The sequence below is a fragment of the Mytilus edulis genome, chromosome 2 (assembly GCF_963676685.1).
Source record: "Mytilus edulis chromosome 2, xbMytEdul2.2, whole genome shotgun sequence".
NCBI classification, from domain to species: Eukaryota; Metazoa; Mollusca; class Bivalvia; order Mytilida; family Mytilidae; genus Mytilus; species Mytilus edulis.
In genome coordinates, this window is record NC_092345.1 from 103526184 (window position 1) to 103598272 (window position 72089).

Genomic DNA, 72089 nt, shown 5'->3' on the forward strand with positions numbered 1-72089 from the left:
AAATGGAGCAACTAAAGCCTCCAGGAACACTAAATTTGGAAGGGAATTTAGCCGAAAACTACAAAGAATGGATTCAGTCATTCGAACTTTATCTTACCGCAACGGGAATTAAAGAAAAGTCAGGGAAGGTACAAGTGGCTACTTTTCTGCATGTCGTAGGTTCTGAAGCACAAGGTGTTTATAATACTTTTGACATTGTTGCGGATGATAAAGAGAAAATTGATGTACTTAAAGATAGATTTAAGGGTTACTGTGAGCCGAGAAAGAATCTCACGTACATTCGTCACGTTTTCTTTACCCGAAATCAAGGACCACATGAAAACATAGATAGCGTCACGGATCTAAAAAATAAAGCTAAACCATTCGAGTTTGAACATTTATCTGATGGCTTGATTAGAGATCGTATCGTTTGTGGCATACAAAACTAAGGTTGCAGAGCCCGGCTTCTACGGGAAGCGGATTTAACATTAGTAAAAGCAATAGACACATGTCGTGCACAGGAAATAAGCAGCTAAAATCATTAAAATCTACCGAGGAACATTCTGTGAACGCCGTAAAACAGGTAAGTAAATCTAGATGTAGACAAAATGACAGTCATAAAAATCAAAGATCTGTGCATGTAGAAAGACAGGCTCTATGTAAAAATTGTGGCAGAACACATGGTAAACGGAATTGCCCAGTATTTTGTAAGGAATGTCATTCATGTAATAAGAAGAACCACTTTGCTAAATATTGCATGTCAAAACCGAAGAAAAAAGTAGATGCAATTCAGTATGATTATTACGACAGCGAAGAAGAACTATTTATTGGAACTGTAAGCGTAGACAGTATTCAACAGTGTGAAGAATGGAAGGAATCTATCTCTATAAACAAACAGTCTGTGGTTTTTAAACTTGATACAGGACAGGGGCGGATCCAGCCATTTTAAAAAGGGGGGTTCCCAACCAAGGATAAAGGGGGGGGGGGTCCAACTATATGTCCCCATTCAAATGCATTGATCGGCCAAAAAAAAAGGGGGGGGGTTCCAACCCCCGGAACCCCCCCCCCCCTCTGGATCCGCCACTGCAGGAGCTCAGGCGAACACATATCAAAAAACTATTTCATAAAATGTCGTTGCAGGATAATAGGACAGAGAAGACCAATATTAAACTTGTAACATACGATGGTCACAATTAAACTATCGCCGATTGGTACAAGAATGTTAAAGTGTTCATTCAAAGACAGAAAATACAATCTGAAATTTTTCATAGTACCGACCGATTTACAGCCAATATTGAGTGCCGACACATGTAGAGAAATAGAAGCGATTGTACGAGTGCGCGCCGTAGATAAATCACTGACAAAAAAAAAGAAGTAGTAAGTGATTATGGTGAAACATTTGAAGGACTAGGTACATTGCCTAAAACACATCATATTGAAGAAGATCCTCTTATTCCGTCCGTAGTTCACCTGCCGCGTAAAATTCCAGCAGCACTTCGTGATCAAGTCCGAACAGAATTAGACCGTATGGAGAGCCTTGGTGTCATCGCAAAACAGGATGAGCCGACCGATTGGGTTCATAGTATGGTAGTAGTTAGGAAACCTGGAAAACTACGCGTGTGTATAGATCCGAAAGATTTGAATCGTGCGATCAAGCGTGAACAATATCACTTAGAAACAATTGATGAGATTGTTGAAAGATTGCCTAAAGCAAGCGTCTTTTCACGATTTGATGCAATACATGGATTCTGGCAGATTCGTCTTGACGAGGATAGTTCAAAACTATTAACTTTTAATACTCCATTTGGACGTTATCGATACCGTAGATTACCGTTTGGTATAAGTTCCGCACCGGAAGTCTTCTCCAAAGCTGTCCGAGAGATGTTTGTAGACCTTCCGGGGGTCGAATGTATTATTGATGATATTCTTGTTTGGGGAGAGAATGATGAACAACACGACGACCGCGTTCGTAAGATGCTCAACAGATGCCAGCAAATGAACTTTAAGCTAAATAAAGCGAAATTTGAGTTGCACGTACCGGAAGTCCATTACGTTGAACATGTTATAAGCAAAGACGGCTTAAAAGTTAATCCGGAAAAGTGCGTGCCATACAAGAAATGCCAGCACCGACCGATGTGGCAGGAGTTAAAAGGTTCCTTGGTATAGTACAATTTTTTTGGCCAAGTTCATACCTAATCTATCAGATGTTTCCGATCCGCTCCGCAAACTGCTAAAAGGTGACATACAGTGGCATTGGGATCTTGAGCAACACTAAAGTTTCGAAGAACTTAAGCAGTTAGTATCGTCAGCTCCCGTTTTACGATTCTATTATGTGAATGAACCTGTTACGATATCAGTTGATGCAAGCTCTAAAGATCTTGGAGTTGTACTTCTACAAAATAAACAGTGATATTGAAAACTTCATTAAAAACTGCATATGTAATAAGTTTAGAAAGGCAAACTGTAGAGAACCGCTCAAATCTCATGATATTCCATCGCGTCCGTGGACAAAGTTAGGAGCAGATTTACTGGAGTTCAAAGGAAAACAATATTTACTTTGTGTAGACTATTACTCTAAATATCCAGAAATTGCATTGCTTCCGTCATTGTCTAGTGTATCGACAATTTCAGCATTTAAGTCCATGTTTGCCAGGCATGATGTTTCGTCAGAAGTTGTAGTGACAACGGACCGCAATTTGCGTGTGCTAATTTCAAGGACTTTTCACATGAATGGGACATTATTCACACAACTTCTAGTCCGCGTTATGCTCAATCCAACGGAGAAGCTGAACGTTATGTACAAACAATTAAGGATATGTTCAAGAAAGCCGAAAAAGGACAAAGTGACATTTACATTTCCTTAATGGAGTATCGTGCATCTCCTATCGAAGGAGTGGGACCTTCACCTGCACAATTGTTGTTTAACTGACAGTTGAAGACAAAACTTCCCATGTCAACGGAACTTCTCGAGCCGAAAGCTTTTTGATCAAAACAAAAAGAACTAATGGAACGTCAAAAACGTCAAAAACACTATTACAACAAAACTTCGAAACCGTTACCGAGTATTGCGCCAGGAGAAATTGTCCGCTTTAAGAAAGAAGATAAAAGTAATTGGGAACCAGCAATAGTTGACACAGAACATAGTGAACGTTCCTATGTGTTACGCGCCGAAAATGATAAACTTTATCGACGAAACCGAAAACACATATTAAAAACCAGCGAAAAAGTGTTTAACAAGCACAATTCACAAAATGATCTTGAGTTTCCAATGGTAGACAATTCAATTGAACAACTGTAACCAGATCTGGACGTATCTCAAGGAAACCTGCGTACCTCACAGAACACTTTGTGTGAAATACAAAAAGAAACTGTTAATTTGTTCAATTTAGTAGTTGATAGTAGTTAGTTACATTTTTCTTAATTTTTCTAGTCAAAGAAAGACATTAATTTTACTGATTATTGATATTCAAATAGTTTAATTTAGTAAATAAGAAATAGACATTTTTTGAGAACGAACTTTAAAAACTTTAAAAAGGGAGATGTCATGTATTGTGTTCTATAGTTATGTATCAGAGTTACTCCCCTTGAGTCATTAAAGCTTTGTTAGTCAGCCATTGTTGTATTCTTGACGTACACCACACATGTCCTTTGCGTAAGAAACCATTTTGAAGAAACTAGTTATAGAATACTTTATTTCGATTTAAAATAAAAAACAACATGGTTTAGGTAAATTATAGAAACACGACTAAAATCTTAAAATATTTATAGCCCGTCCTAATTAGATACACAGAATTAAGCTGTGAGATCAACATATCTACACAATTAAAGCCAGTTACAGTAGACATTTTTGAGTTATCATTCGTTGTACAAATTTGATATAATTTATTAAATGAAATGTCTAATGATTGAACATTTGATAAACTCAGGATTCTCTTATCCCAGGAATAGATTACCTTAGCCGTATTTGGAACAACTTTTTGAAATTTCGGGTCCTCAATGGTTATTAACTCGGTACTTGTTTGGCTTTATAACTATTTCGATCTGAGCGTCACTGATGAGTCTTATGTAGACGAAACGCACGTCTGGCGTATTAAATTATAATCCTGGTACCTTTGATAACTATTTACACCACTGGGTCGATACCATTGCTGGTGGACGTTTCGTCCCCGAAGGTATCACCAGCCTAGTAGTCAGCACTTTGGTGTTGACATGCATATTAATTATATTGACGTTCATTTTATTAAATGCATTAATTTCATTTGCTACACTTCACGTTAAAATGCCATAGTTTTATTGGGTAATACGAGGGTGTTAATTTACTCTATCACATGGCTGAGCGGGTGACATTTTTTTGGAATGTTACCCTCTCGCCTAGACCAATCAAAAATCAATAAATTAAAGGACAAAATTTGAATTTACATCAAGTAATTAAATACAATGCTTAAGTTCTACATTTTGGCTCAGATTTTATTGTTTGACTTAAAATTAAAAAAAAAGAAAACATCTTGCTTAACTTTGGTTGTCTTTTCTAATAATGATAGGACATTCAGTATAATAAATTAAATAACACATAGCTGAGAGCGTGATAGAGCAGATTGGTACCCCTCGAAAAAGAATTGTCAACCGCGGCGAATGTTTCTCGGGGTAACAATCTGCTCTATTACCCTCTCAGCTTTGTGTTATTTATATATATTGTTAATCTATGTCATGCCAAATGTGTCAACAGTGAGGAATACATATAAGAGATACATATTTAATATTTACATTGCGTGGAGGTGTTATTCATACAATATTATTAATTCAAGCTATTACAATCAGCTTTAATACTATAAAAGCTCTTAACAACATTATGTTTGCTTTAAATGAATGTTCAAATCATACATATCACTTATTCCAGCTACACTTACAGTACTAATGTCCGTATCATTACTTTTCAAAATGAAACTAAACTTATCTTGTTCACACATATTAACAAAAGATGGAACTATATAGCTTAAATTACAAAAAAGTACATTTCTATTAAGTTCTAATGCTTTACATTGAATGAGGAAATGAAACTCATCTTCAATTCCATCCTTACAAATTGGACAAATTCTCTGTTCTAAAGGTGTTCTAGTATATCTACCAACTTCTATTAGTAATTTACTATTACTAATTCTGATTTTTAGCGTATAAAATTATAATCCTGGTACTTTTGATAACTATTTCCTGGGTCGATGCCACTGCTGGTGGACGTTTCGTCCCCGAGGGTATCACCAGTCCAGTAATGAATATCAATTATATGGTCATTTTTATAGATTTTCTGTTTACAAAACTTTTGAATTTTTCAAAAAACTAAGGATTTTTTTACCCCAGGAGTAGATTACCTTAGCCGTATTTGGCACAACTTTTGGGAATTTTGGGTCCTCAATGCTCTTCAACTTTGTATTTGTTTGGCTTTTTTAACTATTTTGATCTGAGCGTCACTGATGAGTCTTATGTAGACGAAACGCGCGTCTGGCGTATAAAATTATAATCCTGGTACTTTTGATAACTATTTACTAAATATAAACTTGAATAACAGGGAATTTTTTCAAATAAAAAACCAACATATCTGGGTACTTATTTGAAAAAAATACATATAGATAACTTTTAATCTAAATAGCTGAGGCGTATTTAACATGTAAACATGAGAAAGACTGCAAATTCATAAATCCAATTTCTTAAAATAACTTCAGCTTAACATGTTACTAAGGATTCTTTTGAAAGGAAAAAAATCACATATAAGCTAGTTAACAACTAAATATAAATGCATTTCATTCAACGACAAAGACTAAAAAGTTTAACTCTTTTCGTCACATATGTTGTTGTTTCAGTCGATGAAGCTTGAAATAATAATGACTTTGTATCTAAATTTTATTACTTCCAGTCTCTTGTTCAAAGTCAAAGTTCTAGGTATAAATGAACTCTCGGGTATTCCAATGTTCTAGGTATAAATGAACTCTCGGGTATTCCAATGAAGTTCTTGGTATAAATGAACTCTCGGGTATTCCAAAGTTCTAGGTATAAATGAACTCTTGGGTATTCCAATATTCTAGGTATAAATGAACTCTCGGGTATTCCAATGTTCTAGGTATAAATGAACTCTCGGGTATTCCAATGAAGTTCTAGGTATAAATGAACTCTTGGGTATTCCAATGTTCTAGGTATAAATGAACTCTCTGGTATTCCAATGAAGTTCTAGGTATAAATGAACTCTCGGGTATTCCAATGAAGTTCTAGGTATAAATGAACTCTCGGGTATTCCAATGAAGTTCTAGGTATAAATGAACTCTCGGGTATTCCAATGAAGTTCTAGGTATAAATGAACTCTTGGGTATTCCAATGTTCTAGGTATAAATGAACTCTCGGGTATTCCAATGAAGTTCTTGGTATAAATGAACTCTTGGGTATTCCAATGAAGTTCTAGATATAAATGAACTCTCGGGTAATCCAATGTTCTAGGCATAAATGAACTCTCGGATATTCCAATGAAGTTCTAGGTATAATTGAACTCTTGGGTATTCCAATGAAGTTCTAGGTATAAATGAACTCTCTGGTATTCCAATGTTCTAGGTATAAATGAACTCTCTGGTATTCCAATGAAGTTCTAGGTATAAATGAACTCTTGGGTATTCCAATGAAGTTCTAGGTATAAATGAACTCTCTGGTATTCCAATGTTCTAGGTATAAATGAACTCTCTGGTATTCCAATGAAGTTCTAGGTATAAATGAACTCTCGGGTATTCCAATGAAGTTCTAGGTATAAATGAACTCTCGGGTATTCCAATGAAGTTCTAGGTATAAGTGAACTCTCGGGTATTCCAATGTTCTAGGTATAAATGAACTCTCGGGTATTCCAATGAAGTTCTAGGTATAAATGAACTCTCGGGTATTCCAATGAAGTTCTAGGTATAAATGAACTCTCGGGTATTCCAATGAAGTTCTAGGTATAAGTGAACTCTCGGGTATTCCAATGTTCTAGGTATAAATGAACTCTCGGGTATTCCAATGAAGTTCTAGGTATAAATGAACTCTCGGGTATTCCAATGTTCTAGGTATAAATGAACTCTCGGGTATTCCAATGAAGTTCTAGGTATAAATGAACTCTCGGGTATTCCAATGTTCTAGGTATAAATGAACTCTCGGGTATTCCAATGAAGTTCTTGGTATAAATGAACTCTCGGGTATTCCAATGAAGTTCTAGGTATAAGTGAACTCTCGGGTATTCCAATGTTCTAGGTATAAATGAACTCTCGGGTATTCCAATGAAGTTCTAGGTATAAATGAACTCTCGGGTATTCCAATGAAGTTCTAGGTATAAATGAACTCTCGGGTATTCCAATGAAGTTCTAGGTATAAGTGAACTCTCGGGTATTCCAATGTTCTAGGTATAAATGAACTCTCGGGTATTCCAATGAAGTTCTAGGTATAAATGAACTCTCGGGTATTCCAATGTTCTAGGTATAAATGAACTCTCGGGTATTCCAATGAAGTTCTAGGTATAAATGAACTCTCGGGTATTCCAATGTTCTAGGTATAAATGAACTCTCGGGTATTCCAATGAAGTTCTAGGTATAAATGAACTCTCGGGTATTCCAATGTTCTAGGTATAAATGAACTCTCGGGTATTCCAATGAAGTTCTACGTATAAATGAACTCTCTGGTATTCCAATGAAGTTCTAGGTATAAATGAACTCTCGGGTATTCTAATGAAGTTCTCACCTCACATTATATTCAACATTCAGTTGCTACTTAGGAGATAACTATATTGTATTTTAAGCTCCGACGGCATCAATGGGGGATTTGATGGTCGCAAATTAAGTTTACTGGCGACGCGTTAGCGGAGACAGTAAACGGGTATTTGCGACCATCAAATCCCAAATTGATGCCGTCGGAGCTTAAAATACAATATTGTTATCTCCATTCTAATGAAACTGACAGAAAACAACGTTAAAACATGTATTTACAATATGTCATTTGTCGTCTGAGCTTGCCGGTACGTCCCATAGCATCAATTGTCAATTGATGACATGTAAGACAGTGACGTTATCCAATCAAAATGAACGTTAAAACGTTGTTGCATTAGAATTACATTTTGTATATCGTATCGTTGTCTCAGCAAAAACGTACTGAGCCAGGCTTATGCCAAATAAGGTATCTGTATGTTTGTTTGAATGTTTTAGTTAGTTGTGTTGTAGGTGTGTGATGTATGTTTACATAGTTTTGGCCTATTATGTCTGTATAGGTTGTTAACTCAATTTTGTCAATATGTTATTCTAATTGGAGGTTTAGCTAGACATAACACCAGGTTAAACCCACCATTTTGTCGGAAAATATATGTACCAAGGCAGGAATATGGCATTTGATTTTGTTCCGTTATTCCATTGATTGATGAAGTTTGACATTGTATGTATTTACGGGTTCACCTTTTTGGATTTTGCTTGAATTCGGTATTTTGCTAACCTAATATAAATGTATGGTCATATAAAACAGCATAACCGTAAACATTAGAATGTGATATCCCGTTTGTCAAGAATTATACAGGTGGGGCTAAACTTAAAAAAACATATATTTGTATCTCTAAAATATTTAAGTAAGTAATTTATGATATAACAATTTTCAAAACATCTAATCAGTAATACATATATTACGTGTATTTAGTAGAATACGATTTATTTCAAGTGTTTTTCTTTCGGTAGTTATCTGCAGTAGATTTAGATAATAGCTAAAATATCATCAAGGTAAACGTAAAATCAAATTAAATAATTAAATGGAATTGTGGTTAATTCATTTGGGAATTGTTCCCTTTTAATACTGTTACATTTATTATTTTCTGAGAAGTGTTTTTGTAGAATGTTTCGTTTGTCTTGTCGTATTTATCGTTTTGTTTTGCTGGTTTCTGTCCTTATAACTTTTACCATATACATTTTAATGACCTCACAATGACCTCGTGTACGTGATAAAAAGGTTGATACTTAAGATGTCCCTATTTCAGGTTACCATAATTGAGTAAGATTTAATTATACATTAATAAATTTTGTTTGCGAAGCAAAGTAAATATAGGTTAAGTTTTATAATCTTTGTAAGGTTGAATCAACAATCAAACTTGTATAAATGTATAAAGGTCAAGTTGTTACTACTTACACACGGAAGTTGTTGATAATGTTTTCTACGGGTTATCATATCTATTGCCTTCACCCCTTGGAGGACATTTACTGCATTTTATCTTTATAAGTGACCTACCATAATTTTGTTTAAGTCACAAATATACGAAATCATATGATATTCACATATCATTTTAAAACTGCAATTTATGTAACTAACTAACTAACTAACTAATTTTATTCAGTATAAAATCCAGTACAAAAGGATCATCGCTGAAACACATAAACACATATAAAAAACATATACAAAACAAAAATAAAACATAACAGACAACAATTTTGACACTTATAACAAGCAAGAGACAAAACTCACATTTCAATATTATGCAATTATTCCCACTGATGAATGTCTAATCAAAATACATTTGTCTATATATATAAGAAATCTGGTGAGAACATCAGTCTCCGAACAGTTCATTAAATATTTAAATTTATCAAAATTATCTAAATTGCAGAAACATGGTATAATATTAACAATGTCATCATATAACTTTTCCCTCTCCTCGTGATAGAGGTTGCATTCACATATGAAATGAAACTCATCTTCAATTTTGTTATCAATACAATGTGTACATATTCTTTGATCCAAAGGCGTTTTATTATATCTGCCTTTTTCAATGTGTAAATTGTGGTTAGAAATTCTTAATTTACATAATTGTCTAACATATTGTTTTGGGATATTTAACTTTGTATAAGTCTCAGGTTTATATTCCTCTTTTAACTTGTAATATGTGCGTAGTTTGTTTTGCTTTTCACCTGACAAACATGAGAAAAAATAATTTCCATATCTTTCTTGTAAAATCTTTTTCACTGCAGATATGAGTTTTCCTTCTGACATAGTTCCTTTATTATTCCAAACATGGTCAAAATTAATTAATTTTAGAAACTTAAAAATGTGTTTATTGAAGGTACATGGAAAGGTACAATCAACTTCTTCGATTGACTTATATGCTAATTTTGAAAAATTCAAAAGAGGGTCTTTATACAAATATAGCCAGTATTTAAGAGATTGCAAAATAACAAATATAGAGATTGGATAACGACCAAGTTCTGCCATACTTGAAATATTAGAAGCATATTTAGTGGCACCAAGTACATATTTACAATATCGAATGTGAACCTTTTCAGGAGCAAAATTTAAAAAAGTTTTTTCTAAATCATCATTTGAACCTTGTGTTAATCTTTTGTCCAGGTTAAGAATGTACGGACCCCACAATTCACTTCCATAGAGAAGGACTGGTTTTACACAGGAGTCAAAAAGTTTTAAAAGCAAAGGTGTATTATTATGTGTACAGTGAAATTTACGTTTAATCATGAAAATTACTTTAAGTGCTTTCTTACTAAGATCTTCAACTGCAGTACTGAAAGAACCAGATGCTCTCATTACAATACCTAGGTATTTATACTCTTGAACACATTTGATCAAATTTTGCTCAAAATAAAAATTACAGTCTTTCAATAATTTACCTGATTTGTTAAATACTATTATTTGAGTTTTTTCTATATTCAATGATAATTGCCATTTTTGACAATAAAGTTCCAATGAGGATAAACAATTTTGTAGCCCTTCTTTGGTTTGAGACATTAAAATTATGTCATCTGCATACATTAAACAATTTAGGCTTGTATTTCCTATATCTACTGGATCACACTTTTTATCAAGGTATCCTGGAAAGTCATTCATAAATAAATTGAAAAGAAGGGGACTCAGTATACACCCTTGTTTAACACCAACATTTGAGAGTATGGAATCAGTCAATCCGCAATCTAGTTTAACTGAATATTTAACACATGTGTACATATTTTTAATTAAATGGAAAATATTGCCACTAATACCTTGCTCAAAAAGTTTAGAAAACAGAAAACTCCTCCGGACTGTGTCAAAGGCTTTTCTAAAATCAACAAAACAGCAATATAGATATTTTTTTGCCCTAAACATTTTATCCACAATGGATTTTAATGTATAAACATGATCAATTGTTCTATTAGCTTTTCTAAAGCCTATTTGATTTTGACATAGTATGTTGTTCTCAGATACAAAAAAATCTAATCTGTTACACAAGATCTTTACAAACAACTTACTTAAACAGCTGGATATTGCTATACCTCTGTAGTTACTTGGATCTCTAACGTCTCCTGATTTAAAAAGAGGTTTAATCATACTTTCTGTCCAACTACTAGGAAATAAAGTTGATTTCAAAATGATATTGAAAAGTTTACAAATACAATTCAACATATTCACACTAGAATGTTTAAGCATCTCATTACTTATACAGTCAAAACCTACACTTGTGTTATTCTTTAAACTTTTTATAGCTTTCAACACTTCCTGCATATGTATGTCATAATCAAGAAAAACATTAAACCCTGTAGGAAAATCATCCTGTTCATTACTACAATCTACATTTAATAGTTTATTAAAATAATTATACCATTCATCAGAGGGAATATTGGAACTCTGATCACTGATGTCCTTGTCAGAATATTTAAATTTATTAATAATATCCCAATAAGCTTTGGGGTTTTTGTCTTCTAATTCCAGCAAGGAATCAAGCATCTTTGCTTTATACTGTCGTGTTTTTTTTCGTACTAGTTTTTTGAACTGCTTTTTTAGCCCATAGTAATTCTTCAACTTTTCTTCGTTTACAGAACCCTTAGAGAGTGAACGAGAAGATTGGATTAAATTACGATACATTGATTCACACTCGCTGTCAAACCCTAAACTAGATTTCTTTCGTTTACGTTTTTTTAGATTTAAATCTGTTACCCTTAGGAAGATTTAAATGACTTCGTAGTTTATCGAGAATGTTGTTAAAAATATCTGTTAAATCCTCGGTGGCTTCATCCACCCCATTTCTTTGTGGTACTCTGTCTTTACTTAAGAATGATTTTACATTAGATTCAACGTCTTTTGATAACATCATCTCTGTATAACATTTTTGAACCTCATTGTTCCAATGTAAACCCTTAGGTATTGGTCTCCCAACTTTTTGTTGTACTTGAGAAAAATTTAAAGATAAACATACATTTATAGGACAGTGATCAGAGTGGACGGTAAAATCCTTTACAGTAAAAAAACATACATTTTTTAGCATATTATTACTAACAATACAATAATCAACAACAGCACTACCATTATATTGATGGGAAGTGGGTTTACCTAATGTATCCCCTAAAGTTCTTCCATTTAGAATTCGGCTTCTAGATGATATGCAAAGCTCTAATACACGTTTTCCGTATTCATCAGTCTTAATATTCTTTTTAGTACAATATCTCCTATACTGTACATTATCTGCCAAATATGAATTAGGAAGTATATCTTGTAAACTTTTAACGTGATCAGATGAAATAAAATCCAAATCATTTTTCAAATACGTTTTGAAAAACCGAAAAAAAAATCCTAATCTAAATATGTACAAATTTATTGTTATCATATTTATCCTTACTTTACACTGACTTTTCCGACTTGCTGAAATAATACAAAAAAGTTTAATTTAGCCCCCAAAAGCATTGATCTATTGATTAAGGCTCTATCTTTATGAGAAATCAGTTATATCTAAAGTCCCTACCTAATTGTAGTAATCTTTTGTTCCAATCATACCACTTCTGCGTAACGAACTAAAATTTTACACCAAAAAGAGACATTAATTGTCAAAAAAGACATAAAAAACCCATAAAACAATGAATACATGGGTCAGTATCTCTGATCTTATTCTAGGGTCCAGTAGATCGATACTTATTAGTATTAAACCGAAACGATGAAGACAAAATCAGATATTTTTATTAATCTGTACAATGTAAGAGTTTTGCATGTTGCCTTTTCAAATGATTTCCGATTTTTCTTAAAGCAATATTTGTATATTCATGCCACAACTGAGGTTCTGACCTGCTTGACTCATTGTACAGTCATACTGTCCAATAGACAAGATACCTCTTTATCTACACCAGATGCGCTACAAATGTCTCTACCATATTAGAAGCCTATTGAGACATAAATAAAAAGATTCGGACTGGTGAAATCGAAAGGAACCATATTTAACCAAACCCCAAAAGGGAATAAAGGCTACGCAAGAGGGAGATGTATTCCTTTATCTAGAATATTGAAAAAAGCAAACATTAATATAAAAAAATGATTCAAGTACTAACATATAAAACTACTGGCCTGTCGATATTTCGAAGAAGCGTGGATATTATTAGCATTTGACACTGGCTTCAGTGCACGACACATGTTTCAGAAATACTTTTCATCAAATCCACTCGTGTTAAAGATAAAGAACTTCAAAAAGTAAGAGCACAACCATGACCAAAAATGTTTTTATACAGAACCATCATAATCGTATACAGTCAGTTTTGAATGATACATCCACAAGTAAAAATACGACAATTGTATAAATGAAAGCAACATTATTATCTGCTGTTCGAAATTCATAAATCGAATGAGCATAAACAAATCCGGGTTACAAACTAAAACTGAAGGAAACACATCAAATATAAGAGGAGAACAACGAAACAACAGAAAAACTAAAATGCAACACACACAGGAACGAACTATAAGGTAATATCTGCAATTTTTCTGACTTGGTACAGGACATTTTAAGAAATAATTTTCGTAAAACAATGTCGCCTGAGACCATCACAGGTGAAAATTCAAGAGAAAATAACATATTACAGAAATCAATTGTGTGGTGAAACATAACTAAATGTCCTATTGTATTGTAGAATCTATTTAGGAGTAAGTGTACGGATGTTTTTGGGAAGCGAAAAATGTCTTACTCTCCCGTGGTGTTGGGTCTCACCAGAACTTCGATTGGGTTCCTGTCTATCTAATGTTCTGTGTAATGTATTGTGGACTTTTGTTTGTCTTCTATGTTTTGTAATTGTTTGTCCCTCATCAATTATAGCTATGTTTTTCTCGTGTCATTTACACCCTTTTTCAAAAATATTCCTCTAAGAATGTCTTTTATTCTCAATAGTAAAACAGTAAAGATATAAACACATATTGACCGTAAACATGTTAATGAATAATTTTTTTAATCTACAACACAACAGAGGTTAGTAATTGTATCACGATAAAATAAAAAAAACGATATTCAAAGATGATAACAACACACAGATTGCTTCAAAATGATTTCCTAATCAACACGAAATATATCAAACTGTAGGTGGCAATTACATGTATTGTTCTTGTTTATGTTCGGGAGTTCATTCATTACATTTCTCTCGAAAAATCGACACAACAGAATTAAATAAAACCTAACCGTTTGAGTTGCGAGAATTGATAAAGTACAGTATAAGTTTCTTTAAAAAGAGTTAAAAATACTCTTTTAACTCTCATAAATCATAGAGATTGAGATAATATAGGTCACTATGTCATAGAAATTGAGATAATATAGTTCACCATGTCGTTTATTGTTATGCTAATTTCATGGTATAATTAAACATTCCGTAGAGAACAAGATAATAGAAATTATTTATGTGTGATGTAACGACCTTTTTGTCTGTTAGAAACATAACCTTCGAAAATGAGCAACCAAAAAAGATATTATGTCTCTATATTTTTGATTCATAGAATAATCTCACGTCCATAATAGATTTTTCAATCTTTTTTGTTTCCCATTTAAAATTTGTTAAATATAGATATGTCACACATAAGAAAAACATATTAATTACAAATATTAAATGCGTTTCCCTCGGTTTTAGTTTGTAACCCGGATTTGTGTTTTTCTCAAACGATTTATGAATTTCGAACAGCGGTATACTACTGTTGCCTTTATTTAAACACACTGCATGTGTAAAAGACATCTGCTTGATTCTAATATGTTTACAAATTCTAACAAAGGTAAAACAACTAAAACAAAATTGACATCTTTTAATGATTATGACGAATATTTAACTAAACAATACTGGTATTTAAGACAACAGCAATATTTGCTTAAACGTTATTTTTGATACAGAATATACATTTTGCTGATGGAAATACAATGTTTTCTTTTTTACCAAATGTTTTGATAATTGATTAGAATAGTTCCTTTAAATCAAGTCTATATATGATGTATTTCGTGTTAAAAATATACTTTTAAGTATGACGTATTACGTGCGTACAAATATTTTTTTAACTTATCGATATATTTCATTCTATTTTTATTATGAAAAAGACATAAATAGAAGCATATAACATGAACGTGTTAAATAAGCAATTATAACACAAAACTAAAAGATGTATATATGACTACTTAAGATAAATATTTGTGTAAAAGTGTCAATAATGAAATATTATTAATAACACTTTGATCCTTTGAAGCCTTGTTAACCTGGTTACATGCTCTGTGAGTTTTGAATTAGATATACAAACATAGTGACCCATATTTTTTTGTTTAATCATCAATAGCCATGCTTTGTTGAGTGACTGTAAAAGTAGATCTAGGTAACAACTCCTTGTCGAAACAATCGACAATTACAGATCAAAATTAGAGATGGTCAAACTGTGGTTCAAGTTTTTTGAAATCTTTATATTTTTATAGAAGGGCCAAAGTGAATATTTTGGGAAATCAAACGAACAAAATTAATTCTAGTAAAAGTGTTTGGTACCACCTTACGTTAAAAAAGCTGTATATATATTAAAAATGGGATGAATATCACACTTGGAGGTGTTTTTTTTATTTGAGATCTTTATACAGGAATTTTAAAGTGCGATATATGTTTTTTTAAATTATGATTTTTGATTGATCTACAATTAACTATACTGATCCTGATTTGTTTTTCTGCTCTCCATCGATCTGATAAGTTTTCAAAATACCATTATCCAAGGTTATGTGAAGGGTTTGGTGCCAGCAAATCAATCTCTTGTGTATATTATTTGCAGATACAATCTACATAATTTTCATTTTTTGCCAGAGACTTTATCAGTTATTGTAGGAGTGATTTAGTTTATGTCCGATGCAAGTATTTAGAATATACTTATATGCATATATCGTAACGCCTGTTTAAATATTTGCACGAACCTTTGTCGTATCATTTCACTTTTTTCTATTTTTATTACAAAGAGGACATAAATAGAAATATATGAATATAATGAAACACATACAAGTATGTAATGAAATATTAGGATCATTGCTAATTTAAGTGTACATAATCTAACACTTTGATCTTTTGACGCCCTTTTATCTTGGTTGCATGCACTAGGGTTCCAATTACAACCTACAAACATATTGACCCACATTGTATTATTGTAAATGAGGGCTTATGAAAGGTAGAACGATTAGTACTTTTCGAAATGAGTTCATCAAAAAATGAAAAAATACAACAATGATAATTAACCCAATTATTCAACTGCGCATTTTTTCATTCAAAAAATTGTAATAAAATTAGATTTTTTTTTTTAATTATATTATGTGACATATGATGGTATCTATATTACCTATTTAAAAAATAACATCGGACATGGGACTGCGATGCTTTCCCATTTGATCGATTAAAGGTGATTCTTATGAAATTGGTAATGGCTTATAGTGAGTAAAACATTCATCTTTTCCCAATTATAATTTTAAGATGCACAATCACCTTGTTACATACGAATAACCAACGTATAATGTTCGCTATTATTACTGTGTTGTTTCAAACTGTTTACTTCCATCGACTGCCGCCGTTTACCTGTTTAAGTCAGAAATACATAGTGATGTTAGGTTTCATCAGCTTTCAAAACAACTTTAATATCTCAAAAATAAAGGTTGTTTTCTTTTTAACATGAAAAACTTAGGATTTTCTTGTCCCAGGAATAGATTAACTTAGCCATATTTGGCACAACTTTTGGGAATTTTGGGTCCTCAATGCTCTTCAATTTTGTACTTGTTTGGCTCTATAACTATTTTGATCTGAGCGTCACCGATAAGTCTTATGTAGAAGAAACGCGCGTCTGGCGTACTAAATTATAATCCTGGTACCTTTGATAACTATTTACATTTACTCTAATCAATTTAAAAATGAATTAATGATATTAATAAACGAATGAAAGTTAAACTTTTTTGTGTTCCTCATCTACATTATCGGTTCAAAATTGAGAATGGAAAATGGGAATGTGTCAAAAAAGACAACAATCTTACCAAAGAATAGAAAACAACCGAAGTCCAACAATGGGTCTTCAATACAGCGAGAAATCCCGCATCCTAATGCGTGCTTCAGCTAGCCCATAAACAAAAATGTGTGCTAGTTCAGTGATGTTGAACATCATAATAAACTCCAAAATATATAAATGAATGAAATTTAAGAATCACACAAGACTAACAAAGGTCAGAGGCTCCTGACTTGGTACCGACGCAAAAATGCGTTGGGTTTAAACATGTTTTGTGATATTTCAACCCTCCCCATATACTTCTAGCATTACAGTCAAATCAAACATTAACGATCCTCGGTATTGGTTGTTAATATCTCACGTATAATGTCAAAGTACTAAGAGTGATGAGATAATGTACCTAGTTTCAAGGGAAGGAAATAAATATTATTCAAGTGCTGAATTATAGTATCCTGACAGTATGTTCTAAGATTAGGATGACAAATGTATTTTCCTCTTTAAAATATGAATAATTCTATCTTCACGATTTAGACTTTGTATTTAATGATTTAATGAATACTTGTATAATGACCTATGAATATGTTAGTCTAGACTTTTCTTCAACTTAGGAGTTACATTCACTTAACCATAATAATTGGTATTTTCCTGTCCTACATAAAGTACTTTTTAATCTTCAAGCGTGACATTTGTATTATGGATTATGTAAAAGTACATTATTAATCTCTATTAAGTACGTTCACAATTGTATGCAGTATTTCGTTTTGATTTCCATTCTTTTTTCTTTTCTATTTTGTTGTTCTATGCTTTTGTTGCTTACCAAATGGCCTTTTTTTCATTTTTGAAGACCGTTCCAATACTTTTTTTCCAGTTTGATCTTAAAAATGAAAGTAATCTCAATTGTGATTATTCCTTAAGTTTCAATTTCAATAATAATAAACCAGCTATAATTTCCGATGGATCTTTGAAAGATTAGACAAATTTCTAGTAAAATAAAATATATGACTAACTTAACATGCAAAAAGAAAAGTGATATCTAAAATGATACACACATATTTTTTGACATGAATGAAATCTATTTAGAGAATAATGATACTGAAATTAAGAACAAGGGTGAGCAGGTCTATGTCTTATTATAGCTATGTCAGAGCTACCCTTATTCTAATATACTGACACCCACAAAAGATCCTACGCATCACATACGTAGTAGATGCATTTCGTGGCGGTCAGTTTGCATTAATGAATACAGACGGAGTGTCCATAGAGTGCCTTTGATCTTGGATAAGAAAGCTGACAATCCTATAGACAGCGAAATTGCAACGTGCGGGATTCGAACTCACATTCTCAGAAATGATAGGCTAGTGATACAGTAGTTCGACCACAGTAGAGAATGAGGCGCTATTATTATGAGACCTAATTCTGAGTAGACACGTATCTAGTAGGATGAAATCTATAACAGAGAAGTCGTGCTTCTAGTAAAATGACATATGTGAAAAGAGAAGGCACGTCTCTGTTATATTTTCATATTTGTGACAGATCAGATATTTCTTAAGTGTCAATGCATCTTAGAATACCAATGAACAACTTTTGGCAACGGCTCAAAGTATCCTATTCTACAGTCCACGAACTAATTAATATTCAGGCTACTGATGTATGCTGTTGAAATTTATGCCAGTAAAAGGATAAAACCAGATGAACCAAAAATGGACACTTCTTCTAAATGGATAGAAAATGTTTCTTCATGCATTTAAAAGCTCATTCAAAATCTACGATGAACATTGTGCTCACGAGTTTCTGATCTTTTCAAAAAGCCAGAGGCTGTGGATGCTTTGTGTTACATACACGATAAATATGTTTTGCTCTAACAGATAACGCTTTAATTCCTGGTGCATGATTGTTTATTATTAATTGGTTTTAATTTTTAACTAGCTTGTAGTAATTGCGAGTATTCTCAAATCGTACGTTTGTGTTAATATGACCTGTATAATGCATTGTTGTTATTTAATGATTATGTATTTAGTGGTGTCTTTATTTTTGATATATTCCAGCTTTGATAAGTGTTTTCGTACTATGAACAACACTTATTTTTTAGGAAAAAAAAATTTCCGTACTCGATGACTGTGTCAAAAGTTTGGGACCTCGGTCGGTCAAAGTTGCCCCGACCTTTAACCTGGAGATCAACAGATTTTACTGTACCCTTGCAGCTCTCGAAGGCTTGCTCCGAATAATGAACGAATCAACCGGTACATACATAGACTGTATACCTTACAATTTTATTTTGTTTTATCTTTCTACTTTGTTTCATTTGGCTTCATTTTATCTTAGGCTATGGTTGTCTTTCTGGTATTGTTTAATATAAGACCCCTTATTTTATTTATTTCGTATTTACATTGTGTCATAGATCAGATTTATTTGTTCCGTGTATGTTCACTTGTTTTTCTTAAAACGTTTTTCCTTTTTTGAATTTTCCTCGGGTTTTAGTATTTTTGTGACTTAACCTTTTTTATGGTGTTTCTCGTTTCTTGTTTTCTTTCGTAAAATTCGTTTTTCTCTCCTAAGTATGTCATAGAACGACTTGTCCGATTTCTAAAAAGTTCATCGGAAGGTACCAATATCTAGTTGATAAATATTCTGTATCAACTTCAAATATAATACACGATGGTCTTGAAGTATACATTATAGGGACTGACGTTGTTTATCATCTAAATAACTGGTTAAAGTCTTCTTTTAATTCGTATTCTTGTAATTTGATTCTGCTTATGTGCCTTTTAAGTTTTTTTTTTTATTATTAACATAAAATTGACGATGAAAATCTTCATACTTCATATGAGATACCTAAATTTCACAAAAATCTTTGAAAAACAATACAAACTTACACCATCAAGATGTTCCAATCATTTGACTGAGTTCGTATCACCATTCTTCCCGAAGAAAAAGATGTTCAAATGAAATATCGTGTACTTCATCTCATTTAACATAAGTTTTATGTACATCAATGTGATATACATTTGTCGTTTAAAGTGACGACAGACATTGTGTAGAACCACACTATGTTCCACAACAAATTGACTGAAAATGATACACATTTTGGTAGAATGATAATTTCAAAAGCAGACAGTCGGTTTTCCAATTGGTGCTAGATGTGAAGCACTGCTGACAAACATGGTATTTATTCTCATTAGAAGCAGAATGAAAACAGAAACCTTTCAAAGATTATTTTTTGTATTTCTCTTTCAGATGTATAGGTAATGTTCTATCACTCAATAACCCGTATTCCAAAGAGTATGTACATATCATACACCCTATTCAACTATTCACCGATTTGTATTATCGAATGTAGAAGAAGATCGATTAGAAAGTTTAAGGATAGCTTACTCCTCTTACCCTTTGCTAGCAAGTCTATACATAACTTGTTTTTTTTTTACTGCATACTGTTTATTTAAATCTGTCGTCATTCATATACAATCAAATGAAATTTTAACAAAATGTCGTGTTTTCAATATTTTATAGCTATGGCCCGGTTAACATTAAAGAACTTTGGGACACTTTTGCATGTGTTAATCTTCTCATGATTTAAGTTGTCCCATTAATAAAAGATATTTGAATTAAACGCATAATTACGATAATAGTTTGTCGTTTTCTCGCTTGTTATCATTCATTCATTCATTATTATGATTATTCAATTTCTTAGGGTATGGGAAACTAATTTGTCATTACATTCAAGTCTTATGTTATGAATGTTTAAATGCATATTGATGTTATCACTTAATGCAAACTAAACCATACAATTTTAACCAATTTAAAGTAAAAAAAGTCGAACGCTTCATATATCTGTTTTTATTTAATTATCTAATTCAAGGCAATTTTAAAGATCTCATACCACAGAATTATATTATTACTCCAGTAATTGCTTTGTCAGCATTTCAATATTAATTTAAGGTTTTGATTTTCAAATATGTGGGCCTCCAGCACCAGATGTGCAGCAGATTGGCACCGTTAATGATATTAGATTGGTTTACATTTCAATACCAGGCTAGGACTAAATAGAATAAAATAACTTATTCACTTTATTGGTTTTGTTTATAAAATTGAGAATGGAAACGGGGAATGTGTCAATTAGACAACAACCCGATTTAAGAACAGAAAATAGCAAACAGGCCACCATGAGTCTTCAGCACAGCGCTAAAATTGTATACTTGTTTAGCGGATATGAACGTCACACCAAACTCAAAATCATATAAATGAACCAATATAAAAAAATGCATACAGGTTCCAGACTTGGGACAGGAAAATGAAAGCGTCGGGGTAAAACATGTTTGTCAGATCTCAACCTTCCCCCTTTACATATAGCCAATGTGAAATAAAAAAGCACACAGTTATACGCACAATATAAATCATTTTGAAAGACATCCGAGTCAGATGTTATATAAATTACCAGGAGAAACTTATAAATTTGAAAATAAGGAACCTTTAACATAAATTAACAAATTACTACTAGCAATAACTGCAATGCCATTTCCAGACCTTAATTAAACTGATCGATATATTCCGTCTTCATCGTATGAAAATCAAGCACAATCCCTCCCGTAAGTGGTTTAATATGATACCACCATAAAATATTCGAGAAGAACATAACCCGTATAATGCAAATGACTTGTTTTAGAATAAATATGTTTATTTCCGACGCAAAAACCCTATAAGCGAATCAATATTTATTCCATTTAAAAGCTATCTTTAATGACTTGACATCAGTAGCATGACTGTATCTCTTTTAGATAATCCTTTTTAAAGGTTAGGTTAGCTTTTTCAGGCAAATGAAGACATGATTGTGTTTTGTATATGATATTGCCATAAAAGATGGGATGTGAAATACCTGAACGTTTAAAATATCTGCATGTTGATTTATATTTGCGAATGATATACCTATCTCATTATCTAAAAGATAAAATCATAAAAATGCGGAACTTTAAGGAAAATTTATAACTTAAAATCCTTTGTAAAATGGCAAAATCAAAAGCTCAAACTCATTAAACGATGGAAAATAACTGTCACTTGGTACAAAAATAGTCTTATGTAGAAAATGGCTGTTCAAACCTGTTTTTATAGCTTGATAAACCTCTCGCTTGCATATGATTATTTTATATTGACAACAATGTATGCTCAAAACAAACACATATAACAGGCTAAAGTGTAAAAAATTGGGGTACAACAAATACCATTGTGTTATAACCGTAATTATAATCACTATTTAAAACAAACAACTATGTCAACAAATAAAGACATAATGGTCGATAGACAAGTGCAATCTATAAACAATGATCAGCAAAAATGAAAGACAAGAATACAAAAAATGACAAAAAGGATATTACTTAATATATACAAAGACCATCATGTTGTATTTACTTCTACAATCTCGCCGTATATGACAGGTATACAATTGCTTCAATGCAAGCTTTTGTCTTACTTTTTATTTTTACCAGAACAGAAAACATTCATATAAACAGGAACAATGGCAAAGATTGTAAAGTGTTTCTTTGCATTCTAGCATCATCTAAGCATCAAAATCAGAATCAAATTAACTTGAATGTAAATGTTTATCTTTTGAATTAACATTAACTGCGGATGTAGAATTTCACGTCTTTGATAATTAACATTTCTTTCTGTGGAAGTTGTTCTCTGAAATATTTGTTTTTTTCGCTTATTTATTTCAGGGTATTTAATTAAAATTGAGAATGGAAATGGGGAATGTGTCAAAGAGACAACAACCCGACCAAATAAAAAACAACAGCAGAGGGTCACCAACAGGTCTTCAATGTAGCGAGAAATTCCCGCACCCGGAGGCGTCCTTCAGCTGGCCCCTAAACAAATATATACTAGTCCAGTGGTAATTGCCTATTGATCAAACTGTTACTGATTCTGAAAATTAGTTGAGCATGTGTGAGACGATATACATTTAGATAACATTAGTTTAACAATGTTCAAATCGTCAAAATTGATAAACATACAAATCATTATTAACAAAAAAAATCAAGAAAAATGCATGAACTCAAAAGAGAGCAGGACTGAGTGTATGGAACGAGGTAAGAGTGTCTACAATAAAATTAACGGTACCAATTTTCTTGCACCAGATGCGCATTTCGACATTACATGTCTCTTCAGTGATGCTCGTGGCCAAAATATTTGAAATCCAAAGCTTATATAAAAGATGAAGAGCTATAATCCAAAAGGTCCAAAAAGTATAGCCAAATCCGTGAAAGGAATCAGAGCTTTGCATGAGGGAGATACATTCCTTAATTTATAATAATTTCTAATATTTTGTAACAGCAAATTTTAATAACACAATGCCAGTACCAAAACATTATTTTGGAAAAGAAAGGCGGAAAATACAAAAGACATATTCAAACTCATACAACTATCTACAAAACACAAAATAGAAAACTAAAGACTGAGGAATACCCACCAAAAGCGGGGATGACAGGGTTGAATAATTTTAATTTCATAGAAATTTACATTTTTTTTAGAATGCACGTATAGTAAGGGTTTGATATGAAATGTTACTGGTATGACCATTTTCGTTTATTGTTCATAAAATTAAAGCACTAAGGGTTTCCAACTGGAGGTATATATATAAATGTATATGAAATCATAGATAAAAATTCGTTAACGATAGTATTTAAAAGAACAGTAAAAATTGTTTGGAAATGTTACATATTCCCTTTTGAATTAGAAATTTGATGGTCTCAAATCGAGCTTCACCTACTCCATCTTATATAAGCGAACGTAAACTTCGAATTAAACATGGAAACTCTTCAAATGCACAGCTTTTTCTTCTTTTTCAAATACATAACAAGAAAAATCCAGCTAATCTCTTAAAACATATTTCAGTGCAACAACGTCATGTCAAAACTTTCACTTTGAAGGTTATTCTGTTACTTAAAGGATAAAATTTCTCATTAAAAGGGTGTTATAGGTATAAGTAGTGTTTAATTTTCGATTTTATTGAACTATTCGAACCCGTTGAAACCAGAAATTCAACATGACGGCGCACTTCTTATTATTGCGAGTGAAACCCAATTTAAAGTTTTAAACTTATTGTAGATAAGAAAACCGAAAGATTATTTACTACAAAATTCATTCTATTAATTTTTATTTCATAAATTTTGTGACAAAAACTTATAATGATTTAAGTAATGTATATCAAACTCTTGTACAAAAATTAATTAGTTTGAACGTTAATGAACTGAGGGACAGTTTTGTCGTAAATACGAAAGTCTTAATATGTATACTTTCAGATTATCACATTTTGTTTAACTAGGCTTTAGTGCTCATATCTTAACATTTATTATAAACCCGACATAGCAGCATATAATTTCGATAAGTGGACTTAAAGAAAGAAGTTTATATTGTTTATCACAATAAGGATTAGAGAAAATAAGTAAACAGATTTTCTCCATAACACTTATAAATATTAGTATCTACTAAGTCCATCGTATATAATGACCCCATTTATCGCTTGTGATAAGTGATTATTATATACCACCCCGTGTCATAAAAACACTAACGGTTGGTTTGACTGTGGACAAAGTAATTTGATAATGATGAGATGACGTCAGGCTCAAGACCATAGAGACATAAATTGTTTCCCTTAATTCATTTGATTGTAATCATAAGGATCTGGAATATTTACTGAATAATATCTGACGATTCTATCGGCTACTTAAAGTCACTTGGCTATAGTTGACACGTGATTATTGGAGGCACAGTTATGACGTTATAGTGGATATAAGTTAGTTAAGGTAAATATAGTTCGTACTAATTGTAATCGGCTGTTCAAATTCGGTCACTAGTATATCTTAACGTATAATAGGTATCAAAGATAGAAGGGCATTATTTTGTTTGCATATATCGCATATGTCATTTGTCCGTGTGCTTGATTTATAGGATCAAATGATGTTCTTTCTGTATTTTTTTTTAAATGAATGAACTATTACCAGTTCAGTATATGTGGATCATGAATGTTGAAAAATATGTAGGTTAACCTTGACAAAACAATATGTATATGACATACGCAATGGCCAAAACTTACTATACCATTGTTATTCTATGTTATTGAAAATGCTAAACTTTTTGTTGGAACTAGCCTGGCATGGGTTGAAAGGAGCAAAAGGAAAATTTATGATCTGTCAATATTGTCTTCTGCTGACAAATAAATCTGGAGATTAAAAAATCTTATCGAATTTCATATCAACTGATCAAACATACATCTTATATATACTTAATGGACAAAATTAACTATGTCGCTAACCTGTATGATTACGCTTCATGCTGTGGGTAGTTTAAGCACAAAGTTTAATTCTGAGAACAAGTGAAAAAAATTGACCCTAGTGACACGGACAATATGACACGGACATCATGACACAGACAGTATGACACGGACAGTATACAGGTGAACCTTACCTTATGTTTTATGATTGACCCTAGATAAATAGTTAACAAATACTTCAATTGAAATTGGCTTTTAACTTTATGGAACATAATTTATTCATCAAATTAATTAACTATTACCTTATCTTTATATGATTATCAATTTAAATAAAATACCCCTAAATATCTTAAATTGGTAGTATCAGTTAGATTTTAAATTTCTTTACATTTAATTCTTTAGTCCTGCATGACTATATAAAAAAGTGCACATGATAAGTACGTTCTACTTTTATCAAATAGATAGGAAAGAGGATATGCATATGTGTTTTCAGGACGATAAACAAATATTTAGTTAGGAACCGTAGAACATTGATTTAAACATAAATGGACTTAAATGAATTTTTTTTGAGAGACTAGTCCTTTTAATCGACTATTTAACCCATTTATTACAGCATAGATAATGTACTTTCTTTTAATTCAGAAAACTATAACTAGTGCTGACTGAGTTAATTTTAAAGAGATATGTTTTTTCAGTATTAAAGTGCATCGCCCTGTATATCATTATGATACTTTAAATATGACATTTCAAAACGAAAAGATTCCAAAGAGGTAAAAAAAGATGCTTACTTTATTCTTCAAATTCATTTTGACCTCTTACTTTACAATTCAAACTTTTGATACTATAAAGATCTCTTAAAACAAATAACTAATACAAAACGCAATGACGGCTAGTTTTGGTTTTGATGTTGACTTGTAGCTGGACAATGACCGTGAATGACGAATAAGAAAAGAATACTAGTAAAATTACCTCAAATTGCTAATTTCCATTTTTTAAGCAATATTCCACTGGCAGCCCCATTTGATGTATGTGTCTCGCAGGTTTTACGAAATTCGGAGGCTAGGGTCTGCTTAATCTAACAGGAGTTCGGTCGTACTGGTTGATGTTTACAAGAAAGCTTATGCCTTGAAGATAGAAATGAGAATTTGTTTCTTCGAAATGTTCACGGACGCAATCATGATTCGGATAGTTTTACTTTTGATGTTGACTTGTTTGACTGCACCACATGCACTTTTCAACACTCAGTGTCTTTTCAGTATGACCCAAGTCCAAAATATTTGAAAATTCATTCTTTTTTGAAAGACGAAGAGCATATAACCCAAATGATCAAAACTATAGCCAAAACCGGTCAAGGAACCAGAGCTTGGCGTTAGGGATGTCTTAAAATATAGAGTTAAGGTACTGGCGTAGCTCATCATCTTAATTACGTGTTATAGTGTTCATTAATTCGTCTTTATTGGTTGTTATCTTTACTGTTTAGTTCATTTTGGTAATACCACTTTATCGTAGCTTTATACTTATACATCTCGTCATTGTTTTATTGTTCTATGAAAAATTTTGTATTTTTGTCTTTCATTTTTGCTGATGTCTATATGGCAATTTGTTTTTTATTGTTGGCATATTTGTTTGTTTCAAAGAGATTTAGATAAGGACATAATGTTGACTACTGTACCCCTATAATTGGTTTTACATTTTTACCTAGTTAATGTCTGTTTGTTTTGTTCATTTATTGTTGTCATACAAGTGAAAGGTATGGCTAGCTAGAAAACCAATTTTCTACATAAAAAAATGTATGTATCAATTCATATGTTCTTCAGTTCTTTTCTTTTCGTTTGATATGTTTGAGATTTTGGTTTAGCCATTTGATAAGGGACTTTCCATTTTTAAATTTCCTTGGAGTTCAATATTTTTGTTATTTCACTTTTATCATTTTCAAAATTTTGTAAAAGCAAATTTTGATAACACAATATCCGTATGTATATGTTGTACCGAAATAACGGTTACCGGACTAGTGATTTCATCGAGTACACTAGTAGAGGTATTGATATTACAGGAAACACTAGAAAAGAAGGATTTTAATTCCAACAGCTTTTCAGATTTTCAGCTTCTGTTTCCTGGTTGGTTTAAATAACTGAAAATATTAGCTTTTTCCCTGTCATTTCGTCTGTTTTGATTGTCATTGTCGTCCTTTGGTTTCTAGGTTTTAAAAATACATGAAGTATATGCAAATTTTAAAATAAATATGGTTCATATGGTTGAACTAAATTGATGTCACATGAATCTATAATCAAGTCCTTATTGCACTTGTGTAGATATGTTGGATATTTTCAATCATGTTTCTAGGCGTAAATTAGGCACGGTGATCGTGAAATACGTTACCTACAGTGCATCTTGTTTGTCTATCGTAAAGAATTAAGAGATCACTTTATAAACTTTGTGCATTCGATATTGTTATCACGATTTACAGGGTGTCTTTACTATTATTGTAGTTTGTCCAAAGTTATCCTTGTTTTATCGATGTTATCTGTTTATACGACTGATGGTTTTTGATTACCCCTGGATATATTCTCCCTGTTTATATCATGGTACCAGATTTAATGTAAAGTTGTATGCACATTTTTATTCTACTAGATACTGGAATCTTTTAAGAAGAGAACCTGGTGCCACAGTTGCAAAGAAACCCTGATCTTATTGTTGAAATAAGATAGTCATTTTGAATGATGATTAATATAGTATTTATCAGACTAAAAATTAATACTAGTTATGAAACTGTTATTATCTAGTTTGGGTATACAGTAGAATGTAGGAAGATTCGTCTTAGTTAGGGTATACAGTAGAATGTAGGAAGATTCGACTTAGTTAGGGTATACAGTAGAATGTAGGAAGATTCGACTGAGTTTGGGTATACAGTAGAATGTAGGAAGATTCGACTGAGTTAGGGTATACAGTAGAATGTAGGAAGATTCGACTTAGTTTGGGTATACAGAAGAATGTAGGAAGATTCGACTTAGTTAGGGTATACAGTAGAATGTAGGAAGATTCGACTTAGTTAGGGTATACAGTAGAATGTAGGAAGATTCGACTTAGTTAGGGTATACAGTAGAATGTAGGAAGATTCGACTTAGTTTGGGTATACAGTAGAATGTAGGAAGATTCGACTTAGTTTGGGTATACAGTAGAATGTAGGAAGATTCGACTTAGTTTGGGTATACAGTAGAATGTAGGAAGATTCGACTGAGTTAGGGTATACAGTAGAATGTAGGAAGATTCGACTGAGTTAGGGTATACAGTAGAATGTAGGAAGATTCGACTGAGTTAGGGTATACAGTAGAATGTAGGAAGATTCGACTGAGTAAGGGTATACAGTAGAATGTAGGAAGATTCGACTTAGTTTGGGTATACAGTAGAATGTAGGAAGATTCGACTTAGTTAGGGTATACAGTAGAATGTAGGAAGATTCGACTTAGTTAGGGTATACAGTAGAATGTAGGAAGAATCGACTTAGTTAGGGTATACAGTAGAATGTAGGAAGATTCGACTTAGTTAGGGTATACAGTAGAATGTAGGAAGATTCGACTTAGTTAGGGTATACAGTAGAATGTAGGAAGATTCGACTTAGTTAGGGTATACAGTAGAATGTAGGAAGATTAGACTTAGTTAGGGTATACAGTAGAATGTAGGAAGATTTGACTTAGTTAGGGTATACAGTAGAATGTAGGATGTAGGAAGATTCGACTTAGTTAGGGTATACAGTAGAATTTAGGAAGATTCGACTTAGTTAGGGTATACAGTAGAATGTAGGAAGATTCGACTTTTCTTCTTTGATTGAAAATATAAAGAACCTCGTCTTCACCAAGTAATTTTTAACGCCAACATCCTTATCAAGTAGTTTAATGTAAGCTACAAACAAACTGATAGTGTGTGGGTCTTTTTTCTGTAGGGGGAACTTGGACGAGAATATAATGGTTTAGCAACACACGGGGATTTGAAATAATTTTTCTGATGTTTATCTAGTTTGTCAACGTTTTTTTTAGCTCACCTGACCTGAAAGGTCAAGCGAGCTTTTCTCATCACTTGGCGTCTGTCGTCCGTCGTCGTCCGTCGTTAACTTTTACAAAAATCTTCTCCTCTGAAACTACTGGGCCAAATTTTACCAAACTTGACCACAATCATCATTAGGATATCTAGTTTAAAAAAATGTGTCCGATGACCTGACCAACCGACCAAGATGGCCGTCATGTCTAAAAATAGAGCAAAGGGGTAAAATGTAGTTTTTGGTTTATATCTCTGAAACCAAATTGTTTATCAGGTCAAGATGTATCTGTCCTGAAATTTTCAGAAAAATCGGACAATATGATGTTAGGTTGCTGCCCCTGAATTGGTAACTTTAATTAAATTTTGCAGTTTTTGGTTATTATCTTGAATGTTATTATAGATAAAGATAAACTGTAAACAGCAATAATATTCTGCAAGGTAAGATCTACAAATAAGTCGTAAAGACCAAAATGATCGATTGAGGAGTTATTGTCCTTTATAGTAATTTTTTAACAAATTTTTGTAAATTTTTGTAATCTTACAAAAATCTTCTCCTCTGAAACCACCAAGACAAATTCAATCAAACTTAGTCACAATCATTAATAGGGTATCTTGTTTAAAAAATGTGTCCGATAATCCGGCCAGCCAAACCAACATGGTTGCCATGGCTAAAAATAAAACATAGGGGTAAAATGCAGTTTTTGGCTTAATTCTATAAAAAAAAGCATTTAGAACAAAATAGATACTTGGTAAAAATATTCACCAGGAAAAAAACTATCTGTCCTGAAATATTCAGACAAATCTAAAACGCATTGTTGGGTTGCTGCCCCTGAACTAGTAATTTTAAGGAAATTTTGCATTTTTTGTTTATTATCTTGAATATTATTATAGATAGAGATAAACTTTAGATAAATTTTTTAAAAATTTCCAAATTATACACAAGAAACTAAAATTAAAATAATACAAGACTAACAAAGGCCAGAGGCTCCTGATTCGGGACAACCCTCCTCCTATACCTCTAGCCAATGTAGAAAAGTAAACGCATAACAATACGCACATTAAAATTCAGTTCAAGAGAAGTCCGAGTCTGATGTCAGAAGATGTAACCAAAGAAAATAAACAAAATGACAATATTACATAAATAACAACAGACTACTAGCAGTTAACTGACATGCCAGATACAGACTTCAATTAAACTGACTTAAAGTTTATGATTTCATCATATGAACACCAGGCACAATCCTTCCCGTTAGGGGTTTAGTATCATACCATCATAACATATATGAGAAGAACATAACCCGTGTCATGCCAACAACTGGTTTTTGAATAAATGTGTTTAGTTCCGATGCAAAGACCCTATAAGTGAATCAATATTAAGGCCAACATATGCAATCTTTAATGACCTGACAACAGCATCGTAACTATATCCCTTCTTAATAAGTCTATTCAAATTATGACACCTTTGTTCTTTATAAAGAATATTTCCATAAAAAGTTGGATGTGAAATACCTGAACGTATAAGAAGTCTGCATGTTGAGCTATATCTACGAATGATGTCCTTATACCGATGATAAAATTTAGTAAATGTTTTGACTAGTTTGTGATATCGAAAACCCTGGTGTAATAATTTTTCATTAATGCATAAATTCTCTCGTTAAAATCTAAAACATTGTTACATACACGAGCGAATCGTACAAGTTGAGATATATAAACACCGTAAGATGGTGACAAGGGAACGTCACCATCTAAATATGGATAATTAACGATAGGAAATGAAAAATCATCTCTTTTATCATAAATTTTAGTATTCAGCTTTCCGTTAGTGATATAGATATCAAGATCAAGGAAAGGGCAGTGGTCATTGTTAGTATTAGCTTTATTTAAAGTAAGTTCAACAGGATAAATTTCTTTAATATACATACTGAAGTCGTCATTATTGAGAGCCAAAATATCATCCAAATATCTAAAAGTATTATTAAATTTGTTTATTAGATGTTGTTCCGATGGGTCTTTGCTTATTTTTGTCATAAATTGTAACTCATAGCAATACAAAAACAGGTCCGCAATAAGTGGTGCACAGTTAGTCCCCATTGGAATTCCGATAATCTGACGATATACAGAATCCCCAAAGCGAACAAAAATGTTCTCTAGTAAAAATTCAAGGGCATATATAGTATCAAAGCATGTCCAATTGACATAGTTGTTTTGTTTATTGCTACTAAAAAATGACCTAAAAGAGTTTGAACATATATATTCACATTCTGACTTTTTAAATGCCCATTTAATTAGGTGTGTGAATTGTTTCTTAATGAGAATGTGAGGCAATGTGGTATACAGGGTAGAAAAATCAAAACTTTGAACAGATTGAAAATCACCAATATAATCATGCAATTTAAATAGTCTTCTTCTGGAACAACTGAGATAAATTTAAGCAAAATTGGTCACAATCAGCATTACGGTATCTAGTTTAAAATGTCTCTGATGACCCTACCATCATTGCAGATATGGCTAAAATAGAATTTAGGGGGAAATGCAGTTTTTCACTTATATCTCTGAAACTAAAGCAAATGTATAACGGTTGCATTATTTCATGCAATGATTGTAAATAAAAATATCAGGTGAGCGACCCAGGCTCCTTGTAGCCTCTATTTGATTTTCTATTTGAATGAACCACTTCACAGCTTTAACCCATCCAGAATGAGCATACTTGTCTTAGTTTTTAACGTTTTGTCCATTTTCTGGTACAACCCGTCATTGAATTTATAAGTATTTCAAAGTAGTGTTTCCTGTTGTAGGATTAAGGTTATATGTCGCCCCTCACCCCTAGTGAACTGATTTCGTACAGAAGCACTGTTGACATTTCGAAGGTTATTAGTTATAATATGGCTAACATAATAAAATAATAAAATGATTATATATGGGATTGCAGAATTTGTAATATTGCAATCAAGAGTTGAAGTTGTCAATTTTGAGTCTTTGATGGATAATATCCAAGATGAAAATGTAAATATAAAAATTTGAAGATGTGGTATGATTGCCAATGAGACAACTCTGCACCTAGATACCAAATGACATAAAAGTTAAAAACTATAGGTCAACGGATAAACTTACGGCCTGATTAATGTACAAAACAATTATAAACAAGAAGAAGCTCCCAATAGCTTAAATCGCTCATTTGTAGTTTTTTTTTTTTATTTTTCATCAAAGTTTGTCTTTTTCTTTTACATTTTTAATGTATAATAAATAGGTGTGTATAAGAACCAGTGTTGATAGTATCAAGCGTAGTGAGAGTGTTACATGACAATTAGGAAAGGTGAGCTAAAACATTAAACGGAAAGAAAATATGAAACACAACTACAAGTGACAACCACTAAAATTATGGGATTGTGAGTTGTGCAAGGGGAGACAGAATTTATGTACTGTATCCCAACCATGTCTTTAACATGGGACTGTGATGTTACAGCAAAACATAAGAAAATTCATGTACTTTTCTTTAAATATACTTCCTGTATGTAACGGTGTGTTTATTTATTTCATATTAGCTAGAGGTACTAAGTTTATTGGTGAAAGGGTTAAGATAATAACCCAAAACTGCAAAATTTCAATAAAATTTTCAATTTAAAGGTTGAAAACCCAAACACCGGTTGTCTGATTCGTCTGAAAATTTAGGCGAAGGTGGTTCTTGACATAATGAACATTTTAATTCCATGTTAGATTTACTCCAAATCCATTTGTTTTTTTTAGATATGAGCCAAAAATGCATTTTGCCCCTACGTTCTATTTTTATCCATGACAGCCTTGTTTTTGATCCAACAGAACATAAAACACTTTATACTAGATACCATAAGGATCATTAAGCTACAGTTTGATTAAATTGGTTCAGTAGTTCAGAGGAGAAGATCTTTGAAATAGTTGACATCGGACGAACGACAAAAGACGCCAATTGATGGCAAAAGCTCACATTTACTTTTAGGAAAGGTGAGCTAATAAACAATAAGTATGATATACAACAACAACCTGTTTATATGTTATTTTATAATGTTTATAATAGGGAACGTCACTTGGATTTTCAAACTTAATTTTTACAAATAATAAAGCTTCAAACGAGTGTAATGAATACATTTTCGTGACACGATGTATACCCAGTGGGTTTGGATCACTTATGTACAAGTTATACGTCAGTTATAGAAAAACAATGAAGAGTGTATGGTTATTAATCACAACGATAACCGTGGCTATGTTCACACATTCAAATTTCATCACGTCATCTTCGAATTCTGTCAAATACGCAATTAGACATCTGATGAAATACAAGATGCCGATTCATTGCATCTAATATTCCTCAGTTCGTGTTTACAAGTAGGCGGTACTGAAAAGTAATAGATATACTAGTGTTCACATGTAGGAGCGAGTCTTAACACAAGTTATAACTTTCATCGGACGAATTTTAGTCGAAAAGTCTTGAAGATGCATATAAATACATTCAATTTTAAAAATTAATCTATAAAAGGCGTTGATATGTATTTTTGATCACATCATAAGTATTTTTAATTGCTTCTTTCTTTGCAGGGGCGGATGCAGGAATTTTCGAAAGGGGGGGGGGGGGGGGGTGCTAACCCAGGGCACCCAGGGCAAAGGGAGGGGGGTGCAAAACATATGTCCCGATACAAATGCATTGATCGGCAAAAATAAAGGGGGGGGGGGGGTGCGCACCCCCGGAACCCCCCCCCCTGGATCCACCACTGCTTTGAAAATGAGCAAAAAAGCTGATTATGAAGAAAATATAGGGTTGCTCTGCTTTGTGACCTCTACTGTAGGCATGTGTATAACAAAATTTCCAAAGTGCAATAATTTCAAAATATATTTAAAAATACAACTATGAGAAAGTGATGCATTGTCAATAAGATCCACTAGCAAGAGCTTTCACGACAAAGCGTCACCTCTACAATGGCTACGGTTTTTCTTACTTGAAAAAATGGCGACGTAGAAATGAGATTGACATTCGTTAGATGACCTTGGATTGATTGGTTTTTATTTTCTTCTTCACCATATGTGCTTTCAATGAACAGATGTTTAGTTTAGAATGTACGACATCATTGCGCATTCTGATTGACAATCTTGGTATAGGTTGCACTTTGTAAATATCGCTGATTAACAAACCACGCCTATTTATGGCAGATAGTTTATATTAAATAGTTTGTTTAAATTACATAATAGTTCTCACCAGGGTCACCATCCCGGGGTCACCATGTTCATAGCCTTGAATTGAAGGTACCAGTCTTGTATTACAACTCCAGTTTCCGGTGCATGTCTAAACATGGAAGGAAACAAAATAGTCCATTTTTTTCTGATTTTTTTTCTGGACACAATTTTTTCTGTTTGATTATAGGTTTATGCTGAATTGAAACATATATACAGATTTAAAAAAAATCTTGCATCTTATTGGGGATATCAATCCAGGAAAGTGGAAGGATATCATGTTTACTGGAAGTGGTGCGGCCCAGTAAAAACAGCAAACAGAAAGTAGAAAAAAAATGTTTTGACTCCAGGGTTACGTAACGTTTTATTCTTCGTGGCAAGACCCACTTTTTTCGATTAAATCACAATTTCACATAAGTACATACAAGATATGAACATGAAAAAAATTGCTATGTAGCATTTTAATTTTTTTTATTTTCAAAGATCAGCTGTTTAGCATGTACAATTGTAAGCCTATGGAGCAGTCAATTACAAGACTGCAACCTGAAACACAACGTGATAATTTGACCAGTAAATATTCAGTTGGAATGCGGTCGAAATAAATTTTCAATGAAACTCAAAGTAAAGGGAGATAACTACAAAATAGCTTATAAAATTCAGAGGAATTAGAGCCATATTAAAATTGAGAAATGCGCCTTAAACCTATGTTTTAGACCATTGCTATAAGTCGTGCTTACCATTATTTTCCATTCTAGATATATGATTTTTAAATATTATACCCTTATTGATCGTACGAGTGACACGGGTTAAGGCTTAAAAGTGTTTCCTATGGGAAATTGATATGTCTGTTGTTACACAAGTGCAATCTATAATGATGACATATGCGCGTAACGTCACTCTCATTGGGTGTTGTGAATCGCTGTAACATTTAGCTATTCTAAGAAGAATTACCGTGGCTTAAATCCAGCTAATGTTCATGTTCGAAATGAATTTTAAGGACTGAGATGTGTATACTTACTAATGAGAGTCAGACAGCAACCTACTTGTACTGACAACAATGAACTATACTAACGAGATCAATAGACCGATATACGATCTTCAAAATAGACGTGTCTGCACATTATGTCTTGTTGTAAATCGTGGAAGATGACACTACATGTATATACTATCAACACCGAATTCACAGAAATATTGTTCAGTCAACTTTGACAGACAAATGCGCATGCGGCGTGGATAACCTAGTTTTCTTAGAGCTCCACTTTTTGCTTTTTTTTTAAATCGACAAAAGGTATATAAACGTATGTACAATAAAATCCAATGCAAACACTAAACTCGATAATACAATCATATGATAGATCAATTAATACCAGAAGACTTCTATCAGTATCCATCTGAGAATTAAAACACATGCATGGTTATGTTAAAAATTTTATTGTAGTTGAATCATACTAAAATATTAATATTTGCTACGAATTGTTTTTGCCATGACATACGATCTCGTCAAATAACAAATGAAACAGAATCAGGTGAATTAAATTGACTCTCATACTTTTACAACCCCTTTTTATAAAGCATAAATAATGAATGAACAAAATCCTTCGAAGCGTGTCTCGGTCGATACACTCACTCTGGATATAAATATCCAAACATTCAGTCCTATTTTATGAATGAATTCGTTTCTCGCCCATGGATATGTCATGGACTTTTAATTAATTAATTGTGACTTGTGTATTAAACCATTTACGTCTGTAGATAAGTAGTTAACAATAGTTTTTATTTATATAGATATGGATTATAAGGAGGAATTAAAGATGCTAACCTAGACTGTACACAAAGCTTAAATGGTAAGTAATAACAAAAACACATAATTTACCAATAGTCTAAAAATAGCAAGAAACTAACAATAGTTAAATAGAAAAGTTTTTTCCTGTACACTAACGTTTACCTAAACTGAAAGAACATAGGCATTGCTATTCTAGTAGTGAACAACAATTACATTAATCTTTACAGCATCAAATGCCCTAAGCAAATACATATTGCTTATTATACCAATCATGTGCCCACAGGGACCAATAAAAAGTTATCATACATGCAATCTGGTACATTCAACGTATAAAATACAAAGTATAGGATACAACGTATTGGTCGAGGAAAAATATTGTTTCAGCCAAAGCTGTATATAGACTCTATTTGAGACAAGTTAAAAGAAACGTACAAATAATTCATGCAGAAGTTTTTCGTAAATACAAATTAGAGTTAATCAAACTTGAGGTTTTCTTTTATTGAGCATTGTAAAAGTTTGTGCATAGTAATGAAATGAAAAGTAAGTTTAAAAGTCAGAAAGCACTTGATTATTTATACCATGCGATCATCACGGGTAGCCTTAACGGTTAACGTCACAGTTAATTGTCAACAAGTTACTCCGATTACAGACGATAATGTCAGTGTCCTAATATCAACTGGCAAATATTTATCACATACTTTACTCTTTAATATGGACTGTGTTTACTGTTCTAATGGGACTTTATCTTAACTGTTAAAATGGGACTGTATGTTTACGTTTAAATAGGACTGTATCTTAACTGTTCAAACGGGACTGTAGCTTAACTGTTCAAATGGGACTGTACCTTTACTGTTCAAATGGGACTGTACCTTTACTGTTCACATGGGAATGTACCTTTACTGTTCACATGGGACTGTACCTTTACTGTTCACATGGGACTGTACCTTTACTGTTCACATGGGACTGTACCTTTACTGTTCACATGGGACTGTACCTTTACTGTTCAAATGGGACTGTACCTTTACTGTTCAAATGGGACTGTACTTTTACTGTTCACATGGGACTGTACCTTTACTGTTCAAATGGGACTGTACCTTTACTTTTAAAATGGGACTGTACCTTTGCTGTTCAAATGGGACTGTATGTTTACTGTTCAAATGGGACTGTAGGTTTGCTGTTAGAACTGGACTGTATTTTTTCTAGAGGAGGGGTAGTTGTTAGTATTCAGTTATGCTGGACTGGCTTTTTTAGGGGAGGGCAGTTGTCAATATTAAGTAATGATGGACTGTCTTATTTGGAGAGGGGTAGTTAATAATGATACGTATACGAAACGTGCGTCTGGCGTACCAAATTATAAACCTGGTACGTTTGATAACTATTATATATAAATCAATTGTTTGTAAAGGATTTACACTATTTTCAGTAAAAACATTCTAAAATTGTTTGGAAATTCAATAATGACACCCTACAACTGTATCTTTTAATGAGTACGTCGGACGCGTTAAATCCGTTTAATTCAGTGCTTACTGTATACTTGCCAATTTTAATATTGAACATGTGTAGTAACTTGGTGGACATAGAATTACGCATACATCATTGGACCTCCTGATTAGTATTGGCATACCAGTAATTGATGATTGGTCCAGATGTCAAATGTTACTAGCTGGAAATAGCATTGACAAGCGGTATACATACATCCTGATTAGTATTGGCATACCAGTAATTGATGATTGGTCTAGGGTCAAATGATACTAGCTGGTCAGCTAGTTGTCTAAATCTTTTAAAACTGGTCAGCTATTTGCCTACACTATAAACTGACCAACAATCTGTCTACAATGTTAACTTGTCAGCTATTTGCCCACAATATTAACTGGTAATCTAGCTGTCTACAATGTTAACTGGTCAGCTATTTACCTATCATGTTAACTGGTCAGCAATAAACCTGCCATGTTAACTGGTCAGCTAGATGTCTACATCTATTACTGGTCAGCTACTAGTATTTGCCTAAATGTTGACTATTCAGCTACCAATCTACAATGTTAACTGGTCAGCTAATTGTCTACAATGTTGGCTAGTCAGCTAGATGTCTACTATTATAACTGGTCAGCTATTTACCTAAAACGTTGACTATTTAGATAGATGTCTGAAATGTTGGCTGGTCAGCTAGATGTCTACTTCTATTAATTGTCAGCTATTTGACTTTATTGTTGACTATTCAGCTACCCGTCTAAAATGTTAACTGGTCAGCTAGTTGTCTACATCTATACCTGTTCAGCTATTTTCCTACAATGTGAACTGGTAAGCTAGTTGTCTAACTTTATAACTGGTCAGCTATTTTCCTTGAATGTTGATTATTTAGCAAGCTGTGTGCAATGTTAACTGATCAGCTAACTGTCTACTTCTATAACTGGACAGCTATTTGCCTACAATGTTATCTACGAGTCATCTAGCTGTTTATACACTGTGAAACTGTCCACTTGCTGTCTACAATGTTAACTGGTAAGCTATTTGCATATTCATTGTTGGGCTGCTGTGTCTCATTTGATTTTAACCAACCAGTTCTTTGTTATCTTTTAATTGGTCCATTCAATTTTTTGACCTCTGGTAAATGTTGAGCTTTTCAATACATTACCTTGCCTTTGTCATTTGTTGAAGGTCGTAATTGGGCCCTTTATTAGATGTATAGATATTATTTTTTTCGTCCTTTTTATAGACTTTGTCTTGAAGTTCATACAAAGCAGTCATACCACATGTTAATTTAACGGTACACACGATATATGCTTTAATTGAAGTAATGTTACATTGTGCGATGACCTATCCAAATATAAGAATAATAAGTATTATCAACATTTGGTATATCACGGCATGCTTTTTATCAACCATTAGTTATATCAATGAGTTAACAAGACTTACATCTCTACAACATAACCACCAATTACGCAGTAAAAATAATGAATCTCTACTTATATTACACAGTTAACAAGTTCTGATCTCCACATGAAAATCAGTAATATTTATCAGTAAAAAGGATTGCATATCTACATCACAAACACCAGTTTATAAATTACGAAGTTAACAAGGATTGAATTCCTACAACGTGCAGACCAACAGTAAATTGCTGATATAACAATTATGATCCTATATGACGCGGAAATAAATAACTCTTTATGTTGAGCTTTGTCAGAAGGATGAATGTAACGCATCGTTTTACATTTATAAAGAAGAGACTTACAATGAAATTGTCTGTAGTGACTGATACACGATATATTTAAGATGCAACAGAAAATGCCCAAGTGAAATACGATGCCGTTGCAATTTTTTTCTCACATAAAAGTCGTTTTTTAATATCATATCTCAGTGCAAAGTGAGGCAGTATTTTTGTTATGTCATCTCAGTGCATAATGATGCAGTATTTTATCTTTTTTGTTAATTCAAACACGATGACAATTTGTCATTTAAAATCTTTAAAAAAAGTATTGAAATATTCAGTTACTGACCCTTAAACCAATTATGAATAAATCAAGAATACAAGATAGTTACTTAGTTTATGGTAAAACCTAGCTTTAACTTTAACCGGTAAATGATGACAATTTCATGTATAGAGCGACAACGGTTTATCAGAATACACTCTAGCTGTTACTTTAGCCGAGCCGGTATATGATGACACTGACTTTCAAGCATAGAGTGACAACGGTTTATCAGTATACAACCTAGCTACAACTTTTGGCGCGGTTGTGATGACACTTTCATGTATAGAGTGACAACGGTTTATCAGTTTACACCCAAGCTACAACTTTAGGCGCGGTTGTAAAGATACTTTCATGTAGCGAGCGACAGCGGTTATCAGTATACACTCAAGCTGAAACTTAAGCCGGTAAACGATGATACTTTCAAGCACAGAGCGACAGCGGTTAATCAGTATACACCATAGCCGTAACTTAGCCGGTAAACGATTACACTTTCAAGCACAGAGCGACAGCGGTTTATCAGTATACACCATAGCCGTAACTTAGCCGGTAAATGATGACACTTTCAAACACAGAGCGACAGCGGTTTATCAGTATACACCATAGCCATAACTTAGCCGGTATATATAAACGATGACACTTTCAAGCACAGAGCGACAGCGGTTTATCAGTATACACCATAGCCGTAACTAAGCCGGTAAATGATGACACTTTCAAGCACAGAGCGACAGCGGTTTATCAGTATAAACCATAGCCGTAACTTAGCCGGTAAATGATGACACTTTCAAGCACAGAGCGACAGCGGTGTATCAGTACACACGTTATCCATAACTTTAGCCGATAAACGATGACACTTTCAAGCACAAAGCGACAGCGGTTTATCAGTATACAAATTTACCTAGCGTGTACGTACACTGCATCGATGTATTGATATATAAGATGGTTTTTTAATTGACTCTGAAATTACAAGGACAGTCTTTGAATTGAAAACTGGGTTATACATAATTTCGTTTTTATATGATCATTATAACCTCATATGGTCCGTACGGGATTACATCATTATTATTGAAAGAACTTAGGCAATATATTTGGCATCCATTTGACATGTTTAGTATTTTAACATTTGACATGTTTAGTTTTTTAACATTTGACATGTTTAGTTTTTTTTTTAACATTTGACATGTTTAGTTTTTCAACATTTGACATGTTTAGTTTTTTTAACATTTGACATGTTTAGTTTTTAACATTTGCCATTTTTAGGTTTTATATTTGTCATTTTGGAGATTTTTATGGATGACTATGCAGTATTGGCTTTGCTCATTGTTGAAGGCCTTACTTTGACCTATAGTTGAAAATTTCTGTGTTATTTGGTCACTTGTGCAGAATTTTCTCTTTGACAATCATATTATCCTCCCCTTTTCGTCATATTTAGCTCCTTGAGTGTTGGTAATTTTTATTTTGAGGTTTAAGCGTTCAATACGAAATGAAATCCAAAAAGGTGATTAGGACGCATCAACTTTATAGAATGTTATTTTCATTTACGTTATGACTGTCATTTAATCTGGTTAGTTTATAAGCTAGTGCTTGTAATCATGAACTCTAAGGCGTTAGATACATGTAGCTATGCAAATGTATAATCCTTCTTAACCAATAGAAATCGTCCCACACACGCGATATAGACAAACCGTTATAAAAATTATAAATGACTTCAGATGTCTATTACGAGTTGGCGGTTCATATTAAGACAATTTATAATTAGGTAGGTACATTTGCTATGGATTTGCTATAGATTGTCAAAAATATTTTTTGTTTGTATCCTTTGAAGTTGGTTTATTTTCTAGGTATATATATATATATATATATATGTTTTAATAATTTTATACTCTTTTATTTTAATATAAATAAATGGAATATTTCAAACATATTTGCATTGCTAAACGATGCGTTCTCTGTCATTCTAAAGCACAATAGGGATAGACATGGTAGACTAAAGGATAGTCTTCGTTTTGATTATTAAAAAAGACAAAAAAAACATCAGACTTATTTTGACGTTTGGTTCAACACAGATAGATAATTAAAAAACGCTAAAGAAACATTTGAAATTGATTTAAATAATACATTTTTGAGAATGCACCTGACTGAACAAATATTGAATGTGAAAGTCCTAAAAAGTAGGAAAGATAAATATCAAAAGAGCCTCCAGTCTTTGAATTGTTCATTGGGAGAACATTGTCTTTATTTAACGAAAGAGAATGATTATGTTTCTTTTATTTGTTTTAGCTACTGTTTAAAATGCAAATCGACCTGACAAGAAAATAAAAGAAGGAACAAACAAACCCGTTATACTCCTGGGTTTGCCGATTATCTATTGTAAAACACGTACTAAGGGGGAAATGTTTCCTACGTAAATATTTGCTCACCTTGATACTATAAACAGAGAAGATGTGATATGATTTCTAATGAGACAAACGCAACAGAAATTTATAACTAGTTGTTATTTTTTATAACCAATTTTCATTTAAGGACTCATTCCTTGTAACTTACGAAAATAAGATATTCTTTTCTAATTTTTTTCTTTTTTAACAAATCTTTAAAAATTTGTAATAATAAGACGCTACTTTGAAAAAAAAGTTTTAAAAGTAATTCTGAAATTCTTTTTGATGTCTGATGAACTAGATGTTAGATGCAGAGCGAGTTTCTCAGAATATCTTGGAGTATTTGGTAACCCCAGTACTATCAACGTTGGTTATAGGAACATACCATGATTTGGGTTTCTAATATCTAGTTTGTCATCTGTGTTTAAATTTCAAAAATAAACATAGAACAGAGTAATGATTATTCAAGATTTGTTGGTTACTTAGTGATGTTAATGTACCTTTTGGTTTTCCTTATACATTTGTATTACCTCATAATTTAATCAATCAGTTTGTATAATGTTATATACAGATTTAAAATGTATTATTTTAGGCCTCCTCTGCTAGGGCAGCATATTTATCAGCATTGTCAGATAGGATGCCTTGCAACATTGAGTCTTTGCAATTAAAATAATTGTTGCAAGATTCAACATAGATTCCTTATGTTTCTTTATTCCTTATTTACTTCAACCACCCTAGTATGAATCAAATCCGAACGATTGTTTCAAACTCTGCTCTTTGTCTGTTGTAATCCCTGAGTGGCTCCCTAAGCTAGTAACATATAGTCACGTTATAACATTTTTCTCGACCTCGTTGATTACCAAGACCCTTTTTCCGTTGACTTTTATTTTTTTCAGAAAAATGGATAAAATTACAGCTGAGTAAAGAATTGCATCTTTTTAAAATGGAATGTACTGTCTTCAATACCCAATTTGACTTTGATGTTGTCAACATTTTTGTTTTGTTTAATCTTACTTTCTGCACCAAAATTAAGTTTTACACAAAATAACATTAAATCGCAATATATTATAGTTTTTGCAACGTTTTCATTTTACCATGAATGACATAGTTTAATATCATATTCAAACTTTAAACCCTTTGTTACCCAAACTATAATACTTTATTTTCTAATGAATAATATAATAGTGGTGTAACAGTAAATCATATTTGTAAATATCATTAACAGCAATGGGACATCGGATGACTGTCATATTTTACTTGCTGATAATGTGTCTTGTGCACATTGACAGTATTATACAGATATATATTATATGAGATGAAGGCTAATAGCGACTTCTGGTGTAGGTTACGTTTTACTTTTGGATTGTATCTGTTTCATTGACATGGTTTTTTTCTTAACAAACTGGTAATTCAATTCAAATATGTAATAAAATATATACTTCATGTGCTACTTTAAGAGATAAAAGGGGTCGAAACTTACATTCAATCTAAACTTTTCGTTTTTCTTTTTACATTTCTATCCTTATGACAGACACATTTTAACAGATAAACACACTTGAATTTTTGTAAAATCCTTACAAAAATATTCATTACATAAATATGCACTTAATATGTCCAAAAATTCTTTGGAAATAATTTATTTATAAAAAATTTCAGATTTTAGGAAAAAAAACGGCATTTTATGCGATATATATTTTTCGAATTAAAAAAATATCATCATTGGTACGAATATTATTAAGACGTTATCAAACCTAATGCCATTTAAAAACAACCCAGAGTTGTCCATGTACTCGTTTTCACGTTATATCAGTTTAAATGGTAAAAACGGGCGAAAAATGAATCTTTTTCAAATAAATTGTAGGGCAGAAGACTATGACATTTTTTTTTTATGTTTACATAATTAATTGAAAACTGAAAAAAAAACCTAATGCAAAGCAATACGTGGTATGTTTCTAACAATCATAATACATGTGAATATTGTAAATTAAATGATGTGCTTTTTAATTTCAGGGTACCATGTGTAAATTGTGTGCCTGGTGTAAAAAGGTCTTCAACAATCTACCTGACTACATTTTGATTATAACGTTTTTGATATATTTAAGTTCGGGAGTAAGTTCCCAGTTCAGTGTAGATCTACAAAGTAGGATACAGAGCGCCAGAAATAACAGTTGTGTAAATTGTAAACGAATTCTTGATATAAGTATAGCTGAGAAAAGACGTCTAGACATTCTGCTGAAGCGGATTAAAGACAGATTAGGAATAGAACCAAATAGAAAAGTAGCACAGGAAACAAATGCCAAACCGAGAGATTCACAATATGTTCAACCGAAGTACACGTATCCAGAAACTTCAGAAATTGTTAGTTTTCCAGAAAAACAAGGTTAGTAAAAAATAGAATTTGTGTTAATTGTAAACGAATTCTTTACAAAATACTTAAAGAACCCCCAAAACTAACTCATTTTCTATACAAAAAAAAACCAACCAACAACCCAGAATTTGTTTGACTGGAGGGATCTTTTTATCTTAGAACATATAAACCATAGAAACGTTTCTTTAAACAACTTTTCTACATAAGTAAATGCCTGTACCAAGTCAGGAATATGATGTATTTGAGTTTTTGATTTTGCCATTTGATTAGGAACTTTTCTTTTTGAATTTTTCTCCGAGTTCAGTATTTTTGTGATTTTACCTTTCAGAAATAAGTTAAAATGATACCATCTAATTCATTTGAGTTTTTGATTTTGCCATTTGATTTGGAACTTTTCGTTTTGAATTTTTCTCCGAGTTCAGTATTTTTGTGATTTTACCTTTTAGAAATAAGTTAAAATGATACCATCTAATTCATTTGAGTTTTTGATTTTGCCATTTGATTAGGAACTTTTCGTTTTGAATTTTTCTCCGAGTTCAGTATTTTTGTGATTTTACCTTTCAGAAATAAGTTAAAATGATACCATCTAATTCATTTGAGTTTTTGATTTTGCCATTTGATTTCGAACTTTTCGTTTTGAATTTTTCTCCGAGTTCAGTATTTTTGTGATTTTACCTTTTAGAAATAAGTTAAAATTAAACCATCTAATTTATATCTGAAAGGCACTAATAATATAATATTTTATTTCTAGCAAATTTCTGTTTTTGGTGAGATTTTCCAAGAGATTGTTGATAGACCATACGTTGTTAACTTCTGTGTCATTTGTCTCTGGCGGAAAGTTGCATAATTTGCAATAGTACCACATCTTATATTTTGATAACTAATGTGAAATTAAGCGAAGGAAATTTGTGTTGCCTTTTTTATTTACTGTTATTTTTGTGAATAATCTTTTATTTAAGGAATGACTGTAATATTTTTTCTGTCTATGAAGAAATGACATAAAAAATGTGGTGCACACTGAATAACGCGCGTAACGGGTTATTTAACAGTGTGCACCACATGTTTTATGTTATTTCGAATAGACAGAAAAAATATTACAGTCATTTCTTATAATTTAATTCTAAATTCCATTTTAAACCGTAGAAAACCTTGAAAAAACGTTGATGACGTCACGGTCACATGACTGAATTATGTCTATGGTCTGATAACAAAATAACGTCAGCCAATCAGAAGACGCGTTACATCCAAAATTAAATTATTCGAGTATAATATGTTACTCCTCCTGTTTATATTAGACTAGAACACACCCGTATATCGCGGGTCCGTGACTGAATTAAAGTATATAACTATGCGCAAGCCTTATTTTAGTATAAGTATTGTCATCTGATAAAGTCATGCTGATTATAAGATACACAGTTTTCTCTGCTTTCAAATCTTTCTGTTTGAATCCGTCGAACTGGAACTTATTTGGAAAACAAAAGGTCCTGGAATGGAGTATTTTTTAATCAACAGCAATGTATATTAGTTATAAATATTGAATTCTTTGATTCGCTGTTTTACGTCATGCCCGCTAACAAATTGAAAACTGTACCTATACGCCTTACTTTAGTCCAGATTTTTAGTATTCGTATTGTTATCTTGGAAAGTCTAACTGATTAAAATACTACAATAGGTAACAATTTGACAATTAAGTAGTGTCAACCCTGTGATTATGACCCGTGTAATACTATATAGCATATTAATCCTGAATACACCGTTTGGTGGTGCGCCTGTCAGATGCGGAACGTACAGATAAGGTAATCGGTAACAGGTGAATATACTATTGGTACCGGTATCGGACTCGACCCGGAACTTCTTAATTATTGGCAATATTGATTACGTGGAAAACAAAAGGGCCTGGAGTGGTGTAATTTTTAATCTACACCTTTGTACTATATTAGTTATATATAAAGTTGAATTGTTTGATTCGTCGTTTTTACGTGATGACGGCTGACAAATTGGACATCGTAATTTTAGTATTATAGCTACGTCGTTCTCTTCTACAAGGACTGATCGGCAAAGAAAACTTATATTTTCATATCATTTACAAAAAGTAAAATTACTATTGCAACGTCTTTAATAATTGAAAAAAATATGTTAACTGAGGTCAACATATATTTAATGAGATCACATGTTAACCGAATTCCATAAGAGATTTGTAAATAATTATTTTGCAACTATATTAAAATAGTTAAAATTGATTGATAATATCGAGGTTGGAAAATGTATTTCTTTTGGTAGAATTGGGAAGGACGATACTAATTCAAAACATAACATCATAAAGAATCTAACTGTGATTGGTTTAAATAAGTGCTGTGGTTTAAAAGGAAATTATTTTGAAATAAGTACCATACTAACGCCTTAAAAACAATAGCCTACAAATAAATAAAATTGATAATGGAAATTGGGAATGTGCGAAAGAGACAACAATCCGAACAAAGAGCAGAACTTGAATAGCTGAAGGCCACCAGCGGGTCTTCAATACAGCGAGAAAATCCCACACCAGTCCGTTTTAGAACAGATTAATATTATATACAAGATGTATGAATAAAAAAGTAGTCAATTAACGTTGATAACAAGTGCTTAACCATATGATTGTAGATAAAAATTATTTAAAGTTTCAGTGTCATATATTGCATGAATTTACAACTTGAAAACGTATAAATTTACAACTTGAAAACGTATAAATTCACAGCCATACAAAACGTTTACTATACCTTGCTCAAAATTGTTACAGCGCCATGCTTATTCACGCGCAAAATCTTTAGTCTAATTTTGAAATAGAAAACAGTTATTGGGCTATATGTGTCAGTAAAAATGTTTTATATATAACATGCTAATGGATTTTCTCTACTTTATAGATAATACAACTGGAAAAAATACCCTATTATTTACCATAGACGTGAGGAATAACCCTGGTCCTTTAGAAGCTATCAAAGCACACCTCTGGATATTAGTTAAACAACGAAAACAAGGTCGCACCAGAGGCAAAAAAATATGGCTACGTGTGTCTCAAATTAACGACACAAACAATATAAATCAATACCTAACTAGTATACGGACTCGTGTGAAAAAGACACGGTGGCAAAAAATTGCTCTTCCGGTTACTCTCATACAATCAATGATAGACAACCATGAACACGCACTTAAATTAAAAATATCTTGTAAGAAATGTGGCAAAATGGTCAGACTCGTCCTACAACGGAAACGACATCGAAAACGACGACATAAAGGGAAAAACAAAACCCACAAAAACAGAACAACTAGAAAGAAAAGGAATAGAAGACCGAAAAACAATGATAGTGTCCAACCATTTCTTGTAATAAGTACTCGATATAAATATAAACTTAAATTAATGTAGTTAGTGTCATTTAAGTATATGTGTCTTTCTGTACGTCGGATAGAAAGTAAATCCTTTCAACGAAGAGTCTCCGATCAGCTGTAATGCTCATCCTGTCACGTGATTGTAAAACAGTTGTGTGTGACTGTCTTCATATAATCATCAAATATTTCGGAACAATACACAAAGTTCCCGAAGAATTGTCTATCCAGTCAATGACGTCATCCAGCAGCAGAATTATAATATACAGTGTAACAGTGGTTTTATATTTTATGTCGGAACCATATTGAATGCTTACCAATTATAATGTCAAACAACAAAATCGAGGATATAGAAACACCCTTTCGTCAATCGCTAACATACCAGTGCGAGGAATTTCTTCTCAAGATTTTATGCAAAAAGAAGGTGTAGAAGTTTGTTTTAATACTAAACGATACCTGCGTATTTCAAAACGCTTTTATTACAAATTAAAACAATTGAACCAAAATTGAACCGAGTTCATTTTTAAATATTTTTTTCCCCTGGAATTATAATGCAATGCCGACACTTAAGTTTGTTTACAATTTGGTGTATTCAAGATTAAACTGAAGACGGCTAAGGTCTTGTATTCTTTGACTAAAAATAAGAACTATTAGATTTGTGTCGTCGTGATTTCAAAGCATTGTCATAGAATAAAAGAAATCATAGGTCAATTTTATGCTGGAAATAAGTTATATTTCAATCCTCAGCGGAAATGAAAGAATTCTTATAGTAATTTTGATATCATTACTTCACGGTGTAAGATTGTTAGTAAAAACAGGTTATAGTCTCAGCTAATATGTCATGTCAATCTGATTTAAACACATCTAATTAAATTGATTATATCCACTTAAAATATGTTACGAATTTCATTTTCATTTATTAACATACTACATATTATTATTCTTTAATTTAGGTTTTGAACAATTTATTTAGAACCTGTAATTTGAACGATAATAAATATTACTTCATTTGGTAGAATAGAAAAGATTTTAAGCAATGGGTTACTAGCATTAAAGGTATCCATATCAAGCCAACCCTAAGGGCGATCGTATCCATAACAAGCCAACCCTAATGGCGATCGTATCCATAACAAGCCAACCCTAAGGGCGAACTTATCCATATCAAGCCAACCCTAAGGGCGATCGTATCCATATCAAGCCAACCCTAAGGGCAATCGTATCCATATCAAGCCAACCCTAAGGGCGAACTTATCCATAACAAGCCAACCCTAAGGGAGATCGTATCCATAACAAGCCAACCCTAAGGGCGAACTTATCCATATCAAGCCAACCCTAAGGGCGATCGTATCCATATTAAGCCAACCCTAAGGGCGATCGTATTCATATCAAGCCAACCCTAAGGGCGATCGTATCCATATCAAGCCAATCATAAGGGCGATCGTATTCAAATCAACCCAACACTAAGGGCGATCGTATCTATATCAAGCCAACCCTAAGGGCGATCGTATTCATATTAAGCCAACCCTAAGGGCGATCGTATTCATATCAAGCCAACCCTAAGGGCGATCGTATCCCTTTAAATCAACCCTAAGGGCGATCGTATTCATATCAACCCAACACTAAGAGCGATCGTATCCATATCAAGCCAACCCTAAGGGCGATCGTATTCATATCAACCCAACACTAAGGGCGATCGTATCCATATCAAGCTAATCCTAAGGGCGATCGTATCCATATCAATCCAACCCTAAGGACGATCGTATTCATATCAAGCCAACCCTAAGGGCGATCGTATCCATATCAAGCCAACACTAAGGGCGATCGGATCCATATCAATCCAACCCTAAGGGCGATCGTATCCATATCAAGCCAACCCTAAGGGCGATTGTATCTACAATAACTCAGCCCCAGACATAGTTTTTTTTATTGTAATTATATAAAACCCATTACTTCTACTATACATGCAACGTCTCTTTAATGTATAGTTATAGTGACAATCTTAGTATTAACACAAAGTATTATAGAGACAGAAAAATGACAATGACAAATTCAGATGTCGAAAAAGAAAAACAAACAGCATCATACCGAAAACGAAAACTAGTTCACGAATCCTTTCACTTTGATCTCAAGACTGAGCAACTATAACCTCATCAAATAACCGAGATGATCTTAGGTGTTCCGGAAGTACAAGTAGAACTGTCTTCATATGTGGAACCCGACGTGTCGCTAATGGTAATTACAAATTAGATGAGAAGTACCGTAAGTGATGTCACAGTTCGAGAAAGAAAAAGAAAGGAATAATTGTGGCTACGGGAAACCGTGTAATCTTGCCAAAGATTCTTCAATCAAAGTATTGTGGCGTCCGTAAAAATGACTTGAACTTTAACACTAGGAAACCTAGGTACAACAGCTTCCTCAAACCATCTATAACGGAAATTGTAATAAGAAACACAAGCTTTGGAATATCATTTCACCTGCGAGACATTTACTCCATATGCAGGCGCTACTGGAATGTTGTTGACTAGAAATGAAAATTCACGATAGGAAAGCTTGAACTATGCCTTTTGTTCTCAACCGACTCAAATTGTTTATATTTTATGAATGTTGATATATGACGCAGACTCCGCTGTATCTGTGGTATTCTTAATTTATAGTAAGATAGGATAGAGTCGTTGAACACGGTAACAGGATTTTGAATCATATAAAGTGAATGGACAATGTCGATTTGGGTAAGGAACAGAAGACTGATATATTTACTAGTTTTGTTGATTTTCATTTTTGAAAATATCTGATATTATACTGATTGATGTGATTACGATTTTATTCATTGGCAGTCAATTGTAAATCTGTAAATGAATTTCGGGAATATGTGTTCAAATGAAGAAGAAACTTCATCCCAGCAGGCACTCAACGTTGATTCAACGTTGAAACAAGGTTGTTTCTCAACGTTGAAACAATGTCAAATTTATGTTTGATTTTGAAAATTTGAATTAACGTTGTCATTTCAACGTTGAAGTTTCAACATCCATTCAACGTTGATTCAAGGTTGAATAGTAGTTGAAAGTATAATAATGAAATTTATTATAAAGCTACAAACACCACATTTTTTACCTGCTTTCCAATTTTTTGCTGTTGTTAGATGGTAAACAGGCTGTGTGGGTGTTCATGTTTTTTGTTTAATGTTTTTCCCTCTCACCAATACACATATGAACAAAATAGATAAGTTAAATGGAAGACATCTAAATAAATACATCAACTGTTACTTTAAACAACATTTGGTGCTTGTACAAAGTCAAAAATCTAGACCATAAATGTCATATCTTAAAATCCTGTTGGCAGAAGGAATAGCTGAAATGATTGTGTGTGTCCACTTGTATTTAACGATAACTATAGACATAATTATCTATTTAATTTATAAGTGGACACCTATCATTTTTGATATATTCTTACTTGTATAGTTTTTCTTGTTGTGAATAGCTATAAAAAGACAAATCATTCAATGAATTTGCACAGTTTGCATAAAAACTAAGACATGCACTTTATTCCCTCACACCACAGAAAGGAAAGAAGATGTTGAATAGTTCTATAAAACAATTCTTACAAGTTCAAAGTAGTTTTTATTAAACGACCAACCAATGTTAAACCCTTCTTGAAAGTAGTATATCTATCTAGGAAGAGTGAAGACATTATGAGGTCCAATGTGTGTTCAGGATGATCGCAATATTTACAAAAATAAGACGATGCTGCATGACTGCTAACCAGACAACTATCCACAAAAACAAAGGTCCTTGATTATATACATATATGTTATATAAATGTATATATTACCCTCATAAACCATTACATTAATACTTATTTACTCAGGAACAATAATATCAAAAATAGTAATACAATGATGTTTCTTTTGATACAAGATTTATTTTATAAATTCATTTGTTATATTTGTCTCTTTTTGTCCTTATTGCATGTCATCATTCTTCCACCACCTCGGGATCTTTCAGCGGTAAATTTTAAGCAGAAGAGGTCTTTATCAGATATGTATTTCCAAGTGACATCTTTTTACTCTTGCAGTATATTTAAACTCTGGAAAAAATCAGATTATATATATATAATAAATATAAATTGTATGTCCTGAAAAGATATTTTAAATTTGAGCCACTTTCAATTTGTTTCTAGAAGCATCGAAAATAAATAAAACCATAATGACGAAGCACATATTGTAATAAGATAATCATTAATAAAAATAGATTCATTAATGTTTACTATAAGTAGTTTTTTGTTAATGAAGAAGCTTCAACCTGAGTTTTGTAAGACTGCGGGTTTCACTATGTTATTGATAACAATGAAAACACTTTACCTAAGTAAGACGTTTTTTTTATTGATGACTGCACAATTCCATTAACATAAAATAAAGAGCTTTACTAGAATAGCTTAGATATAAAGACAAACATAATATGGTATGTAAGGTAAACAAAATTAGAATAAGCAAAAGATTAATCTTTGAACACAAATGGTAAATAGCTATACAGACAAAAAACCTACCTGTGATGATTTTACGACTGGAATTCCCAAAACTGAATTTTAATTTTGCTCCACTTGATGCCTTTTAGCCATTGATCTGTTTGACAAGCTTCTGTAAAATAAATAATACATGTTCATGATATCAGATAATAGACTGCTATAACATTCAAAACCAGGTTACGTACACATTAATGTAAACATGCATTTCTCATATTACACAGAGTTAGAGATCACATGAAGATCAGTAAAGGCTCAGACTGACTTGTTTTTGTAAAAATAAAACAATAAAAGTATCAATTTTCTATGATCGTTCAAATTCAATACTTTGTTAACTTAAAGTTAAACTAAAAGAATCGCATATATATAGTATAAAGTAAACATGTTGGGAAATTTACCTGAGCAAAATAATGTAAACACTTGCTTGTCCCCCCTTTTTCTTAGCCTTAGGAATCTTTAAGCATAATAATTGTAACAATATTTACCTAAACTTTAAAATGAAACTAAATATGCTTTCCACATTAAATGCTCTTAGAAATAGTATAATTGGAGGAAATTATATATGATGGCCCTTCCATGTGTTCTGATCTGTTTTCTGGAATACAATGTTGACGTTATAATTTTCTCTAATTGTGCAATATGATACCAATTCAGAGTTTCTAATCACAATTCATAAATATAACAAACCGTGATAGCCACATGCAAACATCTACATACCATAAATATACGTGATAAACGGGAAGTTTCTCTTTCGACTTTTTCCTTTGTTCATTGTTGTTCTTTTTCAAATACAGGAAAAGTGCGTGTTTGAATAGTGCGCATGGGCAATCTAACTTCCTGTTCAAATCCCGCGAAAATATGAATGAAAGAAATCGCGATCATTGTTGATAATCAACTATTTTAAATTTCTTTACATGTTATATTTATGTTCAAATTAAAGTTATGTGAAATGAAATTAATAAATTATATTTCTTATTCCCTAGAAATTTAGTATCAAACGACTTACCTCCCCCCCCCTTTTCTTATACCGTCGCGGTGACGCAAAACTCAAGTTGAAATAGTGACCAATAGTTAGTACTATACTGTTTTGTGAAACCCAAAACTCTTCTTCATTCTTTTCTTTATAAATGTATACTTCTACAGTTATGCATATATATTGCCTTCTGATAATGATTTTTTTTTATATAGGCCTACCAGAGACATATAATACAATTATATGTCTCTGGGCCTACTATGAGTAAATAAGTTAACGTTGATTCAATGTTGAATCAACGTTCCAATTACAACGTTGAAATGATCAACGTTAATTCGACGTTGAATGTTGGTTTATTCCTCAACGTTGAAAATGTTACGTTGTTTCAACGTTGAATATACGTTGATCACATTTCAACCTCATTTCAACGTTTATTAAACGTTGAGTGCCTGCTGGGATGTTATGGTTTTAATACGGGTTCCCATTGTGTTTTTATTGTTTGATGAAGTTATTTGTAATTTATTTCAAATCGTCATATCGTCATACAAATATCATGTTCATATTGTTATTCGTGTATACTGCACTTCATATTTTATGTTTTATAACGCTTTATGATAATATATTTCCTCATTAAAAGGATTGTAACAGGCCGTTAATTTTGATTCGATCTTTATAAGAGATAATACATACTTGTTAACTACCTTGATTTCATTCGATAAGCTTCTCCGCATTAGCGCATTGGTATATCAACTATCATTATAAAAATAACACGACAAACAGTTTCATTGCCATTGAAACACTTTATTCAGTTTTGCCAGTTTTGATCAAAATTAGATAAATACCATTTAAGTTTTTGATTGTGTATTCGTGTGCTACCTTACATATTGTACCTGTTGTAACGATGCATTGATTGTGTATTCGTGTGCTACCTTACATATTGTACCTGTTGTAACGATGCAATGTTCACATCTCAATTTAACACAGTGTGTTTGTACGAACACAACATTTTGGGGGTCATAATTGTATGACTTTGTTGTTGTCGTCCGAGAAGGTACCGTACTACAAAAGAAAGGTTCGTGTTGCTGGTAGGGGTTCTTTGATATGCTAAATCCATCTGGTTTTTTTTTAGATTTTGGATTTCGGGTCCCGTTTTCAATTGTCCAAATCGGGGCCCAAAATTAAATTTTTCTGTTTGATTTTAACCAAAAATAAATATATGGGGTTCTTTGATAAGCTACATCTACTTTTTTCATATTTTGGAATTTTGGGCCCCATTATCAAATTCGTCTACCTTGAGGTCCAAAGGGTCCAAAATTGTTTGATTTTTTTCTCAAAAATTGTTTTGTTTTGACATACTGATTCTAATCATGTTTTTAGATTTTGGATATTGTACCGTACATGTCCAAATTCAAATATTTGAGTTCTTAAACCACATTCATTCTATGTCAGAAACCATTATTGGGTTAACATTTAATCACATGTTTTGTCTTCATTGTTCAGTAGGTTACACAGAAAGTCCTCCTGATTATTTATTTGTATCCATTCAATGATCAGAATTACATTATGACATAGATGTTCATTAGACCCTAATAATTGACCATCAAGCCATATTAATTAACTATCAGACCATTAACCATCCAACTGTAATTTCTTATAACCCTGTTTTTGGACATAAGCTAAACTGAGAATAGAAATGAATACTTTGTCGTGAAGATACCATATCATCTTAATGACACAAAAGTTAACACTGTAATACCGCTACATTTTTACTTCAATTGTCACAGAGTATTTTGCTTTTGATTTGAAAATATAAGTAAACATTTTACTTAAGTTGTTATTTTGAAAGAACTGTAAAAATAGACTAAGGTCAGGTGTACTGAAAATCGGTCATTAAATGTTCGATAGGTTGTTAGACGTAATCATTTGAACACGACACAGCAAGCTGATATCAGTGGCTGGTATACATATTGGGGACTTCTTTTGTCTGAACTCACCAAAGCTACCAGGTTAATATAATATATGATATATCTACAACTTATAATATAATTCTAAGTTTAGTTATTCATGTAAAAAAAAATAGTCACCAAGGAAACGCGCAAAATTGAACTATTTTTTTTAATTCATATTAAATTATCAGATACGGAAATTCAATATATGTAATTATTGGTTAACTGACCCTAATTTAGACCAAGGGTAAACGCTTCAAGATAGATGCTTTGTTAGTTTAAGAAATAGAACATAAGAAGTGTTTGGGATATTTTACAAGAACAAATCATAAATATTATCAGAAACTATCAATCTTGTTAAAACAGTTATTTAATACAATATCAGGTTTTACACAAGATTATTGTTAGTTTCAGTTAGAACCAGATTCTAACTGAAAATAACAATAACATTTTTAAATTGTGCTCAAACATTCCCGTTAAGTAATCACTAACTGTATCTTTTTTTGTTTGTTGATGATTTACTATATGAAATGATTGTAATTTATACATATATAATGTTATTCAATTTTTCTACTTTTCTTTGTTTGTCATTGTGGAATAAACAATCATATGAAACTACAAGTGTTTGTTTATGCCCCGCCGTTTATGTTTTACCCTTGTCCCTCTGCACTTAGTCCGTACGTCCTAAATTGTGGTTTTTGTTCTCTTACTTTATAGTTTGCATTAATTAAATTTTATGGAAGGGTCGCTTTTACCGTTCTTGAAATGTGTACCTTAACAAGAAAATGGTATTATTTCTGTTTGTCTTTTTCATTTTTAGCCATGGCGTTGTCAGTTTGTTTTGGATTTATGAGTTTGACTGTCCCTTTGGTATCTTTCGTCCCTCTTTTAACAACAATATATGCCATCGTGGCATCATCTGTGTCCAATGGACACATTCCCAATGCATTTAATGAATGGCTGTTATCTATTTTGAATTTATTGAACCATAAAACTAATTTTTGAGTCTTCACATTGAATAATCCGCGAAGCGGATTATGTAAAATGTGAAGAGTCAAAAATTAGTTTTATGATTCAATAAAATCAAAATAAATTATTGCCATTCATTATAAATAAATGTTTACAAAAATAAGGCGCAGAGAACTTTTTATATAATTTATATTAACAAAAACAACGTACACACATGTTGGCGTATGAATACTCAACGTCAGAGTGGACGTGTCGCCATCAAAATTGACAACATTGAAAATAAAACTAATAATTTTAACCAATCAGAAGACAGTAAATACACCAAATTTATTTATTTGTGTATAAAAAGAGTTTTTCCGTCAATGTTAAACTAAATGGCATTGATGCATCAAAATCTGATTGGGAACAACTTAAGATGTCGAATAGATGCATTCGGTTTCGTGAGGATTTTGTGGTTCGGATATAAAGTGACACAGTTCAATGTGTTTCACGATATTACCCGAACCATAAAATCTACACGGAGATTCGGAATATAAATTTTTTTTTATGCTGCTGTTATATTACTGGACCTTTAGAAGTTAGGAGCATATTCTTGTGGTGTGGTTGCTGAATAAGGAAGTAAATTATCAAGTTCAAAATAATGGATACACAGAATAACAGTAATCATCAAATCTATTTTAAAAAGACTTCAACGGACCACAACAAGCCCGAACATCGTTTTCATCTAACAACAAATGCACACATAAACAGACAACAACAAGTAACACATGGTCAAGATAGCTTTCAGTTTTGAATTTTCCTCGGAGTACAGTATTTTGTATTTTGTATTATTATTATTATTTCTTTTTTTTTTTTTTTTTTTTTTTTTTTTTACATATATACAGTAATAACACGTTCATGGGTTACATCATTTTGTAAGTGTGTACAAATTTCAAATTTAGATCATGTGCCGTAAAATTTGAACACAATAAAAGTTGGCACAGCCAAGCTACCAACACGATGATATCAACTTGAAAAGTAAGAAATAAAGACGACACTTAATTTGGAGAGCCATGCGAGAAGGTGCTGGACAATTTAGGAACCAATCTATCATATAGTATGGAAGCCACAACGAACAAAGTGATTCACCATATCTAACATGCTATCATATAGTATGGAGGCATCAACGAACAAAGTCATACATCATATCTAACATGCATGTTTCATAGTGTAATTAATTTAATCGACAATAATTTAAGTCAGGAGATCACCAGTCAATAGACTCATTTTAAGTTACTTAAAGTAAGGCGAAAGACACCAAAAGATGTCAAAGCAGCTCAATGATTTTTATTAGGTTACATCCTTCTCAATATAGAAAGTCGAGAAGATCACAAAACAATTTTTAAAGTAATATATGTATATATTTATTGATGTGAGATATATGATTATAATATTATTCTAGAATCGTCAGGTACATATTTTCTTATAATTTGATCCAAGGGGAAGATAACAAGGGGACATTCAAAACTAGTCAGTCATGACAAAGAACGAAAGATAAGAATTAACAAACATTTCAAAACAAAAGTCTACATAGAAATCTTAAGACTGATCAACAAGAACCTCACCAAAACTGGAGGGACCTCAGCTACTCCAGAATAGTAAGCAGATCCCGTTCCAAATGTGACATATGTTGTGTTACTCCTAGAAAATACCTTGATCAGATATATCAAGTCACATGAACATATTGATAACAGACTTACCCTATTACATCACTAAAATTCGTCACTCATTGGTTATGTTAAGTTGCTTAACTTTAACTAGTCTGAATGTAAAATGTAGAAATATAAAGCACAGTTTCCAAGACAAAGGATAGACAGGACTTCGGAAAAAAGTATGACCAAAACAAGGAAAATTTACAAAGGGGAACAACTCCTTAAAACTGACATAATCAAACGCTATCACTCAACGGAATTATTTCTTTACTACATTCTGTTAAATAAAGGCAACAGTAGTATACTGCTGTTCGAAAGCCATAAATCGATTGAGTGTAAACAAATATGGGTTACAAACTAAAACTAAGGGAAACACATATATAACTATAGGAGGAAAACAACGAAACAACAGAAACTCTAAAGTGCAACAAAAAAACAAAACAAAAGACAATGTAACATAGACAGAAACGAACTTAAAGATTACAACTGTCATTTTCCTGACTTTTTAGAAAAAATGGTGGGTTGAACCTGTTCCTAACTAGAGAATTTCAAGATTTTTGTACATGTCTTTTCTGTTCTGTCTGTTTGCTGTTTCATTAATTTATATCTCACATGTCATTTTACTTTACACATTATTCATTCTTTTTTTTGCCATTTGATAAAGGACTGTCCTGGAGGTCTGTATTTTTGCTATTTAACTTTTTTGTTATTGAAATCCACATACTTGTTAACCCTGCGACCTTTCTGTATCTCAAAATCAACGGTATCATTTTAATAAAAAAATATTTTTACATCTTAATAAATATGACTATTAAATATTTTATAGTTAGTGGTAATTGCTGAGATTCAACATTAAATTTATTTATGCGGAAAATAGGATAATTTAGATTCAAATTAATATCTAACTTTGTTGAAAAAAGAAAGTATTAACGTTGATTACCTGGATAGATTATGATTATTGCGATCTGTTGGGTTTATATGAAGTTTCAATAATATGTATGATACTTTATCATTAAGATCATTGAAGCCCAAGGAACATTTAAATAACATTACCAGTGATAAGCGCCTCACCAACTTGTTTCATTGTCGATGATATAATGTATTTCCAACGAGATATAACAGTACACTAATGTCAATGTCTCGCCCACCTTGAATACATAACAATTCATCTTCATACTGATTTGTTATCAAAAATATATTAATATATATATATTGTGTGATATAGATGAAGAGGTGAAAACAAAATGTACTTAAATTATGTGTTGCGTTTTTACTGCATTTCATTATTGGTATGATATACATTTCTATCAATGCACAAACTAATGCAACTAAAACAAATGCATTCCCGGTAAATGGTGTGAATTGCTTGATAATGGGAATGCCAAAAGTCTTTCTGCTTACTTCTTTCTTTTTTTACTTTATCTAAAATACTAATATAACATCTTGAGAAAGTAATGTTAAAATGAAAGAAAAGATAACAAAGTGACTATACAATTCAACGTGAAACTAATACCATGACAAAAAGAATAAAATTGAGAAAGGAAACGGGGAATGTGTCAAAGCGACAACAACCCGACCATAGAGCAGACAACAGCTGAAGACAACCAATGGGTCTTCAATGTAGCGAGAAACTCCCGCAGGAAATCGACGAAAAGACACAAAATTGTCGATAAACACTTCAGGAAAACTGAACATTGAACAACAAGCAGGTCAAAAAGTTCATGCATCTGACGAATACTCTATTTCAAGTCGAATGGAATATATACGATCAAAATCATGTAAAAGGTCGACATTTATATAGAAAATCATAAAATCACAAACATACTGAACTCCGAGGAAAGTTCAAAACAGAGGCCCAAATCAAATGGCAAAATCAAAAGCTTAAACACATCAAACAAATGGATAACAACTGTCAGATTTCTGACTTTGCACAGGCATATTCTTATGTTTAAAAAATGTGGATTAAACCTGTTTTTATAGCTAGCTAAACCTTTCACTTGTATGAAAAATTCCATTATTTCGACAACGATGTGTGAACAAAAGAAAGAAGACATAGTAGGTAAAAATGTAAAAAATAGGGGTACAACAGTCAACAATGTGTTGTAATCTCAATCACTATAGAACAAACAAATATGTGTCAAAAAAGCATAATACACATGTAGCAAAAATGAAAGACAAGAATACAATATAGAGGGACGAAAGATACCAGAGGGACAGTCAATAAATTAACATAAAACAACACAATGACGGGATATATGTAATAGAGGAACCTTAAAATAATTCAAAAGTCTGCCTAATACACTAATGTATAAACAACAGAAGGATTTGGAGGGAAAATAAACACAATTGATTGTTTTATGAAAGTGATAAAGTGAAAACAGTAATTTATGTATGTGTCATTTTTGGTTTTCATGACCAGGCACGTTTTTGAAACGAATGATGTATTCAAAGGTAAATATGCCAGCAGACCATGCAATACTGACTGATATCGTTGTCAAATACTTCCATATTCCTGGTACTTTCTTCGATCTTATCCTTGAATCCAGAACTTCGGTTATTTGTGATATTTATAGTAAAAATTGTTTTTTCTATTCAACATTAAACTTAAGTCTAGTATAAGTCATGGCAAGATAAGATTACGTTGTTCATTATCAAAATATGTCGCCCATTTAACAAAGCAATCCAAAACTAGTATGAATAATAGTATTGTGTCGTATAATATAACGAATTTATCTTGCCATTAGTTTTACTAGAACTTGATGCTGTTCCTTAGAGCAAACTAAAATTTACATGTTTCCAAAAGTCATATGCTGGTTTCTTTATTTTATGGATAGATGGCATTTTGTCATTCCTTTCAATAAAAAGAAGTCGATTATACGTCAACGCGACTCCAAAACAAAAACAAACAAAAGATACCAAGAAACCAACACGCAGTCCTAAACAATAATTATGTGTCTATAAACAATAAGTCAAACCCTCAATCGCTGTGTGCAGTCCTATACAATAATCATGTGTCTATAAACAATAAGTCAAACCCTCAATCGCTGTGTGCAGTCCTATACAATAATCATGTGTCTATAAACAATAAGTCAAGCCCTCAATCCCTGTGTGCAGTCCTATACAATAATCATGTGTCTATAAACAATAAGTCAAACCCTCAATTGCTGTGTGCAGTCCTATACAATAATCATGTGTCTATAAACAATAAGTCAAGCCCTCAATCGCTGTGTGCAGTCCTATACAATAATCATGTGTCTATAAACATTAAGTCAAACCCTCAATCGCTGTGTGCAGTCCTATACAATAATCATGTGTCTATAAACATTAAGTCAAACTTTCAATCCCTGTGTGCAGTCCTATACAATAATCATGTGTCTATAAACATTAAGTCAAACCCTCAATTGCTGTGTGCAGTCCTATACAATAATCATGTGTCTATAAACAATAAGTCAAACTCTCAATCGCTGTGTGCAGTCCTATACAATAATCATGTGTCTATAAACAATAAGTCAAACTCTCAATCGCTGTGTGCAGTCCTATACAATAATCATGTGTCTATAAACATTAAGTCAAACCCTCAATTGCTGTGTGCAGTCCTATACAATAATCATGTGTCTATAAACAATAAGTCAAACTCTCAATCGCTGTGTGCAGTCCTATACAATAATCATGTGTCTATAAACAATAAGTCAAACTCTCAATCGCTGTGTGCAGTCCTATACAATAATCATGTGTCTATAAACAATAAGTCAAACCCTTAATCGCTGTGTGCAGTCCTATACAATAATCATGTGTCTATAAACAATAAGTCAAGCCCTCAATCGCTGTGTGCAGTCCTATACAATAATCATGTGTCTATAAACAATAAGTCAAACTCTCAATAACTGTGTGCAGTCCTAGACAATAATCATGTGTCTATAAACAATAAGTCAAACTCTCAATCGCTGTGTGCAGTCCTATACAATAATCATGTGTCTATAAACAATAAGTCAAACTCTCAATCGCTGTGTGCAGTCCTATACAATAATCATGTGTCAATAAACAACAAGTCAAACCCTCAATCGCTGTGTGCAGTCCTATACAATAATCATGTGTCTATAAACAATAAGTCAAACTCGCAATCACTGTGTGCAGTCCTATACAACAATCATGTGTCTATAAACAATAAGTCAAACCCTCAATCACTGTGTGCAGTCCTATACAATAATCATGTGTCTATAAACAACAAGTCAAACCCTCAATCGCTGTGTGCAGTCCTATACAATAATCATGTGTCTATAAACAATAAGTCAAACTCTCAATCGCTGTGTGCAGTCCTATACAATAATCATGTGTCTATAAACAATAAGTCAAACCCTCAATCGCTGTGTGCAGTCCTATACAATAATCATGTGTCTATAAACAATAAGTCAAACCCTCAATCGCTGTGTGCAGTCCTATACAACAATCATGTGTCTATAAACAATAAGTCAAACTCTCAATCGCTGTGAATTTATAAACAGAAACGTTTGCATCAGTGTCAATCCTTTGTGATGCTTTGAATGCTACCGTCACACATTTAGTTTGATATTTGTCGGATAAATGACCTGGCTTGTAAGATCCTCCAGAAGTTGTTTTAATGTTTGTCAGAGTAAATCTTATGATTAATTTAGTGATAACCACAAAGAAAGTTCGTAAAGAGTTCACAGTAAAGGTCATACTAGAAGCTGCATTTTAATATTCCCTTCTGGCAAACCTACCTTACATTGTGAGTTCATAAAGGTTAATAATTTTTATAAATAAAATCGTGGTGAGTGAAAGAAAAAGAAAGAGACAGTATAGATATGTAGTGTTAAATACTAAAATAGATAAATCATAGGAATGCAGGGCTAAATCATAATACATGTTGACTGCTGTATCCCTATTATGTCCTATTATGTTTGTTTGTTTTGTTCACACATTGTTGTCAATATAATAGAATTTTATGCGACTTTCATACTAGTGAGAGGTTTAGCTAGCTATGAACCAGGTTTAATCAACAATTTTCTCTACAAGAACAAAGCCTGTAACAAGCCATTAATACGATAGTTGTTGTCCATTCGTTTGACGTGTTTGAGATTTTGATTTTGACGATCGATTATGAAGTTTCAGTTTAAAATTTTCCTCGTAGTTCGGAAATTTTTTAATTTACTTATTTCATAGCATAGGGTAACACCTCCATATTATTGAAAAAAAAACCCAAAACATTGAGGAAATTTATTATATTCTGTAAGTGTGCAACACTTTCGGGAATTGCTAGTATGCATGTTAAATTTCCAATGCGTATTGTATGTTGTATGTTGCAGGTGATGTTTATACATAATAAATAAGAAAAGTAAAACAAACGTTTTTTTTTTAATAAAAATTACTAGCTGTTATTTCGTTTGTTCTTATCAATGCATTTGTGTTCTGAAGTTAAACGATCCTTTGCAGGTTGAGAAAACAGAGATAATACTAAAAATATATTAAGTACTTAACTGTAGATTGCTAAGAAATTATCTTATTTCCTCTTCGTGCAGTGAAAAATAACTTACACTTGCCAATCATAAATGATATAAACAATTTTTTATTGCATTAATGGAACTGAGGAGATTCTATACTTGCATAGAAAAGCTTCTTACATGTAACAAAAATGAAAATATTCATGGATATTTTTCCATCATTGACTCTGAAATGTGTTTGTTTGATGAAGAAGGCAAATAAAAAAGCCGCTTAAGGCGTACACAATTTACTAAGTGTTATTTTTTTATTTATGCTGAGGGAAGGACATTTTTTTATCGATTTAAAATTACTAGACTTACAAAAATGTGTATTTTGAAGGAAGAATGTACAATTTGCATGTATATAGCAGTTCAAAGCAGTTCAAAGAACGATATACAGCTTGAATATTAACGTGCATGCAACTTAAGATTATGACTTTGAATGACTACTTGATGCGTATACATTCAATAAAAATTTGAGAGATTTAGTGTCATTTAGAAGAAATTAACACATTAAAGCCACTTATGGTTTAGTCAAATTCTGCTACTTATAGTTACACAAGAGATAAAACCTTTACATTTGACTTAGAACGTTAAAACTAGCCAACACAGTTTAAAGCTACAATATGCAGGAGAAAAAGATAGTTCGGTCAATGCTCCACATATCGGTCAATGATTTATAAAGTCAAATGATGGTCAGTAGTAACAGTAAATGTTATAATGACCAGAGAGCAATATCCTTCTTTGAACTCTATGGTCCAGTGAACTTTATCAACGAAATGATTGTATTTATGTTTTCTGAGCGATAACCCATTATTATAAATAAGACTCCCAACTGCTATGTTGATATCTGACATGATATGGTACAATCAAACGGCGTCTATCAAGTTGTAAGCGAAATTACATTGATGACACAAAATCGGCTATGAATAGGCAATTTATTTGTATCGACATTAAAGATTTATTATAACCGAATACACTATATTTGGGTTATTAATTTTATCACAATTTGTAACACTGATGTGCTATTATAGAATAACGGTTTAATTTATATATAAGATTTAAAATTATAAAGGAATATAACCTTAAATTATTCTAAACATGAAAGTAATGTTTTAGTTCCATTTTTTTAAAATTATTATTCCACAGTGCAATCGAACCTACTTATCTTGTTGAGGACACGACAGATTCCAGCAAGCACCGCTGTTTCAAAAAGCACAAGGATGTTAATAACCTGACATAAGTAGATGTAAGACTTTAACAATGAGAAAACCTATAACGTGTAGTCGGTTATACAAGGCTTTATTATATACCTAGTAGTAAATACAGATAAATTGTATGTGTAATACAATCATTGGCAAGCGTGCTGTATCAGCCACTCGTGATGATATCGATATCAGCACGGTTGCAAAAGCTTTATCTCACCTTTAATCTGTATGACGTCACGTCATCGATTGCAGTCACTATTGCAAAGGCTTTCAAATCCCTAATCTGTATGACGTCATGTCAAACCTATAATCTGTATGACGTCATGTTACATAAAAAACATCACTTAAGGTATATGTATATAATAAAGTTTATATGATATGGCTTTTTCAATATCATACACCATATCAACCCTCAACCAATATAATCCCTCGAGCAGAGCCCTTGGGATTATATTGGTGTCTCGGGTATATACGGATGCGATATTGAAAAAGCCATATGATATTCTCTATATATGATATGAAAACTGTGAAATCATTCATTTGAGAAAAATAACAGAATAACAAACTATTTACGATGACAAATATGACAGACATTAAACAACGACTACCACTAAACTATTACCTCATGACTTGGGACAGGCGCATACAGAATGTGGCGGGGCTAGACATGTTTGAAGACGCCACCCTCCCCATAACATGAGACAGTGGTTAACAACAGGATAACATAAGAAAAAACTATTATCAACTCATCAGATCTTTATAAAGCATAAAAACACCTAACAAATCTAAAGACCGGACGTGGCAGGGTATTCATACATAATTCACAGTACAAAAGACACAACGTATAGCTTCTTGACAACAATACATTATAATAATTTGATTTAACCCTCTTATAATTCCAGTGAAGCACTGCCACTGTTTTGTCTAAATATTTCTTATCTATTTTTTGCTTTTGATATCATTATGTTCATGTAATTAAGGTAAATATACACCTAACAGCGTCAATGTGTTCCTTCACGTCAGAGATTTACCAGAGAGTTATACCAAGTTTATTTATTGTTGTCAAAAATTGAACCTAGTAATAATATAAGTCGGTTTTACGATCTGATGATCATAATTCTATTATTTTACAACTACAGATATATCAAAAGCACATCATTTGTATAAAATGAGGAATATGTAATGTAAACAGTGTCAATATTTTTCTGGATGTCAGAGAGTTAAACCTAGTTAATTTATTGATGTAAAAAATGTCAATGAACCTAGTAATAACCATCCGATTGCGCATACACCAAGTCCGTTATCCAATTTCAAAACGCGAACATTTAAAAATCATCGACATCTAGAATGAGAACAAATGAGTCCGACAACAACTATAACATATCTAATCAGGAAAATACATGTTGGTATCATGTAGTTTTGTTCTTGCCTGACATGTCGAGTTTAATGTGTAACTGACTCAATAACAGACAGGACGACTTGTCATTTCATACACACATTGACTGACACTTAGTGTTGGATATTTGACGTGTAACTGACTTGGATACAAACAGGACGACTGGTCATTCCATATAAACGGTTACTGACACGTCGAGTTTAATATTCGACGTATAGCTGACACGATAACAGGCAGGACGACTTGTCATTCCATACGACACATCGAGTTTGCACTTGTAACACTTTAGCAATGTAGTGTTTTTGCGAACAAGCAGATTAAACCAATGTTTTCGTCTTTCATTTTACGCGTACTGGCATCCTTTTGTCTCGAAGTGAATAAGATTCTAGAACTGTGAAAACAATAAAATAAAGAAAAAAAATGTTTCAAAAAACAAAACCTTACAGATCACTAGTATGCTTTTTATTGACAACGAAAACCGCAATCAGTTGTCATTTTAGAGATAGAACCCTCAGGTGTATATGTCTGTGTGGTTACTGTGGTTAATTTTTTCATCATCAATCAATAAACGACAATTTTGTAAGCAATACTCTTGAATGAAATAGCTAATCATAATAAAATCTAACACTATTAGGTTTACTTGTATAGTCATTTTTGATTAACTTTAACTTGGTATTTTCTTACCTCTACTTGTTAAATTTTGTCAAAAATAAGAATTATTTAAAAATCAACCATAGGTTTTGTTATTTTTGAACATTAAAATTCTTTTAGCTTAATTTTAAAGTTAGGCTAGAAACATTATAAGCCTGGTATCTTTAATAACTATTAGCTTGTCGTAATGTTCTATTGCATTGTTTATTTGTGTGTTTCTTTGTCCTGTATGTTCTTCCATTTATTTGTATTGAAGTCCTGTCATGTTTTGTTGTCATTTTAATTTTATATTAAACATTGCCATAAAAGCCACAAAACCAGGTTCAACCCACCATTTTTTCTTGAAATGCCCTGTACCAAGTCAGGAAAATTACCATTGTTATATGATAGTTAGTTTCTGGGTGTATTGTATTTTAGTGTTTCTTTTGTGTCGTTGTTCTTTTATATTTGATGTGTTTCCCTCAGTTTTAGTTTGTTACCCGGATATGTGTTCTCTTACATGAATTTCGACACAGATGATCAAAGCGTACGGATTTCCTGTGTTGTTGTAATATGACCGAATTGTGTACTATTTAATTTGGAATCAAATTGGTATTGTAACAGGATTGCTTCCCTTCAGTAGGACATACTTATAAAAAAGAAGATTTGGTATGATTGCCAATGAGACAATTCTCCATAAGAGACCAAATGAAACAGAAATTAACAACTTAAGGTTACCGTAAGGCATTCAACAATGAGCAATGCCCATACCGCATAGCCAGCCGTACGAGCAGCAGCTGATTTAAGGAACTGCTTCTTTAACTCAGTTGATTATGTTAGATCACTGCCTTGTTACACAGAGGTTCCGGGGACGATGTTATTGTGTAATATGAATCATGCTCTCCGGTTACAGTACATTAAGAACATTGTCTAAAGCAATCGTGGATTATATAATAGACACATTGTAAACGTAGATAAAAAAATTTACCATAATTAAATGAGTTGTAACGATAAATTAATTTGCATCGACACGATATGATTTAAAAGGATATTTTCTGCTGTTTAAAATGAAAACATTTTAAATTTCTCTATTTAGTGAGTCCGAAACATTTTTCTAGATTAATTTTCATCTGAACGCACAAACACAAAAAGAAGTTCGAAATGATTGTTGACGTCCATGAGTTGAGTTGTGTTTACACTTTTTTGTGAAGTTATCCTATCCAAGGTTATAAAAATGTTTGTACAACAACATTCAGGTTAATAATATTTAAATCACATTCAAGACCTTGATAGTATAGAATGTAATCAAACATCACACAGGGAACGCCTACACAAAATGATAGAATTGACATTTCTGTTGTCAATTTAAGAAAGACACAGTGACATTTATCACGCGTCTAATAATCTATCAACAACACATAGTGAATCAATCTGCATACAAAATAACAACTCTAACAAAAGTACATATTAAACCCTCCATTTATCTTCAAAGGTATACATTAGGTTAGGGCGACTTGATCTAAAATGGAATTAGTGATCGAAAGGGTGAGAAATATATGTCACAAGACATGCAAATGAATTACCCATAACTTAACTAGAGATGAAATACTCGTTAAAGGAGGAAACCTCACGGAAATAACCGATTATTACACAGGAATGGTTGATTCTATCACAATTACTTGACTCGATCAAATTGCAATATTTTTTTTGAATTCAATATATTTCTGGAAGATGTTCTATAAACATTATAATTCAGTATATTTCAGGGAGATGGGCTATAGACATTTGAATTCAGTTTATGTTAGAAAGATGGTCTATAAACATTATAATTCAGTATATTTCAGGAAGATGGGCTATAAACATTTGAATTCAGTTTATTTCAGAAAGATGGGCTATAGACATTTGAATTCAGTTTATCTCAGAACGATGGGCTATAGGCATTTGAATTCAGTTTATTTCAAAAAGATGGGCTATAGACATTTGAATTCAGTTTGATTCTTGAAGATGGTTTATAAACATAACTGTAAAATTTCCAAAATATTAATTATTTCGAATAGTAACCCTACAATGGATAAAATTTTTAAATGTTAACAAACAGGATGAACATATTGTGAAAAGTTGTCTTTAAAGGGCAACGACTACTGAATTGTTTTTATAAAAGAGGGACGAAAGATACCAAAGGGACAGTCAAACTCATAAATCTAAAACAAACCGACAACGTCATGGCCAAAAATGAAAAAGACAAACAGAAAAACAATAGTACACATGACACAACATAGAAAACCAAAGAATAAACAACACAAACCCCACCAAAAACTAGGGGTGATCTCAGGTGCTCCGGAAGTGTAAGCAGATTCTGCTCCACATGTGGCACCCGTCGTGTTGCTTATGTGATTACAAATCCGGTAAATAGTCTAATTCGGTAGGTCACATTCATGAAAGGGAAGGGGATTGTAGTTACGACGTAAGGAACATGTCCGATATCATTTGTGAAACGGTTATTCCATAACGGTCAACCAACTCGTGATGGCGTCCGTAAAATTTACGAAGGGATGATTTCAACTTCACCATTTGGAAGTCTTGGTTAAATAGCTTCCTTGTGAGCAGTAACCCTCTATCAAGGAAATCATGATAGGACATGCAAGCACGGGAATATCGTATCAATTGGGAGATATATACCCCGTATGCAGGTGCTGCTGGAATGTTGCTACTTAGAAATGGAAAGTTCACAATTGGAAAGCTGAAATCATCTCTTTTGTCGTAAAGTTTTGTTTTCAACCGACCCTCATTGTCAATATCTAGATGAAAGTCAAGATATGAAGCCGACTTAACTGTATCTGTAGTATCCTTTATCTCCAATTCGATGGGATAGATGCGTTCCACATAGTCACCAAATTTTGAATTGTTTAGTGAAAGAACGTCATCTATATAGCGGAAAGTAGAGTTAACTTCTTATCTTTCTTCCTAGGAAGTTCCTGCATGAAGTCAGGCTCATTATAATAAAGAAACAAGTCGGCAAGTAGAGGGGCATAGTTTGTTCTCATTGGGATGCCGACAGTCTGCTGAAAAACACGTCCTCCGAACGTTACAAATATGTTGTCAATCAAGAAATCAAGCATCTTGATAATATCGGTTTCAGAGAATTTTTTGTTTGAATCAGAGTGATTCTTTAGAAAGTATGATTTATCCCTCCCTAAGACAAGATACTTGTATCTACGTTGGCCATTTTGTTTTATGAAGCAAAGTAATACCAACTCTTTCAATTTGTCTTTTAGTTTGGAATGTGGAATACTTGTGTAAAGAGTAGAAAAGTCAAATGTTTTAATACTGTTACAAGATGAAAGAGAGTTAGATTGTATGTACTCTAAAAGATCTTTGGAATTTTTAAGTATCCACATCTAATTCACGCCACCTCTAGAATAGGCAGTTTCACAATAACTTTGAAGCCCGTTTTATCATGTACATCTTTTGAATATTCATTTTATAAAATTTACTGTTTGCAAAAGTATAAATTATTCTAAATTATAGGGATTTTCTGGTAACTAACCTTTTGGGACAACCTTTTTGATCTTTCGGTCCTCGATGCTGTTCAACTTTGTACTCGTTTCGGCTTTCAAACTTTTGTATCTGGGCGTCACACGTAGGTCTTGTGTGGACAAAATGCACTTCTGGCGTATTAAAATTTTGAACTTGTTGCCTTTTGTTGGCTGTTGATCGTGTGATTCTTTGTCAATTGTGTTCTCCAATTTATTTATATTGTAGTCCTGTTTTGTCATTTTGATGTTATATATTTCACATGGCCATAAAAGTGCGAGGTTTGGCATGCCACAAAACCAGGTTCAACCCACCATTTTGTCCTTTAAAAATGCCCTGTACCAAGTCAGGAATATGGCCATTGATATATTATAGTTCGTTTCTGTGTGTATTACTTTATAACGTTGTGTCGTTTGTTTTCTCTTATTTTTGAGTGTAAATTCACATTGCGATAAGACGTGTCACGTGTACTTGTCTATCCCAAATTTATGTATTTGGTTTTGATGTTATATATATATGTTATATTTGTTATTCTCGTGGGATTTTGTCTATGTGTGTTACGTTTTAGTGTTGTGTCGTTGTTCTCCTCTTATATTTGATGCGTTTCCCTCGGTTTTAGTTTGTTGCCCCGATTTTGTTTTTTTGTCCATGGATTTATGAGTTTTGAACAGCGGTATACTACTGTTGCCTTTATTTGATTGCTGATAAAATAGATGTTAATAATTTAGAAAGAGTACTAAGCTGAACATTTTTCAAATCATTCACAAAGTTAGAGTTTAATTGACAAATATGTCTTAATACATGATTGTTGTTGTTTTAGTTCAAGGATTATTGTCTTTACTTTAGAATGCAACTAACGTATATTATTCTGGAAACAGTCTTCTGATTAATCAGTTGTAATCAATACAGCCACTTGCAAATAAGGATTAGGTTTTTTTTCTGATGGTCTTGAAGGTATGGATTCTATGTTTCGCCGTTGTTTATTATCTTAATAACATGATATAGTATTCTTTCATTTGTCTTTGTAAATTATTACTTTTTATTGTTTATTCTATTCTGGTAATATCCATTTGACGTTGCTCGCTACTTATACATCCTGTAATTGTGTTATAGTGCTATGGTAAATGTTTGTATTCATGTCTTTCAGTTTTGCAAATGTGCTTTGTCTTTATGCCATTTTGTTTTTCTATGTTGACGTATTTGTTTTATAGTAATTAAGGTTATAACACAATGTTGACTGCTGTACTCCTATGTTTGACATTTTTACCTAGATATCTGTTTGTTTTGTCACACATAACAACAACAACAACAACAATACTTTATTTTAAGAGGGTTACACAGTTAGCTATATAACTAATCTTCCCTGAGGCCCTCATCTCGAGAAATCAAACAAAATGCAAACATATACATTGCATACATTAGTATAAAAAGTCAAGTATGATAATAATGTTTAGTACAACTTGATAAAATGTGATGTAAAAAAAGAAACATGTTTTTAATACTATTGATACAGCTAGGTTGATTTCAATGAATGATCTGTTATTTTGTATTTGAAAGAATTAACATTTGTAATATTTCTTAACGGTATTGGCAAATTATTCCACAAGAATGGTCCAGAATACATAAAAGATTTTTTGAACAATTCTG

The 72089-nt window shown here is 32.4% G+C and overlaps 1 protein-coding gene and 1 long non-coding RNA gene across 2 annotated transcripts; one reads left to right on the forward strand and one right to left on the reverse strand.

Moving 5' to 3' along the window:
- Positions 1–24888: 24888 nt before the first annotated feature.
- Positions 24889–48585, forward strand: LOC139513761 (uncharacterized). Its single transcript, XM_071302545.1, has 4 exons — positions 24889–25025; positions 36512–36570; positions 44362–44731; positions 47620–48585. Exons 2-4 carry the CDS (start codon positions 36568–36570, stop codon positions 48117–48119), a joined length of 873 nt encoding a protein of 290 aa, XP_071158646.1. The 5' UTR covers positions 24889–25025; positions 36512–36567; the 3' UTR covers positions 48120–48585.
- Positions 48586–51977: 3392 nt separating this feature from the next.
- LOC139513763 (uncharacterized) lies at positions 51978–53387 on the reverse strand. The gene is made up of 3 exons (XR_011662509.1): positions 53315–53387; positions 52622–52712; positions 51978–52162 (listed from the first exon to the last, which is right to left on the reverse strand). It is a non-coding gene; the product is annotated as an uncharacterized lncRNA (long non-coding RNA).
- Positions 53388–72089: the final 18702 nt, after the last annotated feature.

Coding starts and splice junctions, on each gene's coding strand:
- LOC139513761 (XM_071302545.1), top strand. Junction 44,732..47,619: donor TAGTTTTCCAGAAAAACAAG/GTTAGTAAAAAA, acceptor TCTACTTTATAG/ATAATACAACTGGAAAAAAT.